The 60,948-nt window shown below is 43.1% G+C and overlaps 2 protein-coding genes across 2 annotated transcripts; one reads left to right on the forward strand and one right to left on the reverse strand.

Annotated features, from left to right (window-relative positions):
- The first annotated feature begins 11,838 nt into the window (after positions 1-11,838).
- Positions 11,839-51,622, forward strand: LOC115135746 (rho GTPase-activating protein 20-like). Its single transcript, XM_029670799.2, has 15 exons — positions 11,839-12,196; positions 18,743-18,825; positions 32,834-32,998; positions 33,244-33,393; positions 33,491-33,532; positions 33,670-33,754; positions 33,953-34,027; positions 34,441-34,507; positions 35,811-35,996; positions 45,381-45,553; positions 45,738-45,899; positions 46,082-46,191; positions 47,519-47,708; positions 48,496-48,610; positions 48,717-51,622. The coding sequence occupies exons 1-15, from the start codon at positions 12,122-12,124 to the stop codon at positions 50,333-50,335; spliced, it is 3,297 nt and encodes a 1,098-aa protein (XP_029526659.2). The 5' UTR covers positions 11,839-12,121; the 3' UTR covers positions 50,336-51,622.
- A 542-nt stretch (positions 51,623-52,164) lies between these two features.
- Positions 52,165-55,679, reverse strand: fdx1b (ferredoxin 1b). Its single transcript, XM_029670800.2, has 4 exons — positions 55,465-55,679; positions 54,975-55,102; positions 54,688-54,817; positions 52,165-54,461 (listed from the first exon to the last, which is right to left on the reverse strand). Exons 1-4 carry the CDS (start codon positions 55,629-55,631, stop codon positions 54,356-54,358), a joined length of 531 nt encoding a protein of 176 aa, XP_029526660.1. The 5' UTR covers positions 55,632-55,679; the 3' UTR covers positions 52,165-54,355.
- Between the last annotated feature and the right edge of the window lie 5,269 nt (positions 55,680-60,948).

Consider the following 60,948-nt stretch of genomic DNA (forward strand, 5'->3'; position numbering starts at 1 on the left):
CCCATGGCTGCGCCCCTGCCCAGTCATGGGAAAAAATCGTCGCAGTTGTTTCATGTTTCGTTTTATATTATTTGTGTCCAGTATACCGTATAGCAAAGCATGGCCACAAGCCTCGCTGTCTGTAGGAGTGAATGGGGTGGTGTACATAAGGAACTGGCCGCACCATGACATTCATGCAAGTAATATAATATACACTGAACAAAAATATAAGCACAAAATGCAACATTTTAAAATATTTGATTGAGTTACAGTTCGTATAAGGAAGTCAGTCAATTGAAATACATTCAATAGGCCCTAATCTATGGATTTCACATGACTGGGAATACAGATATGCATCTGTTGTTCACAGATACCTTTAAGGGCGTGGTTCAGAAAACCAGTCAGTAACTGGTGTGACCACCATTGACTAAAGGGTCTGAATTTTATATTTAACCTTTATTTAACTAGGCAAGTCAGTTAAGAACATATTTTTATTGACAATGACGGCCTACACCGGCCAAATCCGGATGATGCTGGGCCAATTGTGCGCCGTCCTATGGGTCTCCCAATCACAGCCGGTTGTGATACAGTCTGGAGTCAAACCAAGGTGTCTGCAGTGGCACCTCTAGCACTGTGACGCAGTGCCTTAGACTGCTGTGCCACTCGGGAGCCCCCTGAATACTTATGTACATGTAATATTTCGGATTTTATTTTTAATACATTTGCAAAAAAAGTCTAAAAACCTGTTTGTGCTTTGTAATTATGGGTTGTGTGTATTTTCTAAATCCATTTTAGAATAAAGGTGTAACGTAACAAAATGTGAAAATTACTTTCCGAATGCACTGTATATTGAACCATAGAAGGTCAAAATAGCTATAGAGTTACCCTGCTTATTATCCTGGTGATTTTTTAAAATCAATGATACCGCAATCATACAACTGTCAAAATGAATGTGTAGTCAGGTACAGGTTAGCAGCTTCCACTGTTATCTTTCAGTTGCCTGCTTTTTAACTTATATAATTCCCTTATTTGAGGCGATACTACGAAATGGCAAAAATGAATGGCCAATGTTTTAAGCAGCTTCATCCATGACAACTGAACATTTGTAGGTTTTAATGTGTCAGAGACACATAAATAAACTCACAGCTTCATTTCACAGGGTGTGTGAGTGCGAACAGTCAGTTAACATCTAAAAGAAAAAACACTTCCTCAGAACATTCACTTCCCTCTCTTAAAACACTGTTTGGTTGAAGTAAATACTTAAAAGGACAACGCCTCCACTTTTAACATTTGGGTTGTTATAAAGTATTTAGTGATGTCCTGCACCATTTTAGTGTAATTTTTGGATTTCATGTCTATTGACTGCTTATTGATGGGCAAAACCAGAAATTGCTTCTCTGACATTTTCAAATAGAATCCCTGAGATGACTATGAAGAAATTTGGACAGTCATTTACAGCTAACTATATAACCAGTCTGCAGTTTTCTGATCAACTCCCTGCTATATGTTTCTGTGGTTGTCTTTGTCTAATAACATCTGTAAATATTTTTAAACCTATGATATTTAGTCATTTTGCTCCAATATTTTTCTGTTGTTCAAGGCTCAAACTACCATGATTCCATTCGGCAAAACCACTCCCACCAGGGTTGCAGCTCCGGCAGCAATTGTGTCCTTTCCCAAATAGCCTATATTGTCATATTGAATTACTTGTAAATGTCATGCTTTTTATTAGTTCCAATAGGCCTTCAATGTTGTTGGATGGTGGCTTGGACAGTCGCTGAGGCTGTATTTGTCTGGTATCATGAAAACACTTTATTTCAGATGCAGCAGGTTTAGCTAGCTAGTAATGCTAACGTGAGCAACAAAGCCAATTAAACAGGCTGAGAGACTAGAATTCCGTAATGACTGGCCTGTAAATGTCAAAATAAATGTTGTGTTCTTCTAACAGACCTAGATGTTGTTTGGACTGTTTAAGACAGTCGCTAAGATTAAACTTGGTTGTTATTAGTGCAAGCACTATTATTTTGAATGTTGCAGTCGGGCTAGCTAGCATGATAACTAGAAGGGAGAGGCTATATGGACACGCCTGGTGGCAAAAATGTATTTTATATGTCGTGCAGTGAGTTGAGTTGGGACGAACGGATTCAGTTCAGTCAGTCTTTCTCATGAGCCCTCCCCAGGTAGTTTGTTTATGCTTGTGGCTAGAAACTAAAGCGAGACTTTTCAGAATCATTCAGTAATGGTTAGTATTTTCTTTTATATAAAACTGGTAGACGTTAATGCCGTAGTTGTACATTTTCGGTGAAAATCATTACAATAACCCAATTGACGCACCAGTCAGTTTAAGCTAGAGATATCTCTTTCACATTGGATGAGTCTCAATCTACCGCATCAGCCTATGTCGCATTTACGAAAATGAATGTATTTTCTTTGCATTATTCGAGGTCTGACATCAAATCAAATTTATTTATTTAGCCCTTCCTACATCAGCTGATATCTCAAAGTGCTTTACAGAAACCCAGCCTAAAACCCCAAACAGCAAGCAATGCAGGTGTAGAAGCACCTGACAACACTGCATCTTTTGTTATTTTGACCAGTTGTGATTTTCTGCAAAGAAATGCTCTAAATGACAATTTATTTATTTTATTTCACCTTTATTTAACCAGGTAGGCTAGTTGAGAACAAGTTCTCATTTGCAACTGCGACCTGGCCAAGATAAAGCGTAGCAATTCGACACATAAGAGTTACACATGGAATAAACAAAACATACAGTCAATAATACAGTAGAACAAAAGAAAACAAAAAGTCTATATACAGTGAGTGCAAATGAGGTAAGATAAAGGAGTTAAGGAAATAAATAGGCCATGGTGGCGAAGTAATTACAACATAGCATTTAAACACTGGAATGGTAGATCGGCAGAAGATGAATGTGCAGGTAGAGATACTGGGGTGCAAAGTAGCAAATGGATGGGCTATGTACAGGTGCAGTGATCTGTAAGCTGGTGAGGGAGATGTGAGTCTCCAGCTTCAGAGATTTTTGCAATTCGTTCCAGTCATGGGCAGCAGAGAACTGGAAGGAAAGACGACCAAAGGAGGAATTGGCTTTGGGGGTGACCAGTGAGATATACCTGCTGGAGCGCGTGCTACGAGTGGGTGCTGCTATGGTGACCAGTGAGCTGAGATAAGGCGGGGCTTTACCTAGCAGAGACTTGTAGATAACCTGTAGCCAGTGGGTTTGGCGATGAGTATGAAGCGAGGGCCAACCAACGAGAGCTTACAGGTCGCAATGGTGGGTAGTGTATGGGGCTTTGGTGACAAAACGGATGTCACTGTGATAGACTGCATTCAGTTTGTTGAGTAGAGTGTTGGAGGCTATTTTATAGATGACATCACCGAAGTCAAGGATTGGTAGGATGGTCAGTTTTACAAGGGTATGTTTGGCAGCATGAGTGAAGGATGCTTTGTTGCAATATAGGAAGCAGATTCTATATTTAATTTTGGATTGGAGATGCTTAATGTGAGTCTGGAAGGAGAGTTTACAGTAACCAGACACCCAGGTATTTGTAGTTGTCCACGTATTCTAAGTCAGAGCGGTCCAGAGTAGTGATGCTGGACGGGCGAGCAGGTGCGGGCAGTGATCGATTGAATAGCATTCATTCAGAACAGATCATATTTTTATTGGGAATTTGGGAGAAATGTTGTCAGTAGTTTATGGAATAAAACCAACATTTTCATTTTATCCAGCATACCTGTAAATAGTAAAACCAAAGAAACTGATAATTTTGTAGTGGTCTCTTAATTTTTTCCAGAGCTGTATATATTTCCTGAGATTTATTTTTTCTCCTAAATAATCATTTTGCACGCCCAATTTTTCAGTTTTTGATTTGTTAAAAAAGTTTGAAATACCCCATAAATGTCGTTCCACTTCATGATTGTGTCCCACTTGTTGTTGATTCTTCACAAAAAAAATACAGTTTTATATCTTTATGTTTGAAGCCTGAAATGTGGCAAAAGGTCGCAAAGGTTCAAGGGGGCCGAATACTTTCACAAGGCACTGTAAATAAAAGGTCAAAGATAAAATAACACATCTGGGCTATAGAAGTAAAGGCCAAATTGTATTCCCCAAAAAGGGGTCCTAAAATTCAAAATCTAACAGCTAAATGATCCATAGTATGACCATCTTCAAACAATTCCATGTCAGAAAACTCTCCCCGTTTGAGTAGTAGACTATCACAGGGACATCCAGATGGTTATTTACTACCAATATTATTATTTATTGTGTAGGCTTTTATTCTACTCAAAATATAAACAAGTGGGATGGAACAAATTGGCCACATTAGCTACTGTCAACAACGTGATACATCTGCCCGGTGAAGCAACTGCTGCCAGTCGGAAGCACCTCCATACAACACCGTGGCACACTGGTCATTCACACCAGCTTGTTATTACGTTATCTAATTGGCATGTAAAGGTGAGATCCAGATGGTGACCAGTGGTACAAGTTATTAATCCCTTGCCCATTGAAATAAACATAACTTTCTTTTACAAGTTTTAACTAGCGCATTGCTGCCGTTGTTGCCCGCTAGCCAGCATAAACTAGGCTTATTCAGGATGACTGACAGAAGAACTGACTGACCCGAATCCATTCATCTCCACTCAACTGCCTGACATATGTTATCAATTTGGGCATCGGACTTGTCCGTATAGCCTCTCCCTAAGTAGATACAGTAACTCTGTTTTATGGTTAGCTTAGCTAGTTAGCGTCTAAATTCGAATTATGTTTGAGTGTATTGCAATTACTTGGTGACAATTACATGAACATAACTTATATGTTGCTTGGACTGTTGTTGAAACTCGACTGTTATTGTTGCAAACACTTACTTTGGATGTATTGTTCGCAGTCAGGCTATCTAGCATGCTAACTAGATACAGTAACTCTGTGTTATGGTTAGCATAGCTAGTTAGCATCTGAATTGAATTGATTGCAGTTGATTGAATTGATTGCAGGTGATTGGTGACAATGACATGAACATATACTCAATTTATTAGGTACACCCATCTAGTACCGGCCGGACCCCCCTTTGCCTCCAGAACAGCCTGAATTCTTCAGGCCATGGAAATGTTGCTCAATTGGTATCAAGGGACAGGAAAACATTCCCCACACCATTACACCGCCACCAGGCAGGATTGGGCCATGGACTCATGCTACTGTACACCAAAATCCTGATTCTGCCATCAGCAAGGATTTGTCAGACCAGGCAATGTTTTTCCACTCCTCAATTGTCTAGTGTTGGTGATCAGATGCCCACTAGAGCTGCTTCTTCTTGGTTTTAGCTGATAGGAGTGGAACCCGCCGTAGTAGTCTGCTGCAATAGCCCATCTGGGACAAGGACTGAAGAGTTGTGTATTCCAAGATGCCAAGCTACACCACACTGTAGTACTGCACCATGATTTGCCTGTTTGTGGCCCGCCTGTTAGTTTGCACGATTCTTTCCATCCTCCTTCGACCTCTTATCAACAAGTCGTTTACGCACACAGGATTGCTGCTGCCTAGATGTTTTTAGTTTGTAACACCAGTCTTGGCAAACCCTAGACCAGGGGTCTCCAACCTTTTCTAGCATGAGAGCTGCTTTAAAAATAAAAATACATGTCATGAGCTACAATTTTTTTTCCAGCATTCAAATATTTTCTCCTCTCCCCTGCAACTCTTCCCCTGGTCCTTAGGGACAAGAGAAAGTAGTGCACTGTTTTGTCAATATACTTGGTAAAATAATGGTTAATAAACAACTCTTACCAAATAGCTTTCTCAGTTTTATTTTTCCTGGTTTTAGATTTTGTTCTTCACCCTCAAAATTACAATTGTTCCTAGAGAAACAACCAAATTGGATGTTCTGAGTCCATGTCAAATATTAAATCACATCAGAAGAACAATTTTATTTGGTCTGGAAAACAAAAGTAGATTTTTTTAGGGAATTTCCTTTATTTGTGTATCTAGACCAGGCCGGGGAAATTATTTTCCATGTAGGGCTACATTAGAACATATTTTTGCCATTGCGGGCCAGAATCAAATTACAGGATTATACATCATGAGTATGACTGTGTTGACAGATACAGTTGAAGTCGGAAGTTTACATACACCTTAGCCAAATACATTTAAACTCAGACGGTTTTGGAGCAGGGGCTTCTTCCTTGCTGAGCGGCTTTTCAGGTTATGCCAATATAGGACTCGTTTTTACTGTGGATATAGATACTTTTATACCCGTTTCCTCCAGCATCTTCACAAGGTCCTTTGCTGTTGTTCTGGGATTGACTTGCACTTTTTGCACCAAAGTACATTCAGCTCTAGGAGACGGAACACGTCTCCTTCCTGAGCGGTGTGACGGCTGCATGGTCCCACGATGTTTATACTTGCTTACTATTGTTTGTACAGATGAATGTGGAACCTTCAGGCGTTTGGAAATTGCTCCCAACGATGAACCAGACTTGTGGAGGTCTACAATTATTTTTCTGAGATCTTGGCTTATTTCTTTTGGTTTTCTCATGATGTCAAGCAGAGGCACTGGGTTTGAAGGTAGGCCTTGAAATACATCCACAGGTACACCTCCAATTGACTCAAATTATGTCAATTAGCCTATCAGAAGCTTCTAAAGCCATGACATAATTTTCTGGAATTTTCCAAGCTGTTTAAAGGCACAGTCAACTTAGTGTATGTAAACTTCTGACCTACTGGAATTGTGATACAGTGAATTATAAGTGAAATAATCTGTCTAAACAATTATTGGAAAAATGACTTGTGTCATGCACAAAGTAGATGTCCTAACCGACTTGCCAAAACTATAGTTTGTTAAACCTCAGTGTAGGGGGCAGAATTTTGATGCTTGGATGAAAAACGTACCCAAATGAAATTGCCTATTTCTATTTCAATCTAGAATATGCATATAATTGTCAGATTAGGATAGAAAACACTAAAGTTTCCAAAACTGTCAAAATATTGTCTGTGAGTATAACAGAACTGATATTGCAGGCGAAAACCGGAGGTAAATCCAACCAGGAAGTGCTGTTTTTCCTGAAAGCTCTGTTCCATTGCATGCCTTCCCTCCATTTAAAGGGATATCAACCAGATTCATTTTCCTATGGCTTCCACATGGTGTGAACAGTCTTTAGGCATAGCTTTTAGTTTGAAAAAATGAGCGAGAAAGATCACATCGCGTCATTAGATGGCGCATGCAAAATGCTGCTGGCACCCAGCCAACAGAGTGGAGCAGACATTTTCTCTCTCTCTTATTGAAGAAGCTACAGTCCGGTTTAAATATTATCGATTACATATTGTAAAAACAACCTGAGGATTGATTATAAAAAACATTTGACATGTTTCTACGAACTTTACGGATACTATTTGGAATTTGTCTGCCCAGTCGTGACAGCTTGAGCCTGTGGATTTCTGAACATAATGTGCCAACCAAATGGAGGTATTTTGGATATAAAAATAATCTTTAAGGAACATTTATTGTGTAACTGGGAGTCTCGTGAGTGCAAACATCCGAAGATCATTAAAGGTAAGCGATTCATTTTATTGCTTTTCTGACTTTCGTGACCAATCTACTTTGCTGCTAGCTGTTTGTAATGTCTGGTCTGCTGAGAGAGATGTCCTTACATAAACTCTTGGTAGGCCTTCGCCAAAAAGCTTTTTTGAAATCTGACACTCCAGGTGGATTAACAACAATCTAAGCTGTGTTTTGCACTGAAATATTTTTAGTAATTTAATTTGAATTTGGCACTCTGCAATTCAGCGGATGTTAACGAAAATTATCGCGCTAACGGGATGGGTGCGTCAAGAAGTTAACAGGAAATTTGTGGAGTGGTTGAAAAACAAGTTAATGACTCCAACCCAAGTGTATGTAAACTTCCGACTTCGACTGTGTCTACTGTAAATCACGTCCAGATTTGCTACTTATTTTACTTTTTTTAACATGCACAGAAGTAAACCACATCCATGTTCTCCTTTTGGTAGGTATTTTCATTATTAAGCATGCAATGAACTACACAGAGGGAAAAGTACACTGTGCATTCAGCACCACGGACAGAACTCTTGTTAGCAGGTATGCACAAAAACACAAAGAGAGAGCTCAACATTACATTTAAACTATTCAATTAGTGTGAGGAGTGATGTCTCTGATGGGCATTGACTAGAGCAGTGAAGTCAGGTATAGTTTCTGATGTTGCTATTCACAGGATTGCTGAGAGGTGAGTCAGTAAGAGATGAAATATAACAAGTCAAGGCACAGATCATCACTGAAAATGTCTGTTCACCACACTATCTACCTAGAGAGTTTCTGTATTTTTCGTAGCTGTCTTACATACCACCACAGACCGATGCTGGCACTAAAACCACACTCAATGAGCTGTATACCACCATAAGAAAACAGGAAACCGCTCATCCAGAGGTGGTGCTCCTAGTGGCCGGAGACTTTAATGCAGGGAAACTTAAAATCAGTTTTACCTCATTTCTATCAGAATGTTAAATGTGCAACCAGAGGGAAAACTATTCTAGACCACCTTTACTCCACACGCAAAGACACATACAAAGCTCTCCCTTGCCCTCCATTTGGAAAATCTGACCATAATTCTATCCTCCTGACTCACTCTATATAAAAGTGATCAGATGAAGCAGATGCTAAACTACAGGACTATTTTGCTAGCACAGACTGGAATATCTTCCTGGACTCTTCTGATGGCACTTTCGGAGTACACCACATCAGTCACTGGCTTTATCAATAAGCGCATAGAGGACGCCCCCCCTGTGACTGTACATAAATACCCCAACCAGAAGCCATGGATTACAGGGAACATTCGCACTGAGCTAAAGGGTAGAGCTACCGCTTTCAAGGAGCGGGACTAACCCGGAAGCTTATAAGAAATACCGTTATGCCCTTTGACAAATCATCAAACAGGCAATGCATCAATACAGGACTAAGATCGAATCGTACTACATCGGCTCCGATACTCGTCGGATGTGGCAGGGCTTGCAAACTTCCATCATCATGAAGTGCTTTGAGAGACTAGTCAAGGACCATATCACCTCCACCCTACCTGACACCCTAGACCCACTCCAATTTGCTTACCGCCCAAATAGGTCCACAGACGATGCAATCTCAACCACACTGCCCTAACCCATCTGGACAAGAGGAATACCTATGTGAGAATGCTGTTCATCGACTACAGCTCGGCATTCAACACCATAGTACCCTCCAAGCTCGAGACCCTGGGTCTCGACCCCGCCCGCCCTGTGCAACTGGGTACTGGACTTCCTGATGGGCCGCCCCCAGGTGGTGAGGGTAGGCAACAACATCTCCTCCCCGCTGATCCTCAACACGGGGGCCCCACGAGGGTGCGTTCTGAGCCCTCTCCTGTACTCCCTGTTCACCCACGACTGCGTAGCCACGCACGCCTCCAACTCAATCATCAAGTTTGCGGACGACACAACAGTGGTAGGCTTCATTACCAACAACGACGAGACGGCCTACAGGGAGGAGGTGAGGGCCCTCGGAGTGTGGTGTCAGGAAAATAACCTCACACTCAACGTCAACAAAACTAAGGAGATGATTGTGGACTTCAGGAAACAGCAGAGGGAACACCCCCCTATCCACATCGATGGAACAGTAGTGGAGGGTAGCAAGTTTTAAGTTCCTCGGCATACACATCACAGACAAACTGAATTGGTCCACTCACACAGACAGCGTCGTGAAGAAGGCGCAGTAGCGCCTCTTCAACCTCAGGAGGCTGAAGAAATTCGGCTTGTCACCATAAGCACTCACAAACTTCTACAGATGCACAAGCGAGAGCATCCTGGCGGGCTGTATCACCGCCTGGTACGGCAACTGCTCCGCCCTCAACTGTAAGGCTCTCCAGAGGGTAGTGAGGTCTGCACAACGCATCACCGGGGGCAAACTACCTGCCCTCCAGGACACCTACACCACCCGATGTTACAGGAAGGCCATAAAGATCATCAAGGACATCAACCACCCGAGCCACTGCCTGTTCACCCCGCTATCATCCAGAAGGCGAGGTCAGTACAGGTGCATCAAAGCTGGGACCGAGAGACTGAAAAACAGCTTCTATCTCAAGGCCATCAGACTGTTAAACAGCCACCACTAACATTGAGTGGCTGCTGCCAACACACTGACACTGACTCAACTCCAGCCACTTTAATAATGGGAATTGATGGGAAATGTAAATATATCACTAGCCACTTTAAACAATGCTACCTTATATAATGTTACTTAACCTACATTATTAATCTCATATGCATACGTATATACTGTACTCTATATCATCGACTGCATCCTTATGTAATACATGTATCACTAGCCACTTTAACTATGCCACTTTGTCTACATACTCATCTCATATGTATATACTGTACTCGTTACCATCTACTGTATCATCACTCATTCATATATCCTTATGTACATATTCTTTATCCCCTTACACTGTGTATAAGACAGTCGTTTTGGAATTGTTAGTTAGATTACTTGTTGGTTATTACTGCATTGTCGGAACTAGAAGCACAAGCATTTCGCTACACTCGCATTAACATCTGCTAACCATGTGTATGTGACAAATAACATTTGATTTGAAACTATTATAGACTACAAAGGGAAGCACAGCCGAAAGCTGCCCAGTGACGAGCCTACCAGACGAGCTAAATGACTTCTATGCTCACTTCAAGGCAAATAACACTGAAACAAGAATGAGCGCATCAGCTGTTCCGGACGACTGTGATCACGCTCTCCACAGCCGATGTGAGTAAGACCTTTAAAAAGGTCAACAGTCATAAGGCCGCTGGGCCAGACAGATTACCAGGACGTGTACTTTATTTATCTAACCTTTATTTAACCAGGTAGGCTAGTTGAGAACAAGTTCTCATTTGCAACTGCGACCTGGCCAAGATAAAGCTTAGCAATTCAACACAGAGTTACACATGGAATAAACAAAACATAGTCAATAATACATAATAAAGCTGTGTTTTGAAAAATAATCTCTTATTGGTTAGAGATGATAAAGTCACTGATTACTTTGTTTTGTACAACCACCCTCATTTTGACGTCACCACCACAAGCAACTTCAACAATGGCAGTCTGAGACTGAAATATATAAAGAACATAGAGCAGTGGAAGAATTCAGTTTGAGTCATCAGGCAATATCAATATACCCTCTCATTAGTACACAGAACACAAACAGGATTGTTTTCCAGCAAATTCACTAACTTATTCTCATCAGCTGTAACTGTAGTTTGCCTAAGGTTTACTTGGAAAGTTTAGTTTGTTGTTAAAATTGAATTTACTGTTAATTTTGGCTTTAGTGTGAACTTAAATTGGGAATAAATTATTTGATCCTTTATGGAAAAAACACAGGAATTTCTGGTGACCACATGTGAAGTGTTCAAAATATACATGGTTTCACATGTGAAATTTCATGTGAAATCGTGTGATTTTCCACATGTGAAATGTGGTTTTGCTGTAAGGGATACCAAGCTACGATACATTTTCTATATTTCAATTGATGCATTGATGAAGGTCAAATGTAGGCCTAACGTTAGTACAATCACACGTCGTTTATGTGCCAACCAACCTTAATGGACTGTACTAGTGTAACAATATAAGCTGTACCTGTTGCATTAGGAACTTGAATCCTCTCCAACCTCAGTCATACCACAGGAAGAGGTTGAGAGCACTGTACAGCCTCAACTCACCACAACTCCCTCCTTAGTGCCCCCTGGGTGAAGGCTGGATAATAAAGTGTAACCCGAGAAGGTCCTCCTGACCGACTGTCTGCCCCATCCTCAGTGTGCTGCACACTGGCTACTGTGTGAGGAGACTGGGATGGGATATCCTTATTTAGTCAGTGGGGTGGAAAGAGGGAGGCCCAGCTCAGAAAGCAGTGAGATTTGGGAAAGGGCAGGAAAAGTGTGCCTCTTACGGTATCACTCTAAAGGGCTCTCAGTACAAGCAAATTATTTTGTCAAACAAAGTGTGACTATGATTTTTTGCTAACTTTAAAAACGTTCCTCTGTAGTGAACGGCAGCATCGAAGTGCACCGGGACATTAATGACTGCGTTTGTGACCTGCTGGGCTTAAAAAGATGACCCCTCAACAAAGCATTGGCTCCCACTCCAAAGTAAACTGCAATGAGTCAAGGATTCCAGAGAAGGAGAAGGTAAGTTTCTTTCACATTAGGTACTGTGCAATCTCAAATCATTGTTTGTGTGTGTGCATGTGTGTTAGGACACACGTACATCGTCAAAGTTATTTGTCAAAGAGTTGATTAATGTTTAGAATATAGAAGAATGTTTTGTATTAATTTCTGTAAACCAAGCTGAAAGCTGTATCAGGCTTTTATATAACATGTCCTACAATGTAATGTACAGTGCCTTCACACCCCTTGACTTTTTACATTGTGTTATTACAGCCTGAATTTAAAATGTATTCAATTGAGATTTTGTGTCACTGGCCTACACACTATACCCCAAAATGCGAAAGTGGAATTATATTTTTAGAAATGTTTACAAATGAATTAAAAATGTAAAGCTGAAATGTCTTGACTCAATGAGTATTCAAGCCCTTTGTTATGGCAAGTCTAAGTAAATTCAGGTTTAAAAATCAGCTTAACATATCACATAATAAGTAGCATGGACTCACTCTATGTGCAATGACAGTGTTTAACTCATTTCTCTACTCCACACATACAAATAATTGTAAGGTCCCTCAGTTGATTTCAAACACAGATTCAACCACAAAGACCAGGGAGGTTTTTCCAATGATACGCAAAAGGTCAGCTATTGGTAGATGGGTAAAAAAAATAAAACTGACATTGACTATTCCACTTTGGATGGTGTACCTCTACACCTAGTCACTACAAAGATAGAGGTGTCCTTCCTAACTCAGTTGCCTGAGAAGAAGGAAACCTCTCAGGGACTTCACCATGAAAGAGTTTAATGACTGATAGGAGAAAAACAGAAGATGGAACAACATTGTAGTTACTCCGCAATACTAAACTTTTTTTTATTTTTTATTATTCCAGAACACGCATTCTGTTTGCAATAAGGCACTAAAGTAAAACTGCAAAAAATGTGGCAAAGAAATGAATTTATGTCCTGAATACAAAGCATTATGTTTGGGAAAAATCCAACACAACATCACTAAGTACCACTCTTCATATTTTCAAGCATGGTGGTGTCTGCATCATGTTATGGGTATGCTTGTCATCGGCAAGAACTAGGGAGTGTTTTTTTAGGATGAAAATAAACTGAGAAGAACTAAAAACAGGCAAAGTCCTAGAAGAAAACCTGGGTCAGTCTGTTTTCCACCAGACACTGGGAGACAAAGTTAACTTTCAGCAGGACAATAACCTAAAACACAATGCCAGATATACACTGGAGTTGGTTACCAAGATGACATTGAATGTTCCTGAGTGGCCTAGTTACAGACTTAAATCAGCTTGAAAATATATGGAAAGACTTGAAAATGGCTGTCTAGCAATGATCAACAACCAACTTGACAGAGCTTGAAGAATTTTTAAAAGAATGGGCAAATATTTTACAATCCAGGTGTGCAAAGCTCAGAGACTTACCCAGAAATACTCACAGCTGTAATCACTGCCAAAGGTGATTCAAACATGTATTGACTCACGGGTGTGAATACTTATGTAAATCAGATATTCTGTATTTAAATTTCCATAAATTTGCTAAAATTTCATCAAAAAAAAAAATCACGTTCTCATTATGGGGTATTGTGTGTAGATGGGTGAGAAATATAAATTTAATCCATTTTGAATTCAGGCTGTAACACAACAAAATGTGGAATAAGTCAAGGGATGTGAACACTTCCTGAAAGAACCATATCAAAAATGGCAGTCTCAATGTATTATCCTCACTTCACATGTTTGTTAAGAATCCCTTTTGGCCCGACAGTCTAGAGGGGATGGTAATGAGACCCGTAACATAACTCGTGCAATTTATAATAGTGACAAAGTAAAAGTGTGAACGAAATAACCAGGACAACCGAAATCTACCGTCAAACTCAGGGTTTATTGTAAAACACACGGTAATGGGGGGGGAAAATCAGGAAAAGGGGCTGAGCTGGACCCAAGGAAAGAAACAATAAGTATTCAAAAACACCCCTAGGCTAGACTAGCCTACTTTAACAACAGCTAACCAAAAATACAGTGGGTGGTCCGCCCAGTTCTAACTAGTGTATTTAAAAGTCTACCGACGGGTAGTGTATGCCCATGGGCGACTTGTCTTGGTTTCCCCTTTTCCCACCAGCAAACAAACAAACAAACACCATAACCAAAACAATACTCACAGGTGATGACAAAGTGCTATGGAGGTGATCAAACAAAAGAGAGGTCAATACACAAAGAGAGTGAAACAGAGAGATCTACAGACATGGCATTTACAGAGAGATTAAGCTCTAGAGCAAACAACTGACATGGTTTTTAAACCAAGGGAAAGGAACTGTGATAGGGTAGGAAACAGGAGGAGGTGTGTCTTCTGATTGATGATTGGATTGGTGACTGATTGGGGAGTGATGATTTTCACCTGTGAGGGGAGAAGGAGAGAAAAGAACACAGGATACACACACACACACACACACAGGATAGACACACAGGATACTGGTACCCGTAACAATGTTAATGGATTTGTTTGTGGTAAGATTTTTAATTGTGAAACAAACAAGAAATAATAAGAAAAAAAAAACAGAACTTGAGCGTGCATAACTCTTCACCACACCCAAAGTCAATACTTTGTAGAGACACATTTTGCAGCAATTACAACTGTAAGTCTCTTGGGGTATGTCTCTATAAGCTTGGCACATCTAGCCACTGGGATTTTTGCCCATTCTTCAAGGCGAAACTGCTCCAGCTCCTTCAAGTTGGATAGGTTCTGCTGGTGTACAGCAATATTTAAGTCGTACCACAGATTCTCAGTTGGATTGAGGTCTGGGGTTTGACTAGGCCATTCCAAGACATTTCAATGTTTCCCCTTAAACCACTCGAGTGTTGATTTAACAGTATGCTTAGGGTCATTGTCCTGCTGGAAGGTGAACCTCCGTCCCATTCTAAAATCTCTGGAAGATTGAAACAGGTTTCCCTCATCATTCCTTCAAATCTGACCAATTTCCCAGTCCCTGCCGTTGAAAAACATCCCCATAGCATGATACTGCCACCACCATGCTTCACTATGGGGGTGGTGTGCTCAGGGTGATGAGAGGTGTTGGGTTTGGGCCAGACATAGCGTTTTCCTTGATGACCAAAAAGCTACATTTTAGACTCATCTGACCCGAGTACCTGCTTCCATATGTTTGTGGAGTCTCCCATATGCCTTTTGGCGAACACCAAACGTGTTTGCTTATTTTATCTTTAAGCAATGGCTTTTTTCTGTCCACTCTTCCGTAAAACCCAGCTCTGTGGAGTTTATGGCTTAAAGTGGTCCTATGGACGGATACTCCAATCTCCGCTGTGGAGCTTCGCAGCTCCTTCAGGGTTATCTTTGGTCTCTTTGTTGCCTCTCTGATTAATGCCCTCCTTGCCTGGACCGTGGGTTTTGGAGGGCGGCCCTCTCTTGCCAGGTTTGTTGTGGTGCCATATTCTTTCCATTTTTTAATAACGGATTTAATGGTGTTCTGTGGGATGTTCAAAGTTTCGGATATTTTTTTTATAACCCAACCCTGATCTGTACTTCTCCACAACATTGTCCCTGGCCTGTTTGGAAAGCTCCTTGGTCTTCATGGTGCCGTTTGCTTGGTGGTGCCCCTTACTGGTGTTGCAGACTCTGGGGCCTTTCAGAACAAGTGTACATATACTGAGATCATGTGATACTTAGATTGCACACAGGTGGGCTTTATTGAACTAATTTTGTGACCTCTGAAGGTAATTGGTTGCACCAGATCTTATTCATGGACTTCGTAGCAAAGGGGCCGAACACATACGCACGCACCACTTTTCCGTTTTTCATTTTGTATAATTTTTTTGAAACAAGCTATTTTTTGCAATTCACTTCACCAATTTGGACTTTTGTGTATGTCCATTACATTGAAATCCAAGAACAAATCCATTTAAATTACAGGTTGTAATGCAACAAAATAGGAAAACACCGTTCAGAAAATATGTATATATTTTTTTCTCACATTTACACAGGTATTCAGACGCTTTATTATGCGACTCGAAATTGAACTCAGGTGCATACTGTTTCCATTGATCATCCTTGAGATGTATCTACAACTTGATTGGAGTCCACCTGTGGTATATTCAATTAATTGGTCATGACGTGGAAAGGCACCAACCTGTCTATATAAAGGTCCCACAGTTGACAGTGCATGTCAGAGAAAAACCAAGACATGAGGTTGAAGGAATTGTCCGTAGAGCACCGAGACGACAGTATTGTGTCACAGATCTGGGGAAGGGTACCAAAACATTTCTGCAGCATTGAAGGTTCCTCCATCATTCTTAAATGTAAGAAGTTTGGACTCTTCCTAGAGCTGGCCGCTCGACCAAACTGAGCAATCAGGGGAGAAGGGCCTTGGTCAGGGAGGTGACCAAGAATCCGATGGTCACTCTGACAGCTCCAGAGTTCCTCTGTGGAGATGGGCTAACCTTTCAGAATGACAACCATCTCTGCAGCACTCCACCAATCATTCCTTTATGGTAGAATGGCCAGACGGAAGCCACTCCTCAGTAAAAGGCACATGACAGCCCGCTTGGAGTTTGCCAAAAGGCACCTAAAGGACTCTCAGACCATGAGAAACAATATTCTCTGGTCTGATAAAACCAAGATTCAACTCTTTGCCCTGAATGCCAAGCATCACGTCTGGAGGAAACCTGGCACCATACCTACTGTAAAGCATGGTGGTGGCAGCATCATGCTTTGGGGATGCTTTTCATCGTCAGGGACTGGGAGACTAGTCAGAATTGAGGGAAAGATGAACGGAGCAAACTACAGAGAGATCATTGATGAAAACCTGCCCTAGAGTGCTCGGGACCTCAGACTGGGGCGACTTTCCAACAGGACAATGACCCTAAGCAGACAGCCAAGACAACGCAGGAGTGGCTTCGGGACAAGTTTCTGAATGCTCTTGAGTGGCCCAGCCAGAGCCTGGACTTGAACCCGTTCTAACATCTCTGGAGAGACCTGAAAACAGCTGTGCACTCTCCAACCAAACTGACAGAGGTTGAGAGGATCTGCAGAGAAGAATGGGAGAAACTCCCCAAATACACGGGTGCCAAGCTTGTAGCGTCATACCCAAGAAGACTCAAGGCTGTAATCGCTGCCAAAGGTGTGTTAACAAAGTACACAGTAAGGGGTCTGAATACATATGTAAATGATATATTTCCATTTTTTTATTTTTTTTTATACATTTGCAATAAATTATAAAAACCTTTTTTTGCTTTGTCATTATGAGGTATTGTGTGTAGACTGATGAGAAAACAAATATATTTGATCAATTTTAGAATTAGGCTGTAATGTAACAAAATGTGGAAAAAGTAAAGTGGTCTGAATACTTTCCCGAATGCACTGTATATATAAAAGGTTGGAGAAGACACTATGAAAACCCTACACAAACTTACCCAATGAATTCTTCTATATAACAATCCATGTGCACTTATACTGCATACCAGCTGGATTGTAAAGTAGGAAAGGTTTAAATTGCACGTGGTAATCATGCAGATGGATGAACCAACAGAGGAAATATTGGACTTCCACTTTCATTTAAGAATAGAAAAAGAAAATGAAGGTGAATAAATCAAATGTAAATAGATTTGCAATACCATAGAAAATACTTGCACAGCACATAACACAATATCTCAACCACACAAATTCCATATTGAGGAGTTTAGAACCTCCCTGCAGCATTGTGTAGCTCTAACCCAAAGGGTAATAATACTGATATGGTGGAGAGGGCTTCCTTCACCCCACAGCTGCCTAGCAGAGGCAGGAAACAGATGCAACTATACCACATTCTGCTTTCCATCACTTATGTAAAAAACATGTTTATTTATTTATTTATGCAGTGCTACAATTATATTGTATTGTATTTTATGAGGTGCAGTAGCCTACATGGATGATGAGAAAAATATATGACTAACCATGTACCGAGTAGGCCGACAGATATCAATTCCTGGTACTAACTATTTTACAAGAGCTCAACCCAGTGGGCAAAATTGGTTGAAAAGACATCAGGCTTACCATGACTGCTGGACTTCACTACAAATTCCATCAGTATGATGTCTCATGCATAGATTTTCTCAATTATAGCCAGGAGAGAATGTAGTCTGCAGATCATATTTCTTTACTTCTCCGCCACTGACTGCAAACTTATTTTCCTGCTGCGTTGTTATAAATTACAGTACATGGTCAAAACAAGGCTCTCCTTGGTAAAATTAGATAGATGAAGGTCATTGCAAACCAAGTCATTATGAAACACAATCCAATGCTTTGAAGGTTGGTCATGTGTAATGAAATAATAACAAAATGCACTAACTGTAAATCGCTCTGGATAAGAGCATCTGCTAAATGGCTAAATTGTAAATGTAAACAGTCTCTCCTAAATGTAAACAGTCTCTCCATAGACTACGTTCACGGTAGGGAATCATCTGTTGTCGTTAATTTGGAGGAACTACCCCTTTACCAAGCCACTTTTGGCTCCATGAATGAATGATCTGTTTATTTCATCCCTGATTGGAAAATCTATGTTTTTCTCACAGAAAATGAGGACATCACTTCAGCGAAGACATTCTGGCCAATCAGCCATCACAAAGGCATTCAGCAAACCAAAGGGCCACAGGAGGTAAGCCATATGAATAATGCCAAACCATATATCTGTCTGTCTGCACACTTGTTTTCCCTTTTTACTCATGCTACACTACATTGCCAAACGTATGTGGACACCTGCTTGTCGAACATCTCATTCCAAAATCATGGGCATTAATCTGGAGTTGGTCCCCCCTTTGCTGCCATAACAGCCTCCTCTCTTCTGGGAAGGCTTAACACTAGATGTTGGAACATTTCTGCAGGGACTTGCTTCCATTCAGCCACAAGAGCATTAGGGAGGTAAGGCACTGATGTTGGGCGATTAGGCCTGGCTCGCAGTCGGCGTTACAATTCATCCCAAAGTTGTTCGATGGGCTAGAGGTGAGGGCTCTGTGCAGGCCAGTCAAGTTCTTCCACACCGTTTCTGTATGGACCTCGCTTTGTGCACGGGGGCGTTGTCATACTGAAACAGGAAAGGGCCTTCCCCAAACAGTTACCACAAAATTGGAAGCATAGAATCGTCGTTGTATGCTGTAGCGTTAAAATTTCCCTTCACTGGAACGGGCCTAGCCTGAACCATGAAAACACCCCCAGACCATTTGGGGCAGGTAGCCTTCTCCTGGCATCCGCCAAACAGATTCATCCATCAGACTGCCAGATGGTGAATCGTTGGTTCATCACTCCAGAGTCCAGTGGCGGTGAGCTTTACACCACTCCAGCCGACGCTTGGCATTGTGCATGGGGATCTTAGGTTTTTGTGAGGCTGCTCGGCCATGGAAACCCATTTCATGAAGCTCCCGATGAACAGTTATTTTGCTGACATTTCTCCAGAGGCAGTTTGGAACTCGGTAGTGAGTCTTGCAACCGAGGACAGATGATTTTTACATGCTACGCACTTCAGCACTCGGCGGTCCCATACTGTGAGTTGTTGTTTCTCCTAGACGTTTCCACTTCACAATAACAGCACTTACAGTTGACCGTGGCAGCTCTAGCAAGGCAGGAATTTTACCAACTGACTTGTTGGAAAGGTGGCCTCCTATGACTGTGCCACGTTAAAAGTCACTGAGCTCTTCAGTAAGGCCATTTTACTGCCAATATTTGTCTATGGAGATTCCATTTCTGTGTGATCGATTTTATACACCTGTCAGCAACGGGTGTGGCTGAAAATGTCGAATCCACTCATTTGAAGGGGTGTCCACATACTTTTGTATATATTGTGTGTTTGTTTTCATAGCTCCATTTTTTTCTCATGTCAGTGACTGATTGTGTTTACTCATGGTTCAGCCATAATAACTGTCTCATCTGACAGGAAAATGTACATTTTTCCTGCCATTGTAATTGTTCAGTGATACAATATTTGTATTACTGGCAGCTTTGCACAGGCCCTGTCGCTGCATTTACCAAGAAAGCAAACTAGAAGCAGACTGGTGACAGGCTTATGTTGTCATGAGTTATTGAACGACATTATGCCATACTGGATATGATATGGTACAGTATATTTTGTTAGTGTACAGCATAAGAATGCATATGCTCCATATGACCATAGCCACGGGAAGTAGGGGTGCTGAGGGTGCTGCAGTACCCCTAAAACATGCAATTATTATTTAATATTTTTTATCCAAAAAGGAGTGCACTGGGCCTTTACTAGTCCTGTATTAGTGGACTGATATAAATGTCTGTAGCACCGGCAAACATTTTTTAAACCCCCCCCCCCACAACTACTTCCTGCAGCTATACGACCTATGGATGTGGTTTACTATTCTCTCATTTTAATCTATTTAGTTTTTCCAATGACGCTTGTACTGCTCTTGAGCTGTGGAAGGGCTAGCATTTTGTTTCCATGTTTGAACCTCTCTTCTCCAAGCCCTGCTCTAGCTCACTGTCTCAATGACGCATAACGCACACAGCACTCCACAGTCCCAAGGTCTTTAGCGCTGCCATCCGCAAAGAATTCCTGCCTTTATTTGGTCTCAGAGCTTCTCTATCATGGTAACAGCAGCTAAATAGTGAGGAGTAACAAAAACAACCCCTGTGAAATACGGCTTGTGGGGCTCTTGCCATCTCGGATTAGCTCCTACAAAAGAAATGAAGATAATTTAGTCTCCATCTACCTTTTGGTTGGCTCTGTTTACAAAAGATTACTATTAATCGACACTTTATTCTGTAGACATTTAGATTCCCTCCCTCACTGTGCCCTTTTTTGTCTCATAGTCATGAACACTGTAGTACATGCTTCTGTATTTGCAGCAACGATCATAGAGATTTCAACATTGATACTAACTCAATCATTGTCATTTGACACCTTTGTGTGTGCTGGTAATCCCAGGTGGTACTGGTAGCTCCGTTGTAGTCACTGGCATAGGACACACCCCGCACAAGCTTTTGGGGGCCCAGATAGCATATGAACACGTCATAAACCATGAAAAAATGTTTAGAATAACAGGAAATTAGCTTAGGGATTCTTTAAAGTCTGGACAATCCTTGTCCGGCAGGAGAACTTTATTTGTAGAATTGAAAAAATATTTTGTTGCATTATTTGAGCTTAATATTTTATAGGGAAAAGATTTGTTTTGGGAATTTTCAAAATACTTTCAATATTAGTAATTTCCTTGTCAGCTTTATGCTTGGAATTACCCTTGTCCAGAGCAAAGGATCCACATTTCAAACTCTTCAAAAAAGTGTTAAAGTGTTGTTTCTTTCAATAGCCCTCTGTGACTTTAAAGAAAATGTATCAACCCATGGAGGTCTGGATTTGGAGTCACACTCAAAATTAAAGTGGGAAACCACACTACAGGCTGTTCCAACTTTGATGTAATGTCCTTAAAACAAGTCAAAATGAGGCTCAGTAGTGTGTGTGGCCTCCACGTGCCTGTATGACCTCCCTACAACGCCTGGGCATGCTCCTGATGAGGTGGCGGATGGTCTCCTGAGGGATCTCCTCCCAGACCTGGACTAAAGCATCCGTCAACTCCTGGACAGTCTGTGGTGCAACGTGGCGTTGGTGGATAGAGCGAGACATGATGTCCCAGATGTGCTCAATTGGATTCAGGTCTGGGGAACGGGCGGACCAGTCCATAGCATCAATGCCTTCCTCTTGCAGGAACTGCTGACACACTCCAGCCACATGAGGTCTAGCATTGTCTTGCATTAGGAGGAACCCAGGGCCAACCGCACCAGCATATGGTCTCACAAGGGGTTTGAGGATCTCATCTCGGTACCTAATGGCAGTCAGGCTACCTCTGGTGAGCACATGGAGGGTTGTGCGGCCCCCCAAAGAAATGCCACCCCACACCATGACTGACCTACCGCCAAACCGGTCATGCTGGAGGATGTTGCAGGCAGCAGAACGTTCTCCACGGCGTCTCCAGACTGTCACGTCTGTCACATGTGCTCAGTGTGAACCTGCTTTCATCTGTGAAGAGCACAGGGCGCCAGTGGCGAATTTGCCAATCTTGGTGTTCTCTGGCAAATGCCAAACATCCTGCACGGTGTTAGGCTGTAAGCACAACCCCCACCTGTGGATGTTGGGCCCTCAAACCACCCTCATGGAGTCTGTTTCTGACCGTTTGAGCAGACACATGCACATTTGTGGCCTGCTGGAGGTCATTTTGCAGGGCTCTGGCAGTGATCCTCCTTGCACATAGGCGGAGGTAGCGGTCCTGCTGCTGGGTTGTTGCCCTCCTACGGCCTCCTCCACGTCTCCTGATGTACTGGCCTGTCACCTGGTAGCGCCTCCATGCTCTGGACACTACGCTGACAGACACAGCAAACCTTGCCACAGCTCGCATTGATGTGTCATCCTGGATGAGCTGCACTACCTGAGCCACTTGTGTGAGTTGTAGACTCCGTCTCATGCTACCACTAGAATGAAAGCACCGCCAGCATTCAAAAGTGACCAAAACATCAGCCAGGAAGCATAGGAACTGAGAAGTGGTCTGTGGTTATCACCTGCAGAACCACTCCTTTATTGCGGGTGTCTTGCTAATTGCCTATAATTTCCACCTGTTGTCTATTCCATTTGCACAACAGCATGTGAAATGTATTGTCAATCAGTGTTGCTTCCTAAGTGGACAGTTTGATTTCACAGAAGTGTGATTGACTTGGAGTTACATTGTGTTGTTTAAGTGTTCCCTTTATTTTTTTGAGCAGTGTATTAATAATTTACCAGTATATGCATTGATTGATCTGACTCAATTGATATCAAAACCCACATCGCCAAATGGGAAAAATCCTGTTAACTCTTCATTGATTGATTGAATTCTTACTAATAACCCCCATAAATATGTGTCTCGTGGAGTATTTGCATATGATCTCAGTGATCATTGTCCCATTGTATGTATTAGAGATACAAAACAGCCAAATACTAATCATCATTTAATTAAGAAGATACATATTAAAAAGTTTGTTGAACTGATTTAGCCACTATTTCCTGTATTCCTGACCCTGAGTTGGCTTTAGAAAATGTATCCTCCATATTTATTCATCTGGCAGATAAACACGCCCCTTTGAACAATTCAGAGTCAAAGATAGATCGAACCCTTGGTTTTCTTCTGAATTATCTGAGCTCATTCAGAGGAGAAATCAGACCTGGGCCGTAGCAAGAGAAACTGACTGTAGTGGACTGGCAATCTTTCAGACAATTGAGAAAGGGAAAGGGGGATACCTAGTCAGTTGTACAACTGAATGCCTTCAACTGAAATGCGTCGTCCGCCTTAATCGACATCCACGTCTTCAGCGCCCATGGAACAGTGGTTTAACTGCCTTGCTTAGGGGCAGAACGACAGACTTTTACCTTGTCAGCTCTGGGATTCGATCCAGCAACCTTTTGGTTACAGGCCCAACACTCTAAACAGATGTTCAAAATTTTGAAAAACAGTAAATGTACTTCAATGTCCAAATTCTTCTTCTTCCCTGCCTAAGCAAGTTCTATCTGACTCTGGCATCATAACTGAGAAGAATGGGATAAGTGTTGCTTTTAATCATCGTTTTATCTCGGCAGGCTTTTTATTTTGTCAATCAATCGACTGCTCTTCCCTCTGCCAGCCTCTAGCTCACTCGATGGTTAACCTGTCAACTTATAGCGAATCTCTGTTTTTATTTCAACAATTTACTATCTGTGATGTGCTAGATGCGGGAGCTGATATGCTTGATCCATTTTTTCTGTAGCTCTCTGCCTCCCTTATTTCTGAATCATTAACCCATATTTTTAATGTGACGATTATATATGGTACTATCGCCAAGGTTTGGAAGGTGGCCCTGTACTCCCCCTTCACAAAGAAAAGGTGGTGATCAGTCATGGCTGTCGAAAGAAGCGGACAAAGGTGCAGCGTGGTGAGCGTACATTTTCCTTTTATTATAAAAATGACGCCAACAAAACAACAAACGAAAACAACCGTGAAGCTTACTGGGCACAATGCCTCAAACAAAGTTAACTACCCACAAACACAGGTGGGAAAAAGGGCTGCCTAAGTATGGTTCCCAATCAGAGACAATGATAGACAGCTGTCCCTGATTGACGATTATATCTGGTACTATCGCCAAGGTTTGGAAGGTGGCCCTGTACTCCCCCTTCACAAAGAAAAGGTGGTGATCAGTCATGGCTGTCGAAAGAAGCGGACGAAGGTGCAGCGTGGTGAGCGTACATTTTCCTTTTATTATAAAAATGACGCCAACAAAACAACAAACGAAAACAACCGTGAAGCTTACTGGGCACAATGCCTCAAACAAAGTTAACTACCCACAAACACAGGTGGGAAAAAGGTCTGCCTAAGTATGGTTCCCAATCAGAGACAATGATAGACAGCTGTCCCTGATTGAGAACCATACCTGGCCAAAGCAAAGAAATACAAAAACATAGAAAATTGAACATAGAATGCCCACCCAAATCACACCCTGACCAAACGAAATTAGAGACATAAAAAGGCTCTCTAAGGTCAGGGCGTGACAGTACCCCCCCCCCCCCCCCCCCTCCCCCAAAGGTGCGGACGCCGGCCGCAAAACCTGAACCTATAGGGGAGGGTCTGGGTGGGCATCTATCGGCGGTGGCGGCTCAGGTGCGGGACGCAGATCCCGCTCCACCGCTGGCTCACCCCACTTTGGTGGCACCTCTGGTGCGGGGACCCTCGCTGCGGGCCCCGGACTAGGCGCCCTCGTTGGGGGCTCCGGACTGGAGGCCGTCGCTGGGGGCTCCGGACTGGAGACCGTCGCTGGGGGCTCCGGACTGGAGACTGTCGCTGGGGGCTCAGGACTGGAGACCGTCGCTGGAGGCTTCGTGCCATGACTCCTCACTGGAGGCTTCGTGCCATGGATCCTCACTGGAGGCTTCTTGCCATGGATCATTGCTGGAGTGGAGAGACACACAGGAGGCCTGGCTCTGGGAGCAGGCACAGGACGCACCAGGCTGGGGAGACATACAGGAGGCTTAGTTCTGTGCGTAGGCATAGGACTCACCAGGCTGGGGAGACATACAGGAGGCTTTGTCCTTGGCAGAGGCACCGGATACACTGGGCCGTGGAGGCGCACTGGCGGTCTCGAGCGCAGAGCTGGCACAACCCGTTCTGGCTGGATGCCCACTTCCACCCGGCAAATGCGGGATGCTGGCACAGAGCACACGGTCTGTGAATGCTCACTCGAGACACCGTGCGCATCACCCCATAACACGGTGCCTGACCAGTCACATGCTCCCCACGGTAAGCACAGGGAGTTGGCTCAGGTCTAAACTCAGACTCCGCCAATCTCCCCGTGTGTCGCCCCCCAAAATGTTTTTGGAGCTGCTTCTCGGGCTTCCGTTACCGGGTCTTCCCCTCCTGACCACGCTGCTTGGTCCCTGGTGGTGGGTATTTCTGTCATGGGCTGTCGAAAGAAGCGGACCAAGGTGCAGCGTGGTGAGCATACATTTTCCTTGTATTAGAAAATGACTCCAACAAAACAAGAGGCACAATGCCTCAAACAAAGTTAACTACCCACAAACACAGGAGGGAAAAACGGCTGCCTAAGTATGGTTCCCAATCAGAGACTACGATAGACAGCAGTCCCTGATTGAGAACCATACCCGGCCAAAACAAAGAAATACAAAAACATAGAAACATAGAATGCCCACCCAAATCACACCCTAACCAAACCAAAAGAGACATAAAAAGGCCCTTGTCAGGGTGTGACATGACCCTTGTGTCCTAAATAATTATCGACCTATTTCTAAACGTTCTTGCTTAGTTCAAATATTTGTATTCTTTATTCATTCTCAGCTAACATCTTTATCTTTGCAGTGTAATCTAAATATACATCAGGCGGGGTTTAGACCGGGTAATATCCCTATCTCTGTTGCATCCTTAGTTATTGTCACACGGAATGATGCTGGAGAGACGAAGCAGGTATGGGGAGTCAAACATTTAATAAATAACGGACATGGAACGAGACAGGAACAGCGTCAGCGAACAAGTAACACAAACAAAAGACAATCAATGCAGAAGCGGGGAACAGAGCTGGGGAACTGACAAATATAGGGGAGGTAATAACAGCTGATGAGTGAGTCCAGGTGAGTCCAATATCGCTGATGCACGTGACGAGGGAAGGCAGGTGTTCGTAATGGATGATAAGAGTGCGTGATGCAGGGCAGCCTGGTGCCCTTAAGTTTGCACACTCTCGCTTTCGCTACACCCGCAGTAACATCTGCTAAATATATGTATGTGACCAATGAAATTGTATTTTATTTGGCACTGTATATCTTGTCCACGCTTACAAATATATGGATAGTACCGTATATTGTTGAGTTAGTTAAGAAGCTGAGAATAAAAATGGGCTTCTTCTATAGAAACAGGTCCTGCCTCTCGCTAAATAGTAGAAAGCAGATTATTTAGTTAACGTTCTTATCGCTCCGACTATGGCGGCAACATCTTTATGAATGTAGCGCACTGCGCTTTATTACGGGAGACAATTTTAGTACTCATCACTGCATTCTCAAACAGAATGTTGGATGGCTGTCTTTGATGTCATGTACATTACTATGTTTTCATTTATAAATCCCTTTAACATCAAGCCCCTCTGCACCTAACATCATAACTAAACTTTAGACATACGAGTTACCACACTCTGGAAATTCCTTTGGTCTTTACTGAGTTAGGTAAATCAGCTTTTAGTTTTCATTCACCTTATTTATGGAACACTCTTCAAAATGTTCTTAAATGTGATGTTCTGGTGCCACGAGGGCAATTCAGAAAGCTGATTGAGTAACTTATTACTGATGAATTTGTTTGTATTTTAGGACCGCGTTTTACTTTCTTTCTTTGTATTTATATGTTGATGTGTGTATGTTCTGTAATTGTTAGGGGTGTGTACGGGAGGCGAAGTCAGGCAGAGGAAAGCAGAGTGTAGTAAACAGGGGCACTTTAATTCCGGTCCAAAAATGACAGCACATAAAAACATAAAACGTGCCAAAAACATGGAACATAACAAAAGTATAGCGCCTGACAATATCCACATAACAATAAACAATTACACACAAATACATGGAGTGGAACAGAGGACTAAATACATGCAGTGATTATGGAATGGAAACCAGGTGTGTAATGGAACAAGACAAAACAAATGGATAAATGAGAAATGGAGCGGCGATGGCCAGAAAGCCGGTGACGCCGAACAAGGAGAGACACTTCGGCGGAAGTCATGACAGTACACCCCCCCCCCCCCCCCCTTGACGTGCGGCCCCAGCGGCGCACCGACACCGGCCTCGGGGACGACCCGGAGGGCGAGGTACAGGGCGATCCAGGCCAGCGATGGTGAAACTCCCGCAGCAGTTCGGGGTCCAAAACATCCGCAACCGGGACCCAGCACCTCTCCTCCGGACCGTACCCCTCCCACTCTACGAGTTACTGAAGGCCCCCTGCCTGACGCCTCGAATCCAGGATGGAACGAACGGAGTATGCTGGGGCCCCCAGCTTCCTGGAGCGGACCAGCCACCACCTGCCTGAGGAGAGACACATGGAACGAGGTGTTAATACGGTAATCAGAGGTAATCAGAGGGAACTGTAATCTGTAACACACCTCGTTCACCCTCCTCAGGACTTTGAATGGCCCCACAAACCGGCGACCCAGCTTCCGGCAGGGCAGGCGGAGGGGCAGGTTTCGGGTCGAGAGCCAGACCCGGTCCCCCGGTGCAAACACCGGGGTCACACTGCGGCGACGGTCCGCGCATGTCTTTTCTGGAGGTGAACATGGGCGGCCTCACATGTCTCCTCCGCACGCCTGAACCAGTCGTCCACCACAGGAGCCTCGATCTGGCTCTGATGCCACGGCACCAGGACCGGCTGGTACCCCAATACGCACTGAAAGGGGGAGAGCTTAGTGGAGGAGTGGCGAAGCGAGTTCTGTGCCATCTCGGCCCAGGGCACGAACACCGCCCACTCCCATGGCCTGTCCTGGCAATAGGACCGCAGAAACCTGCCCACATCCTGGTTGACTCTCTCTACCTGCCCGTTACTATCGGGGTGAAAACCCAAGGTAAGGCTGATCGAGACCCCCAGACGTTCCATGAACGCCTTCCAGACTCGCGATGTGAACTGGGACGCTGATCAGACACTATATCCTCAGGCACCCCATGGTGCCGGAAGACGTGAGTAAACAGGGCTTCCGCAGTCTGTAGGGCCGTAGGAAGACCGGGCAGAGGGAGGAGACGACAGGACTTAGAGAAATGATCTTCAACGACCAGGATCGTAGTGTTTCCCTGTGAAAGAGGTAGATTGGTTAAAAAATCCACAGACTGGTGTGACCAAGTTCGTTGTGGAACGGTTAAGGGGTGTAGCTTACCTCTGGGCAGGTGTCTCGGAGCCTTACACTGGGCACACACCGAGCAGCAGGAGGAAGCATAAACCCTCACGTGGGCCACCAGTACTTGCCAGTCAGACAGCGCACCGTCCGACCGATCCCCGGATGACCAGAGGAGGGTGAAGTGTGGGACCAATAGATCAACTGGTCATGGACAGCAGATGGAACGCGTCCAGCTCCCACATGACCGGCGCTACAAGGCAAGAGGCCGGGAGTATGGGAGTCTGATCCATGGGTCGCTCCTCTGTGTCATACAGCCGGGACAGTGCGTCTGCCTTTGTATTCTGGGAACCTGGTCTGTAGGACAGGGTAAACACAAAACGGGTAAAGAACATGGCCCACCTTGCCTGACGAGGATTCAGTCTCCTCGCTGCCCGGAAGTACTCCAGGTTGCGGTGGTCAGTCCAGATGAGGAAAGGGTGTTTAGCCCCCTCAAGCCAATGTCTCCATGCCTTCAACGCTTTAACCACAGCCAACAGTTCCCGGTCCCCCACATCATAGTTACGCTCCACTGGGCTGAGCGTCGAGAAGAAAGCACAGGGGCGGAGTTTTGGTGGCGTACCCGAGCGCTGTCCCAGCCTCGGACACGTCCACCTCCACCAAAGAGGGATACGGATGGGCCAGCACGGGAGCTGAAGTAAACAGAGCCCTTAGCTGCCCAAAAGCTGTGTCCGCCTCAGCCGACCACTGCAACCGTACAGGACCCCCCCCTTCAGCAGTGAGGTAATGGGAGCAGCCACCTGGCCAAAACCCCCGGTATAAATCTCCGGTTAATAATTGGGAAACCCTAAAAATCACTGCACCTCCTTTATCATGGTGGGAGTCGGCCAATTACGCACGGCTGCAATGCGGTCACTCTCCATCTCCACCCCTGATGTGGAAATGCGATACCCTAGGAAGGAGACGGCCTGCTGAAAGAACAGGCATTTCTCGCCCTTGACGTACAGGTCATGCTCCAACAGTCGTCCAAGTACCTTGCGTACCAAGGACACATGCTCAGCGCGTGTAGTGGAGTATATGAGAATATCATCGATATACACCACTACACCCTGCCCGTGCAGGTCCCTGAAAATCTTGTCTACAAAGGATTGAAAAACTGATGGAGCATTCATCAACTCGTACGGCATGACTAAGTACTCATAATGCCCTGAGGTGGTACTAAACGCTGTCTTCCACTCATCTCCCTCCCAGATATGCACCAGGTTATACGCACTCCTGAGATCCAGTTTCGTGAAGAAGTGCGCCCCATGCATTGACTCAATTGCCATGGCGATAAGAGGTAGCAGGTAACTGTACCGCACCATGGTTTGATCGAGACCTCTATAGTCAATGCACGGGCGTAGACCTCCATCCTTCTTCTTCACAAAAAAGAAACTCGAGGAGGCGGGTGAAGTGGAGGATCGAATGTACCCCTGACGCAGGGATTCAGAGACATATGTTTCCATAGCTGCCGTCTCCGTTTGCGACAGGGGATACAGGTGACTCCTGGGAAGCGCAACGTCTACCAGGAGATTTATCGCACAATCCCCCGTCGATGAGGTGGTAATTGAGTTGTCTTCTTTTTACAGAAGGCGAGAGCCAAATCGGCATATTCTGGGGGGATGCGCATGGTGGAGACCTGGTCTGGACTTTCCACCGTGGTAGCACCAATGGAAACCCCTACACACCTCCCCGAGCACTCTTGCGACCACCCCGTGAGAGCCCCCTGTTGCCAGGAAATAGTGGGGTTATGATGAGCTAACCAGTGAAGGCCTAGTACCACGGGAAACGCAGGACAGTCAATGAGGAAGAGACTGATGTCCTGCTTGTGACCCCCTGTGTCTCCATGGCCAGGGAGATGGTGGATTCCCTGATTAGCCCGGACCCTAATGTGCGACTATCCAGAGCGTGAACCGGGAAAGGTCTAACTACAGGAATAATGGGGACTAAGGGCCAACTAAACTAAGGGCCAGCGCTCTGTCGATAAAATTCCCAGCTGTGCCTGAATCGACGAGCGCCTTATGTACAAAGTTAGAGGTGCGCTATTTGATAGATTCCCCCGCTCCCCCTTCCTCGGGCTTCCAGTGGAGAGACCTGAGGTCAACCTACCCCCGCCCCCCTCCCCATCTCATACTTCTGAGTGGGAGACCTTCCCAGACAGTAGCCTATCTAGCTCACAAACTAGAATCAGGGTGCCCACTCCGACAAGATTAATTGACCCACAGTCCCACACGGTGACATGAAATCATTGACGCGATGTGCAAATGAGCGATAGAAAACTGATTGCGCAAATGTCACCATTACGAATATTATTAGTCTTTTTTTTTTATATATAATTTTTTTTGTGCGGGTGCCCTGTGCCGCCCCCAGCAAGATGCCACCCTGGGCGGCTGCCCATGTTGCCTATACCTAAATCCACCACTGAGTGTAGGTGCAATGTTTGAATCAGCATGTTAGACCGCTGCGCCACTCGGGATCCTGAGTGTAGTGCACATGTGACAAACTCTTTCCATGGAGGGCTGAGTGTTTGCAGGTTTTTAGCTCCTTCCATGTACTTGATTGATAAATTAAGGTTACTAATTAGTAAAGAACTCCCCTCATCTACAAAGTAAAATGCATTCATACCCCTTGACTTTTTCAAAATGTTGCTGTGCTACAGACTGAATTTAAAATTACATTGAGATTTTGTGTCACTGGCCTACGAACAATATCCCATAATGGCAAGGTGGAATAATGTTTTTAGAAATATTTGTACAAATTAATAAAAAATGAAAAGCTGAAATGTCTTGAGTCAATAAGTATTCAACCCCTTTGTTATGGCAAGCATAAAAAAAATTCAGGAGTAAAAATTGCTTAACAGTTCACATGATAAGTTGCATGGACTCTGTGCGCAATAATAGTGTTTAAGATTTTTTTTAACAACTACCTCATCTCTGTACCCCACACAATTATCTCTAATAAGACCAGGGAGGTTTTCCAATGCCTCACAAAGGGCACCTATTGGTAAAAAGTTTTTTTTTAATGCAGACATTGAATATCCCTTTGAGCATTGTGAAAATTATTAATTAAATTTTGGATAGTATAACTAACTCAGTTGCCGGAGAGGAAGGAAACCGCTCAAGGATTTCACCATGAGGCCAATGGTGACTTTAAAACAGTTACATAGTTTAATGGCTGTGATAGGAGAAAACTGAGGATGGATTAACAGCATACTCCACAATACTAAATGACAGAGTGAAAAGAAGGAAGCCTGTACAGAATCAAAAATATTCCAAAGCATGCATCCTGTGTGCAATAAGGCACTTAAGTAAAACTGCAAAAAATGTGTGTCATTTATGTCCTGAATACAAATCCAACACAACACATCATTGAGTACCACTTCATATTTTCAAGCATTGTGGTGGCTACATCATGTTATGGGTATGCTTGTCATTGGCAAGTACTAGGGAGTTTTTTAAAATACATTGATGGAGAAGAGAATGGAGAATAGAGCTAAGCACAGCCAAAATCTTGGAGGAAAACCTAGTTAGTCCGCTTTTCAACCGACACTGGGAGACAAATTCACCTTTCAGCAGGACAATAACCTAAAACACAAGGCCAAATATACACTGAAGTTGATTACCAAGACGACATTAAATGTTCCTGAGTTGCCTAGTTGCAATTTTGACTAAAGTCGACTTGAAAATCTATGGCAAGACTTGAAAATGTCTGCCTATCAATGATCGACAAACAACATGACAGATTTTTTTTTTAAAGAATACTGTGCAAGTATTGTACAATCCATGTGTGCAAAGCTTACCCAGAAAGACTCACAGCTGTAACCGCTGCCAAAGGTGATTCTAACATGTATTGACTCAGGGATGTGAATACTTATGTAAATTAGATATTTCTGTATTTCATTTTCAATAAATGTTCAAACATTTGTAAAATGATGTTTTCACTTTGTCATTATGGGGTATTGTGTGTCGACGGGTGAGAATCTTTTTTTATTTCATCCCTTTTAAATTCAGGCTGTACTGTAACACAACAAAATGTGGAAAAAGGGAAGGGGTCTGAATACTTTCCGAATGCACTGCAAGTCAAGGGGTATGAATACTTTCTGAAGGCACTGTATGTAACCCCTGTGTATTTTTTGTGTGAAGTGATGAACGTATTGTAAATGCCTGATTGATGGGAAACAATGTCCAGTATCATGTCTCATTGCCAGAGACATGATACCCCCTTTACAGAGTGTTTTTTGTCTTTAGGGATGCCGTCCCAGTCCCAACACCAAGAGCAGCGCTGATCCAGAACCTAACATCCCAGAGTGCAGAGTTTGTGATGGAAGAGCACGTGCAGCTCAGCACTGGACTGCAGACCCAGGAGAGACACTTGTTCCTCTTCAGTGACACACTCATCATCGCTAAATCAAAGTTAGTCCTCAGCATATAAAAATTATGTTCACTTACTGAACAAGATGAATAGAATAGATGAGAACTAACAATGACTTAATAGAAGTTATCATTTTCTCCATTATGTAAATTGTACAGATGTATCTTAGGACGAGAGGGGCACTTCAACAAAATGAAAATATAAAGTGGAATTGATGATTGCAATTACTGTTGCATTTGTCCTGATAGATTGCTGATATCGTTGTATTTACCCTGTTGTCTTGCAGGTCTTCCACAAGCCGCAAACGGAAGGAGAGAGTGAGGCTGTGTGAGATATGGTTGGCTTCCTGCATGGAAGAGGTTGCAGAGAGAAAACTGTGCTCAAAGAACTCCTTTGTCATTGGCTGGCCTACCACCAATTATGTGGTAACTCTCAGGTAGGCTACACCAATCTAATCATTTTTGGTTAGTACTTGACATTTAATTAAATTCCTATTTTGGGGAAATAAAGATGGCATTTGTTTTCCCTATCAGTTCATCGGAGTCAAAGGAGAAGTGGCTTACCACTTTACAATGGTAAGGAAATACTTACAAAACCCAGATGTACAATATAGAAAATGACTTCTGAAATTAAATGTATAGGATTATGTACTGTACCTACCTGATGCACACACATTAGCACTAATATATGCCACATGTGCTATTTGGCACAGGCACATCACCAAATCCAAGGAAGTGGAATATCTCAGTAATCTCACCATGAAGGTTGTTCTCGTGGACATTGGAAATAGTGCAATGGTAAGAGAATTCACTCATCTACAACTACTGCTACTTCTCAGATGCTTATTGATTATTTTCCCCAAATGTTCACATTCTAAATTAAATATGATTATATGTATGACTATTTCTAGTTAACATAACATTTATTCAAGTAACCTCAGAAAATATTTTCCAATTCTATAAGATTATGAAGGAATTATTTGTGTTTTAATCTAGACGACTGTGAATGTGGACAATACATGTGATGTTGACAAAGTCATCAGGATCCTCACCCAACAATTTAAACTCACTGTGAGTTATTGCCACCAATTTCTGTATTAATCATGTCTTTGTTCTATTATTAGAAGTAATCCAAATGTTCTGTTTAGAATGTGTATGGACAAACATTTTACTATAATTATAGAGTAATATATCATTATTATTATTACTATTACCAAGCTCTGCAATATTACACTTGTTGTAAATCTTTTTTTTTTTTTAAGGTTTACTCTTTAGAATTTAGATCAAATTCTGCTACTACTAGCCTACATGTTTACTCATAGATCTTTAGAAAAGACAGAAAGAGTATCAGAAAAGGAACATAAGGATCATTGACAACATTTTATGCTTTACGATGTAATTTCCTGTCTCTGACCGTGCCTAGGCTTATAGATTACTCTGATGTTCCTTTCTTCATCCTAAACATAATTTTTCTACTCCCATAGGGCAGACCCACTGACTACCGCCTCTGGGTAGTCTCAGGGAGAGAGGAAGCCCTATATCCTCTTATCGGTGAGGAAATGTGATAGTACTATCACTATGCACTGAAACACGCCTCCAAAAACAGTCAGGATGAAGGCACACTTGGCTTGGATTTTAGACCATAGTTTCTGTCCCGTCAAAGGATTACCCAAACCAATATTTCAGTCAGGCAGGTTCTGTCTGTACTCATCTTAGTGTGTTCACATGGAGTGTTTGTGACTTGAAACTGTAATCTTTGCGACCTGGCTACAGGAGCCTCTCACAAAGCCACGGCATATTAGGAATCCTGGGGATCGGAAGAGGGATTCATGAGGGCCTTTGTGTGTCTGGAATTAATGTCTCATACAACCGAATGCTACTCTGTCTAAAGGGCAGATACCTATATTTCTCAAGTCAATGCTGGTAGAAAAATATATAATTTAGTCAATGCTCATTAGTATATTATAGCAGACACTCTTATCCAGAGCGACTTACAGTAGTGAGTGTATACAACTTCATGCTGGTGCCCTGTGGGAATCAAACCCAAAACCCTGGCGTTGCAAGCACCATGCTCTACCAACTGAGATACACTGGACTACATTTAAATCAGCAGCAACAAAATAGACTCTGGGAAATGATGAGGTGATCTCAGTTTGAAAAAAATTGCTAAGGACTGGTACTACAAGCATTTTTATATAACATGTACTTTTTCTTTAAGCCCATGTAATTATAAGGGGGTTGTGATTCATCATGCATCTCCCATATAATTGAATCACTCCTTTCGATTTCTGTCTTCTTGCCTCTTGACTCCTTTCGATTTTTTTGTTTTATTTGAACAGATATTAAGCTAATGATAGATTACCAGGAAAGATAAAATGATAATGGGTCACAGAGCAGTATAGGCCGGATTCAGTCCTACTGTGACAGCGGTATGTACGTGTACCAGGAGCAGCAGCACTAACCACTTGACTATCCAGGTCACATCATCATTCATTCATGATTATAAACTGGGTGATTCAAGCCCTAAATGCTGATTGGCTGACATTCCCGTGTACCACAGGTATGACATTTATTTTTACTGCTCTAATTACGTTAGTAACCAGTTTATAATGGCAATACGGCACCTCGAGGGTTTGTGGTATATGGCCAATATACCACGGCTAAGGGCTGTATCCAGGCACTCCGCGTTGCGTCGTGCATAAAAACAACCCTTAGTTGTGGTATATTGGCCATTACCACATCCCTTTGTGCCTTATTCCTTATAAAACAGAAATGGTAGCAGCAGGGAGTGAATGCAATTTCCAATTCTATACAAAAAAAAACTGATCTGATCTACACGTGTCGTGTCTGACAGGTCATGAGCATCCCTTCAGTATTATTCTGAACTCCTTGAGGGAAATGGACCGCCAAGCCTTGACAGTCACCAACAACATTCTGACTGTAGATGGGAGCCTCTACCTTGATCACCTTCTTAAAGACGCTTCCGGCCCTCGCTTCATCCTTAGGCTAAAGGCTGAGGGGGGAGGACATGGCCGAGCAGGTGAATCATTCATTAACTTTCACAGAGAGAGAGAGAGAGAGAAAGAGATGCTGGCATGTATTGATTTTTAAGTTCCACCGATATACACCACAGGGGTAAACAATGTAATTTTCTTTAGTGCATTTTGTTTCTACAAGTCAATTATCTAGCCCTCTTTACAGAAGTGGTTTATTCATAATGGAGATAGTAAATAACTTCCTGTCACGCTAGCACATGTAGTTCTACAGATGTTATCAGAATATCCTTCCTGTAATTAGAATAATTACAGTGTTCTAAATGTTCCATTGCTTGTTGGAGGCATAGCATACTGTCTCTCTGTCATAGCATACTGTCTCTCTGTCATAGCATACTGTCTCTCTGTCATAGCATACTGTCTCCCTGTCATGGCATAAAATTGTGAGAAAAAGAAATTACAAATTATTTTATCGCGGACCTTTTTACTGATCTTTATAACGAATCATGTATTCTCAAATGCCAATTGAATTGTTTTGCACAGTCATTTCTATGCACAAATGCGGAAAGTATATCTGAAAAACCATGCATGGCGATTTCTCTGCATGATGCCTTATTAAGGGTGTTTTCAGCAGCTGTCTTGTAATGTCAACATTTTCTACTGAACAATTTATGGCAAGAAACATGTATTTAACTTTTTCCACCATACATCAGTGCTCACATCCCAGGAAAGATCAAATTATAATGGTCACAGCGCAGTATATGCCGGATTCAGTCCTACTGTGACAGCGGTATGTACGTGTACCAGGAGAAACAGCACTAACCACTTGACCATCCAGGTCACATCATCACTCATTCATGATTATAAACTGGGTGATTCAAGCCCTGAATGCTGATTGGCCAACATTCTAGTATACCACAGGTATGGTAAAACATTTATTTTTACTGCTCTAATTACGTTAGTAATCAGTTTATAATGTCAATAAGGCACCTCAAGAGTTTGTGGTATATGGCCAATATACCACGTCTAAGGGCTGTATCCACACATCAGTTCCTCACATCCCTGTCTTTTCATGTATGCCTTTGTGGCTGTAGACTTAGAAAACAAGATTCTTCAGGAGTTATTTGGTAAGGGTGATGGTTCTATGTGCAACCATAATGACTCTTTAAGTGGTAATTTAGCTGTGCGACCTGGAGTTTCATTTTGGGAGCAAAAACACTCTTCTCTACACTGCTCAAACAAGACAGGATGTCTCCCGCCGTCGCTTGCTTTATGCTCCTAGGCCACACACAGAAAGCGCCACCCTCTGGCACTCATGCAGGTAGCACACAATTCCTCCAGAGAAGGGTGCATTCCTGCTCTTTATACTTATATTGGTAGACGTTTTATTTAGGACAGACATAGGCAGGGGCACTCCAGTAGAGTAGGTGGCATAATGCACAATAACGTTGGATTCCAGTTGCCGATAAACCCCACAGAAGGGGCGGGGGCGACAACGTTAGCTAGCTAGGCATATACCAGTGGACAGTGGTTGCTGTCCAAACATTTAAAATACACACCCTCGTCCACTTACCCTCGCCTTATGCCCTTGGAGGAATCTCCGTCGCCATCTTGGAGGGTGGTCCAAATGATTAGCAATGAAAGGGAAGTTTGCAACGTAAGCCCCTCAGCCCTTGTATTTAGTCGTCTTTGCTAGTGTACAACTATTTTCACTCCAGGGCCTGAAACTCCCCATAATTCAATTTGCCACGATTGTACATCCGCTAAGAAAAGTCAGCAAAAACTTTAAAAAACACTTCAATTGAGAAGTCAACATACAAGTGTAAGTAAAAACGAATGTAAATAAGTTATAAATTATGCTATTAATGCACATGACGGCACAAACACGTAATGTAAAAACATGTTTTTGTTTGGTTATCTTTCGGAAATTATAGAAATGAAAAATGTTCCTTCTTCAGAAGTTCCAGCTAGGCAGGCTAATGTTAGTTAGCTAATTCATTTGCTAGCTTTCATACAGTAGGCGTATATTAATAATTATAGTAGACATACATGCACTCATAATTGACTGTAGTGCATATAAAGCACCCACAAGCTACCGGTGGCTGAAAACACAATCATTGCGGAACGAGTCACGAATTTCCGTCCAATTTCCATTTTAAAATCATTCCTTCCGCCCTGCAAGTGTATACTGATCAGACGTCATGATACATCATCAGAAGTGTCCACTTAATTTGACAGTGTCCTTCTCCCCTGCCTGTCGGGCACTGTTTTCCCACAGTTCTGTTAACAATGACGAGGGCAGGTGTTTGTCAGGCTGGAGTGACAGACACACTGATTGCTTAGCTAGCTAGTCCTAAGGAGGACTATGGTACACAGTAGGTGGGAGGCTAACGATCAAGCTAGCTAGCACACTGTGTCAATAACTATCAAGCTAGCTAGTACACGTGTCGCCCTAGCCTTCCGTCTGCTGTGCTATCGAGAGGAGCAACACTGTGCTAGTAAAGTGTTTGCACATGATATCGGTAACTAGCAAACTCCGTGATAAGAGTCACTGACTCAAAGCCACAAGAGGGTAGAACATTTCCAACATTACATGTTAGGGGAGGTAGTTTCAGAAACGTTGGAATGGTTTAGTTAAATTCCTCAATAGTTGGTCCAGATGATCCACTGCCTCCAATGCTAGCGGGGAGACCGGTAGACAGCGTCCTTCGACCCCACTGTTTTCCAGCAGCTCTGTTAACGACGGTGAGAGCAGGTGTTCAGCAGGCAGAGAGCGAAGAACTCTGTTTATCGGTGTCATTCCTGCTAGCAAATGATTTAATTTATTTCCCCTTTGACCAACATTCAAGTGTCACACAAGCATGATGATGTCTTGCTCTCAGCATTCTGTAAATTCATGCATATGTTCATGATACAGTATATACTGTATATACTGTAGCATGAACATATGCATGAATTTACAGAATGCTGAGAGCAAGACATCTTCATGGTTGTGTGTATATATTACTAACAATGCTGCTTTCCACTGCTTCTAAATATGAATCCACATGTTTTCTCTATTATACTATTAGTTTGTGTATATTGCCCTCTGTAAAACTTGATTTAGGAAGCTGGAAGCTGGCAAACACGTTTGGTGTTTGCTAAAAAGCACGTGGGAGACTCCCCAAACATATGGAAGAATGTACTCTTGTCAGATGAGACTAATATGTTGCTGTATGGCCATCAAGGAAAACGCTATGTCTGGCCCAAACCCAACACCTCTCATCACCCAGAGAAAACCACCCCCACAGTGAAGCATGGTGGTGGCGGTATCATGCTGCAGGGACTGGGAAACTGGTCAGAATTGAAAGAATGATTGATGGTGCAAAATACAGGGAAATTCTTGAGGGAGACCTGTTTCAGTCTTCCAGAAATTCGAGACTGGGACAGAGGTTCACTTTCCAGCAGGACAATGACCCTAAGCATACTGCTAAAGCAACACTTGAGTGGTTTAAGGAGAAACATTTAAATGTCTTGGAATGGCCTAGTCAAAGCCCAGACCTCAATCCAATTGAGAATCTGTGGTATGACTTAATGATTGCTGTACACCAGCGGAACCCATCCAACTTGAAGGAGCTGGAGCTGTTTTGCCTTGAAGAACGGGTAAAAATACCAGTGGCTAGATGTGCCAAGCTTATAGAGACATACCCCAAGAGACTTGCAGGTGTAATTGCTGCAAAAACAAAATAGGAAAAATGCCGGGGGGGGGGTGAATACTTTCGCAAGCCACTATACTGATGCTTTGCTTGTTTGATGGGCGTAGCGGGATTTCTTGTAGTGTCGGGTTAGTGTCCCGTTCCTTGAAAGAGGCAGTTCTAGCCTTTAGCTCAGTGCGGATGTTGCCTGTAACCCATGGCTTATGGTTGGGATATATATGTACATATGATAACTTGGGGGGTGACGTGGTCGATGCACTGATTAACAAAGCCAGTGACTGATGTGGTAAACTCCTCGAACCCATCAGATGAGTTCCGAGAACATTTTTCAGTCCTGTAGCTTGGCATCCACTTCGTCAGACCATTTCCGTATTGAGCGCGTCACTGGTACTTCCTGTTTTGAGTTTTTGCTTGTAATCATGAATTAAGAGGATAGAGTTATGGTCAGATTTGCCAAAAGGAGGGCACGGGAGAGCTTTGTAAGCATATCTGTGTGAAGAGTAAAAGTGATCTAGAGTTTTTTCACCTCTAGCTGCACAGGTGACACGCTGGTAGAAATTTGGTAAGACGGATTTCAGTTTTCCTGCATTAAAATTACCGGCCACTAGGAGCACCACCTCTGGATGAGCATTTTCTTGTTTACTTATGGCCTCATACAGCTTGTTCAATGCGATCTTAGTGCCAGCATCGCTTTGTGCTGGTAACTAGACAGCTACCAACAATGTAGATGAGAACTCTTAGTATGGTGTACAGCTTATCATGAGGTATTCTAACTCTATTCCAACTCAGGCGAGCAGAACATCAAGTCTTCCTTAATATTAGAGATTGGCATTATATATAATTGTTTTTGTGTGTTCTCCTCTGGGAATTGCGCTGATTTTGTCACGAATCCCGCCGAAGATGGTGCCTCTTCCTGTTCGGGCGGCGCTCGGCGGTCGTCGTCGCCGGCCTACTAGCTGCCACCGATCCCCTTTTCTGTTTCATTTAGTTGTGTCTGATTTGATGCACCTGTTTCGTGTTTAGGGTTAGTTGTGGGCTATTTAAACCCAGTAGGCCCAGTTGTTTTTCTGTTTATGGTTTTTGATTATTCTTGTGGTTTATTTTTTCCGATCAGTTTCGTCCTGTTTGTTTGGACTGGGACTTTACACGCCCTTGTGTGTGTGGCGTGACCGTCTCTCTGTTTTTTTTTTAAATATTAAAGATCCATATCTTTTGAACTACCTTGCTCTCTGCGCCTGACTCCTGCACTCACTACTTATTGAAGCCGTGACAGAAGCCCGCACCACTATGGAGTCAGCAGGAGCAGCAACCACCCCTCCTCCATCGATGGAGGAGCGCATCCTCCATCACACAGCCGTCCTCCATCGGATCGGTTCGGTCATGATGATGGAGAGGATGGAGCGATGGGAGAGGAGTGGTCTCCCGACATCCACCCCAGCTCCCCCACAGATGACACAACCCACTCCTCCAATGTCATCGTCTGGTTCCGGCACGTTGCGTCTCGCGCCCCCGAGGGAGTACGATGGAGCGGCAGCTGGGTGCCAGGGGTTTTTGCTCCATCTTGAGCTCTACCTGGCTACCGTTCGTCCAACTCCCTCGGGTGAGGAGAGTGTGAGCCTCCTCGTCTCATGTTTGAAGGATAGAGCCCTGGAATGGGCCAACGCTGTCTGGAACGGCCTAGACTCGGCTCGGGACCACTACCCGGTGAGAGACTGTTCCACCTCAGACAGGAGACGAGGAGCGCACAGGACTTCGCCTTGGAGTTCTGGACCTTGGCTGCTGGTGCGGGGTGGAATGACAGGGCCCTGATGGACCACTACCAATGCAGCCTCCGGGAGGACGTACGCAGGGAGCTAGCTTGTCGGGACACCACACTCTCCCTCGACGAGCTTATAGACATGTCGATCCGACTGGACAACCTGCTAGCTGCCCGCGGGCGTTCAGAGGGGGTCCTGTCAGTTCCACCTCCCAGCCCTCCCGCTCCAACTCCGATGGAGTTGGGAGGAGCTGCATCTAGGGGGACCGGAGGAGGAGGCTCCTCCTGCACCTACTGCGGCCGGAGAGGACACACTTCGGACCGGTGCTGGAGGAGTGCGTTGGGGAGTCGAGATGGCAGGCGGAACTCTTCTCGGCCACCCCAGGTGAGTAGGCACCAAACTCACCCAGAGCTCCCTGTTGGTCACATGTTTTTATAATTTTTTTCCCCTGCGTTTTTTCCCTCTCTCCAGCATAAGGCGTTAGTCGATTCAGGCGCAGCTGGGAATTTTATGGATTGCGGACTCACCCGTAAATTGGGTATTCCGTTGGTGCAGATAGACCCACCTTCCCCCGTGCACTCCTTAGTTAGCCGACCGTTAGGGTCAGGGCTGGTCAGGGAGGCCACGATTCCGCTGGACATGGTAACGCAGGGGGATCATAGGGAGCGGATCAGTTTCTACCTTATTGATTCACCTGCGTTTCCAGTGGTGTTGGGGATTCCCTGGCTGGCTATTCACAATCCCCTCATTTCCTGGAGACAGGGGGCTCTTCAGGGGTGGTCAGAGGAGTGTTCAGGTAGGTGTATAGGAGTTTCCATCTGTGCCACGTCGGTGGAGAGTCCAGACCAGCTTGCCACTGTGCGCATTCCCCCAGAATATGCCGATTTGGCTATCGCTTTTTGTAAAAAGAAGGTGACCAAATTACCACCCCATCGACGGGGGGTTGCGTGATAAACCTCCAGGAGAACGCTGCACTTCCCAGGAGTCACGTGTACCCATTGTCTCAGGAGGAGACGTTGGCTATGGAGACATATGTCACGGAATCTCTGAGACAGGGGTACATTCGGCCCTCCATGTCACCTGTCTCCTCGAGTTTCTTTTTTGTGAAGAAAAAGGAGGGAGGACTGCGTCTGTGCATTGATTATCGAGGTCTAAATTCGATCACAGTGGGATTTAGTTATCCGCTACCTCTCATTCCAGCGGTGGAATCATTCCACGGAGCGCGTTTTTTCACAAAAAGCGCGTATAATCAATCTGGTGCGTATTCGGGAGGGAGACGAGTGGAAAACAGCGTTTAATACCACATCAGGCCACTATGAGTACCTCGTCATGCCGTATGGGTTAAAGAATGCTCCAGCCGTCTTTCAATCCTTTATAGATGAGATTCTCAGGGACCTGCACGGGCAGGGTGTGGTGGTATACATTGATGACATCTTGATCTATTCTGCCACACGCCACGCATTTCTCCCTGGCGCGCAAGGTACTTGGGCGACTGCTGGAGCATGACCTATATGTCAAGGCTGAGAAATGTGTGTTCTCCAAACGAGCCGTTTCCTTCCTGGGTTATCGCATTTCCACCTCGGGGGTGGTGATGGAGTGTGACCGCCGACCACGGTAAAGGAGGTGCAGCGGTTTTTAGGGTTTGCCAATTACTACCGGAGATTTATCCGGGGTTTTGGACAAATGGCGGCGCCTATTACCTCACTGCTGAAGGGGGGGGGGGGCGTTTACGGTGGTCGGCCAAGGAAGATGGAGCTTTCAATCAGTTGAAGGCGCTGTTTACTGTCGCGCCCGTATTGGCGCATCCGGACCCTTCATTAGCATTCATAGTGGAGGTGGATGTGTCCGAGGCTGGGGTTGGAGCCGTGCTGTCACAGCGCTCGGGCACGCCACCGAAGCTCCGCCCCTGCGCTTTCTTTTCTAAGAAGCTGGGTCCGGTGGAGCGGAACTATGATGTGGGGGACCGGGAGTTGCTAGCTATAGTAAAAGCCCTGAAGGTGTGGAGACACTGGCTTGAGGGGGCTAAACACCCTTTCCTCATCTGGACTGACCACCGCAATCTGGAGTATATCCGGGCGGCGAGGAGACTGAATCCGCTTCAGGCTAGGTGGGCCATGTTCTTTACCCGATTTAGATTTACCATCTCTTATAGACCAGGTTCCCTCAACATTAAGGCCGACGCGCTGTCCCGTCTCTATGACACTGAGGACCGGTCCATCGATCCTCCTCCCATCCTTCCAGCTGCTAGGCTGGTGGCTCCGGTGGTATGGGGGGTGGACACGGACATCGAGCGGGCGTTGCGGTTTGAACCTGCGCCTCCACAGTGTCCGACCGGTCTCAGGTACGTGCCGCTTGGTGTCCGTGATCAATTGATTCGATGGGCTCACACACTACCTTCTTCAGGTCATCCGGGGATTGCGAGGACAGTGCGGGGTCTTAGGGGGAAATACTGGTGGCCCACCTTAGAGCCTCACGTCCTTGGCCATGTCTCCTCCTGTTCGGTGTGCGCTCAGATTAAGGCTCATAGACACCTGCCTAGAGGGAAGTTACAGCCCCTCCTGGTTCCACAACGGCCCTGGTCTCATCTATCGGTGGACTTTCTTACTGATCTTCCCCCATCTCAGGGGAACACTACCATTCTGGTCGTTGTGGATCGGTTCTCTAAGTCCCGCCGTCTCCTCCTATTGCCTGGTCTCCCTACAGCCCTACAGACTGCGGAGGCTCTATTTACCCACATCTTCCGGCACTACGGGGTGCCAGAGGACATCGTATCTGATCGAGGTCCCCAGTTCACGTCCCGTGTTTGGAGGGCGTTTATGGAGCGTCTGGGGGTCTCGGTCATCCTGACCTCTGGTTATCACCCCGAGAGTAATGGGCAGGTGGAAAGATTGAACCAGGAAGTGGGTAGGTTTCTGCGGTTGTATTGCCAGAACCGGCCAGGAGAATGGGCGAGGTACGTCCCATGAGCGGAGTTGGCCCAGAACTCACTCCGTCACTCCTCCACGAACATGTCGCCATTCCAATGCGTGCTGGGCTACCAGTCGGTCCTGGCTCCGTGGCATCAAAGTCAGACCGAAGCTCCTGTGGTGGAGGAGTGGGTACAGTGCTCTAGGGAGACCTGGCAGGCAGTCTAGGACTCTCTTAAGCAGGCCGGTGGACGGCAGAAGAAGAGCGCTTACCGCCACCGCAGTGAGGCCCCTGTGTTCGCACCAGGGGACAGGGTCTGGCTCTCGACCCGAAACCTGCCCCTCCGCCTGCCCTGCCGGAAGCTAGGGCCATTTAAAATCCTGAGGAGGATGAACAAGGTGTGTTATAGATTGCAACTTCCCTCTTACTATCGCATTAACCCCTCGTTTCATGTGTCTCTCCTCAGGCCGGTGGTAGCTGGTCCCCTACAAGAAGGTGAGGTGCCGGAGGTCCCTCCGCCCCCTCTGGACATCGAGGGGTCCCCGGCGTACACTGTACGAGCTATTCTGGACTCGAGACGCCGGGTGAGGGGCCTGCAGTACCTCGTGGACTGGGAGGGCCTACTAGCTGCCACCGACCCCCTTTTCTGTTTCATTTAGTGTCTGATTTGTTGCACCTGTTTCGTGTTTAGGTTTGGTTGTGGGCTATTTAAACCCAGTAGGCCCGCCGGCTTTTGTGCGGGCTTGTTTTTCTCTTTATGGTGTTTGATTATTCTTGTGGTTTCTTTTTTCCGATCAGTTTCGTCCTGTTTGTTTGGACTGGGACTTTACCCGCCCTTGTGTGTGTGGCGTGACCGTCTCTCTGTTTTTTTTGGAATAGTAAAGATCCACTTCTTTTGAACTACCCTGCTCTCTGCGCCTGACTCCTGCACTCATTACTTATTGAAGCCGTGACAGATTTGTTACTCAAATTTTAATATTTTTGTTTGGCTGAAAGCAGGTCTGATTGAATGACAACCACATATCTGTCACTCAGAGTTTCTAAAGAATGCGCTGTTCATAATTTCCAACAGATTCCTTTCAGAAACACATAAAGAGAAAGAAGTCTCTGTTAGACTGGGCTCTGAGAAGAGGACATGGCAGCCAAGGAGGTGGATATCCTGAATCCCCCACAACTCCTCACAAGCTCTTTGGTCTTTCATTGGCCTCCATCTGTCATCATGGAAATCTACCCAGACCCATCATGGTGAGTTCTGATCCCATCAAATATGAAAAATTATAAATGATTCATCTCTACTGCTGGGAAAGCAGTGAGGATAATTCCAATCGTGATGGGAAAATTAGGATAATATCAGTCATGGTGGGCAAATTATTCACAGCTTGTAATTGCGCCTGCAAACTACTACATGTCTGGTCTATTCTCCATACAGGACATGCTGTATCTGTTGTATCATGAGGGCCCCACCACCACAGGGATCTTCCGGCGCTCAGCCAATGCTAAGACATGCCGGGAACTGAAGGAAAGACTGAACTCTGGCAACAGTGTTCAGCTGGAGGGGGAGTCTGTGTTTGTTGCTGCATCAGTCATCACTGTAATTGCTTTCTGAAGTCTCACTTGTGTTTTAGATTATTTACTAGACTGCATTGGATTTTAAACTGAAATATTATGGCCAACAGTAACATGTTAAAATGGAGGACCAAAAGTTTTTTTTAAACTATTTTCATACTGTACTGTATAGATTTTGATTGCTAGGACTTATATTTGAATGAACAGGACTTTCTGCGCAACATCCCTGGCAGTGTGCTAAGTACTGGTCTGTATGAGAAGTGGATGGAGGTCATGGCGGCTGATGATATTGAAGACAAGATTGAGTTGATAAAAGGGTGAGAGATTCATACATCTGTTTATTTGTTTACCAACAATAGATTAGTGGCTAAAATAAAGGAGTTGTCATATGGTCCTTGATGAACTGAGACAATTGTTAGAGCAGGGATGAAACAAAAGACTCCACCCTCTGCACCCACCTCTGATATAATGGATCTGCTTACAATTGTTTTATTGAGATTTTCCCGCTTGAATGATTGTCCGGTGGCTACCTATTCTATGGGATTTGGAGCCTCTTGAGTGGCGCAGTGGTCTAAGGGATTGTATCGCAGTGCCACTAGAGATTCAGCTGTGCCACTAGAGATTCTGGGTTCGAGTCCAGGCTCTGTCGCAGCCGGCTGCAACCGGGAGATCCATGGGATGGTGCACAATTGGCCCCGTGTCGTCCGGGTTAGGGGAGGGTTTGGCCAGCAGGGTTGTCCTGGTCCCATCGCGCACTAGAGACTCCTGTGGCGTGCCGGGCGCAGTGCATGCTGACACGGTTGCCAGGTGCACAGTGTTTCCTCCGACACATTGGTGCGACTGGCTTCCGGGTTAAGTGGGCACTGTATCAAGAAGCAGTGTGGCTTGGTTGTAGTTCGGAGAACGCACAGCTCTCAACCTTCGCCTCTCCCGAGTCCGTACGGAAGTTGCAGCGATGAGACAAGACTGTAACTACCAATTGGATACCATGAAATTGGGAAGAAAACAGGGTAAAAAATCAATTTAAAAATAGATAGGAAACATTTGGGTAACGCTGAGCCATAGATGTGAGCAGAAACAGAACAATATTGAAAATTGTACAACAGAATGCACACAATAATTCAAATCTTGAAACCTGTGACTGGCAGAAAAGTGAAAAAAAAGTACATATCAAAGAATTGTCTTTAATAGAGGTTAAATGCCCTCAATAGAATAGAAGAGCAGTGGTTTGCAATTCAGCTAAATTCATTCAATCGTTTTGTGCATCTAGAAAAACACACAGAACTGTATTGCTTGTTTTTTAATTCCAATAGCCTTCTCAGCACTTCATGTCCTGTTTCAAAGTCATTCAATATCTGTTTTTTATCTTAATATCTTTGAAAAACACATTCGGCACATTAGAGCAACTTCAACAACATGAAGAGATATATTTATTGATGTGTTCTTCCCCAAGTAAATGTACTGTATGTACTGTGCAGAAGTGGAATTTACCAAAGACAGAGACAGACTAAAGAATGGTATATGAACAGGACAGAACACATTCACTAGGGTGTTTGCATCAGCCACTCACCTATTCCTCTCTACATTACTGGCCTCAATTAGCCACTAGGGTATTAATGGCACTCCATTGTCTGTCCCCTTCAGGCTATTGAGCCAGCTTCCAGAGGATAATGTTACCTTGCTCCGCTACCTGTTCGCCCTTCTCTATCACATCCAGGAGAGCTCGCAGGAGAACCAGATGAACGCTTTGAACCTGGCTCTCTGTATCGCTCCCAACATGCTGTGGCTGCCCGTGCCCAAAGGGCCAGAGGAGGAGAGTCAGTCCACTAAAAAGGTAGTGGATGCTACCATGATTCCGCAAAATCCTGAATGAATCGTGAACAATTATGAGTGAGAAAGTTACAGATGCACAAATATCACATGATATTTATGCCTCAGTAATTCTTCTCACTCATCATTCACGATTATCCGTAATCATGGTAGAATCCACATAAGTGTAGAAGTGTTGAGAAACATTATATTCTTATTTACGGAAAAGTGACTCCAAAATGACACAATACATTATTTACCATTCATTTCTATTGGGCACAAAATAATATGAAACACAACCAAATCAAACATCAAATGCATCCAACACGTTTGTACAGTCATAAGTTGATGTAGTCATTGCGTGCTATGAATATGGGACCAAATACGTAACATTTTACTACTTTAATAATGCACATAATGTAGATATGTCCCAATACTTTTGGTCCTCTAAAATGGGGGGACTATCTACAAAAAGTGCTCTAATTTCTAAACGGTTCACCCGATATGGATTAAAATACACTGAAATGAAAGCGGACAGTCTGCACTTTAACCTCATAATCATTGAATCATTTCAAATCTGAAGCCAAAACAACAACAAATATTTGTTGCCCAATACTTTTGGAGCTCACTGTATAAGTTGTTTATTTTCTGTGTAAATTGGAATAATACACTGAATTGAAAGTCATTTTCATTGGACCCCATTAATGACTCTGGTGTTGAAGTTAGCATGAGCAGATAGTGTATGTTCATCTCCTGTATCCCCTATATGTTAACGCTTTCTGCCTCAATGTGTTTTCATGTCTCCATTGCAGGTTGCAGCTCTCATCCAACTACTCATTGAAAACACCCCGGCCATTTTTGGAAAAGATGTTGAGTGCATTTTTACTGAGACAAATTGTGAACAAGGAACTGTAGACGATGTCATGGGTGAGATCTTTGTTAGATAACATATGGTTGATTTTTCTTTTCTTTTTTTGCATTTTCACGGTAACCATGTGGTCTCGCTTTGATCCTCCCGTGTTTTTTCTTTCAGTGGAGTCTTACCAGCAGCTCTACTTGTCTGATGATTGGGAATGGGAGAAGCAAGGAGGACTTCACTCTCCTAACAGGGAACCTTTATTCCTGTCTCCAGGGAAACTGGTCTTGAAAGAGGAGAAAGAGATTTTGGGCCTTCTGAATGAGGTTGACTCCTTGAAAAAGCAATATGTGAGTGAGGAAAGTGCTTATAGCTGTGGAAATCTAGACTTTATGTCTTCACTGTCCAGTGGGTCTATATGCTCCCTGATGGAGTCCCAGAGTCTTCGCTCAGCCCGCTGCTCCTCAGAACCCAGTGTGTCTCTGGCTTCTCCCCAGTCAGGGTCCCAAAGCCAGATCCACACTCCTGTTGCCCGTCAGTCCAGCTGCGATGCGGCAGTGATGTGTGGCTGTGCAGACCACTCCCAACACACACACAAACCCCACGCTAAGGGGCTACTAAAGGGGGACAGCAGCCCCAGGGTAGGTGGCGGCAGATCTAGGTATGCCTTCTGGAGGTCCCCTCAGGTAGCTTCTAGGTTCTGGCACCCTGCCCAGAGGCTGGCCATGTCCAACAGGTCCAGTTTCTCCAGCCTGTCCTCCGCAGCCACCTCACCGTCTGCCTCCTCTCTGAGCTCCATAGACAGTGCCTTTTCCTTCTGCTCTGACTCTGTGTCCTCTCCCAACGAGCCCAGCTCCCTACCCTTCCTGTTCGGCACGTCGGCACGGTTACGCCCTCTCACCCCAGACACCCCGAAGAAATTCCCAAAAGACTGGAGCATGACATTCCCAGTGGCAGTGGCTCAGGCACCCGAGGTTTTGGACTTGTATAATAAGTATGATGAGAGAGAAGAAGACAAGGAGCATTACCGTTCTAATAGCATTCAGAATAGAGAAGACTACCAGTTGCGTACGCAAAGCCTCTATAGTTTAAAAGGTGAGAATAGTCAAAGCCCTGTCTCTCAACCAGATGACAGTGAGAATTTTATCTCTGATTGGAGTGGGGAGCAGGTGCACCAGAGCCAGAAGGATAAAGTGTTTGAGACATCAGAGTCAAAAGGCCAGACCAAAGAAATATCCATTACACACATACAGCTGAGAAAAACAAACAACCAGGCTGTCAACAAAGAAGAGGTGAAGAGGACAAAAATGACATTTTACACCTCCTCTAACAGAATGCTGGTGAAGAAACCGTCTGATCAATCTGTGGAAGAGTGTGGCGTCTCTCTGGTGTCTGACACAGGGAGAGAACATAAGGAAAACGAGGAACTTCTCGGTCAGAGTGTGCAGGTCCACATACCCCAGACAGTGTTCTATGGTCAAAACACTCCACTGGTCCTTCAGTCTGTGTCAATCAGACAATCTGTCAACAACAAGAAGAAAGGAGCAAAGACTAAAACAGAGATTGACTGTGGTGAGGTGGTCCCTGAACAGTTGGGTGGTGGATGCACCCCTCTCTCCCAGACATCATCTAAAACCAATGCCAAAACGGCAAGCACGATCAGCCACACTGTAAGAATAAAACTGCCAGCAACTGTCAGAAACACTGTGAGAGAATACTTCAGCTCAGGTGACAACAAGAATGGCAACTCGGATGCAAAAGCAATTGATAAAAAACTTGTAAGTAAACTCCAGTAGCAAAGTAAAATGGCTGAACCAACAGAAAATGCCACAAAGCTATCACACGGTGAGGAATCAGTTGTCTGATTGTACAAATGCTCATCACTTGGTGTTTTATAGTGGGTTATCAGAATGTAGATAATCAAGGATTACTTTACCTCCCTCTGTGTGTAAATATCTACGTATTTCTTGCTAAATTCTAAATTAAGAATGGTGCAGATTAAATGCAGGAATTAGGATTAGTGATGAATGCAGATAAATGTATGATGCATGTGTAATGAAAGTTAAGCAAGGAAGTAAGACCGTGTCAGATGGTAAAGACTCAATGGGTTAGTACTTGCAGTTCATTTTGTCAAACTAGTCAGCTTGATAAGCAATTTCAACAGTCTGTGCAATGTCCTGTGGGTTGTTGCTTAGAGGAAATGAATGGTATTTATGCAAACCACTCAGACAGAGCACCTCCTCCAACTGAATGGGGATTCTTAATGCTTTTGTATAGCAAATGGCTGAAGCTATGAATAAGGACCAGACATCTTGCCTTCAATGTCATGTGTGTGTTTACTGGAGGGACTGTGACATGTTCAAGAAGATGATAGGGATAATATGTCAGGGAAAAAATAAAAATGTGAGGCAAATTAGGTATAACATTCACAATTTGTATACGAGCAAACACTTCTACAAATATAGTTCAGCTAACACACAAAATAGCTGTAAAAAATGTAAATACATGAGATGGAATATTATCCAAACTGAGTTCCAAATACTGTCAAGCGATTGCATGGTGTTCACATTTTCCTGATTCTAACTTTTATCGTTAAAGAAGAATTACAACATAAATCACATTGAGTTAAAAAATATAAAAAATAATGTTGTTTTTTAAAAGTTCAGTGCCATTTTTCATGTTTAAAATGGAGCACCTTATGTACACTGTGTGTGTATATTGTCAAGTCCTGACCTTAGTTATCTTTGTTTTCTTTATTATTTTGGTTAGGTCAGGGTGTGACGAGGGTGGTTTGTTTAGTTTTTGTATTGTCTAGGATTTTTTGTATGTTTAGTGGTTTTTGTAAGTCTAGCTGTTTATATGTCTATGGTTGCCTAGATTGGTTCTCAATCAGAGGCAGCTGTTTATCGTTGTCCCTGATTGGGGACCATATTTAGGTAGCCATATTCCTTAGGTATTTTGTGGGTTCTTATTCTATGTTTAGTTGCCTGTCTGTACTAGCCATATTAGCTTCACGTTTCGTTTTGTTGTTTTGTATAGTTTGTTCAGTATTCGTTCTTTGATTAAAGAAGTATGTACGCTTACCACGCTGCGTCTTGGTCTCCTCCATATGACGACAGTGACATATATATATATATATATATACACACACACACACAGTGTACATAAGGTGTTCCATATATATAGATAGATAGATGCATTGATACAGTGCTTTCGGAAAGTATTCAGAACACTTGACTTTTCCACGTATTGTTGTTACAGCCTTATTTTAAAATGGATTAACTTAGTATTTTATTCTCATCAATCTACACAAAATACCCCATAATGACAAAGCAAAAATAGTTTTTTAGACATTTTTGCAAATGTATTAAAAATAAAAACAGAAACACCTTATTTACATAAGTATTCACTCCTCCTTATCCCAGGTTTGACCAGGCTACTTTGCCTTTCAGAGTGGAGATGGAACCAAACTCATGTCAGACCGACAGACAAACTCACTGATTCACTCACAGACTGACTGACTGACTGACTGATTCACTCACTCACTCACTCACTCACTCACTCACTCACTCACTCACTCACTCACTCACTCACTCACACATAACCCATTGGACCAAGGCCGAAATCTGTGTTTTTTTCCACTACTTTAATGTATTTACCTTTACAGTCCCCTTATGAGCCACATATGGAAGTGTTACACATTTACTTTTTCAGGTCAACCAGTACAAGAAATGTTTTAATACAAAGTTACTCTCACAGCTTCATTTTACATGTTCTGGTAGATATGACAACATTTTGGGACTGTATTATCTGCAATATCTAAGTGTGTCAGGATTTAAATACCATGATCTGCCCGTTTATGTCTGTTGAGAAACATGAATATGAGCTCTCCAACATTAGCCCACTGGTTACATTCCCTTAGTAATATCAAATAACGACTCAGGAATGTGGTTTGGTGTGTAGTCAGCTATTACATGACACTTGATATGCGTGAAAAAGAGTGAATATAGATTTAGTATTTATTTTTAAAGTTGTTATTACATTATTGGTTAAAGTTATTACACTATTAATGAAAAAGCTTTTACCCACTCCATAATGTATTCATCAATGCATAATGTAATAATAGCTTTTTAGATATATAACGTTATTAGGTTGACAATTTATTACATAATGAATGCAACATCTATTACATTATTGGCAGTTATTACATTATCAGTTGCTACAAACCTGTATATGCCTATGTTTATTGCACCACCTATATAAATCATGTTTGCCCTCAAAACTCTCTGCATGTGTTTTTCCATGCCTTCTCAGTCCCAACTTTCTAGACATCCTATTTAAAATATGCAGGGTTATTAATTGCAACAACTTATTGTTTTGCACAAAGATTAGTGGGTCAAATTTCACACAATGTAGTTGGATGAAAACACAGTTGTTTTAATTACTTAAAGGGAAATTTATGTGGTTTAGAAAGTGCCTTCAGAAAGTATTCATTCCCCTTGACTTAGTCCACATTTTGTTGTGTTACAGCCTAAATTAAAAAGGAATTAAAAATAATACTCACCCATCTACACACAATACACCATAATAACAAAGTGAAAGCATGTTTTAATATTTGAACATTTATTGAAGATGAAATACAGAAATATCACATTTACCTAATTGCTTTGCCACATGTTTTACAGTATTACTTTAGAACTTGTCGCAAACAGAATGAATATTTTGGATATTTTTTTATTCTGTACAAGCTTACTTCCTTTCTCTTTGTCAATTAGGTTAGTTTTGTTGAGTAACTAGAATGTTATTCATCCATCCTCAGTTTTCTCCTATCACAGCCATTAAACTCTCTAATTGTTTTAAAGTCACAATTGACCCCATGGTGAAATCCCTGAGCAGTTTCCTTCCTCTCCGGCAACTGAGTTAGGAATGACGTGTGTTTCTTTGTAGCAACCGGGTGTATTGATACACCAGTGTAATTAATAACTTCACCATACTCAAAAGGAATATTCAATGTCTGCTTTTTTAAAATGCGAGGCATTCAAAAACCTCCCTGTTTTTTTGGGGTTGAATCTGTGTTTGAAATTCACTGCTCGACTGAGGGACCTTCCAGATAATTGTATGTGTGGGGTACAAAGATGAGGTAGTGATCCAAAACCACTATTGTTGAACACAGAGTGAGTCCATGCTACTTATTATGTGACTTGGTAAGCAAATGTTTACTCCTGAACTTATTTAGGCTTGCCATAACAAAGGATTTGAAGTACTTATTGACTCATTTCACTTTTAAAAATGTATTCATTTGTATAAATTTAAATTTAAAAAACATAATGCCACTTTGACATTCTGGGGTATTGGGTGTAGGCCAGTTTCATAACATCTCAATTTAATCCATTTTAAATTCAGGCTGTAACACAACACATTTAGGAAAAAGTCAAGGAGTGTGAATACTTTCTGAAGGCACTTTGCAGAGAACTGCTGAATAAAGATGGTCCACTTTAATGTGCTTCCATATTTCCAATGGTTTCCTTTTATAAAGCCAGCATGCTAGGTGACATGTCATTGAACTACAGGCAATGTTTGTAACATTTAATAACTTACTATTTATAATGCATGCCACTTTAGGTCATTTTGTATGCTAAGTACAGGTAATATGCAATTGCTACAACCGATTCTCCAACAGAAGCTATTTGATTGGTAGGGCAAAGGGTAAATACATGTCAGAGTGGTCCTGAGTGATATGTTTCTGGAGATGTTTGATTATGATGATGATTAGACTTGGTACAGTAGGTGAGAGGTGTAGAAGGTTGCATGAAGGATCACTGGCTGCCTTTAGATCCCACAGCATCCCTCACCTCTTGGGGCACTTGGACAGTCATACCATCCATCCACTTCTGCACTGTCACCTGGCAACCAAGACGGGACCTGTCAATCAGAAGCAGATTAGAGGCAGACAGATGATGAATTACCGAATTTCCTGCACTTTGTTGTGTCTATGTCAGTTCAGCAGTGAGGCCCTACCACTTGTTTCTGTTCCAGATTAAATCAACATTTATTGTGTGTGCCTGTTTTGATTGAGCTGTGATTGCGTATGTAAATCATAACATTTCCACAAGCGAAGGACACTTTATCATTTCAAAATGAAACTCACGTCTTGGTAAGCCCGTAAGCTAGATCTAGCATATCCATCTCCTCATCCACCGTTGGTTCCATCTTCTCATAAAATGTCTTGTCAAAAATGAGATGACAGGTGGAGCATGCTAATGTCCCCTCACATGCACCTGAAGAACAACAGAGGAGACAATAAAGGGACATATGTGAAAATCCTTAAAGACACCTGGATAGTAGATGGCTTTTATACTGTAAATGCAACATACAGTGATACATATTTGCTAAAGATATTCATATTTTACTTGTCTATTTTTCCTGTTTACGTACCAAAACCACTTATGTCCAAGTTTTTGTTTACAACAACATCCAACAGGGTCTGTCCTTCAGTAACAGCAGTGGTGGTTCTGATGCCATCTTGGTTAATAAAGTGTATTATGACTTTTTCCTCCGACAAGCTGTAAAAATCAGAGCTTGTTATAAGCCATGACTTTCCAGATAAAGAGTACATATCGTTTATCTTAAGCAATATGTTTGAAAAGGTTGAACATTTAGCGGTCTTTCTGGATGTATTGTATCAAAGCCTATTAAAAGATTTTAATCTTCAGCCAACTGAATTAACATTTATCAGCAGTTATTATATTATCACCCATTGTAGAGGTACTCACTATAATATGGCTCTGGGTAAGAACAGAGAAAGAACAGTATGAATACATAATTAAAATGTACAGCAGATTATAAAATATATGGTTTCAAGAGACCTATAAACTAACCTTAGCAGATAATGTTATGGTCCTACAAGCAATTTCAAATCACCTACCTGTTCTTTTCAGAGTCGGAGTGTATGGCCGAGTGGATGGTGATGGCTTTGCCTTGGCTGTGTGGGGTCCAGGTTTTAATGAGGCAAGTTTTGACTCCCATTGAGATACGGGGTGTATTGACCATCTTAGTGAAAAGGAAGGAGCCGAGATACAAACACCTTGCCATGTTGGCCTGTGGCGTGTCGATTGTGGACTGAGTGGTAAAGGGGGCCTCTGGTGAATACCATCAGCCTTGAGTAGAACTCAGCCCACAAGAAGGGCCAAGGCCTAGCATAGATAACCTAACCTCAGCTCTGCAGATGGCAGAGAATGGTTTAGCTAACATCTATAAGAATTACACATCTCATCAACCCTAAGATCATCGTAGATCGTCAAGTATGCATCCTCAATGGCTTCCTACACTGTTTAAACACAATTAGCCCATTTTGACCTCTGATGAGAGCTATTTGTTCTTCATAAGAATATGCTGTTGTTTTTCATTGAAAAAAATAATGCGATCTCTGTCCAGAAAACTTAGTTATAAAACAAATTTAATTGCATTTGGAGCAGCCACCTGTTATGTGACTTCATGGATAACCTATAAGACTTTATTACCTACAAGATGTTGAACCTCTGTCTCAACTACTGTCTGTATGATGATGTGTGGCCATTGTAAACCTGCTTTAAGTTTTAGAATGTCTTACAAAAATGTAACGTCTACTCTTGTTGCTGGAGGGAACACATTTTTACAGGAGCTCACAGAAAACTGGCCCACATATCATCCTCTAGGTATGTATATACAAGTACATTATGTGCACATTAGGTTGTACAATGGTCAGGTTTAGCTCTTAATGTTTGTTAAGGCTAGACAATATAAACACATCCACACAAAGGTTGGAGCAGGGTCAGCCATAGGGTCAACCACAGTGCAGCAACCCTGGAGGAGTTTAGGGGTTAAGTGCCTTGAGCAAGGACACAGTGGCAGGACAGCAACTAGAATCTCAAACAACTAAACAAATTACCTTATTGTTCTTTAACTTACCAGGTCAAGAAAAATGTCATTATGGTCCTCACACTGAGGGTGTCTCTGACCTTTACGAGCTCACAGCAAATCTGACCACATCATTTTAGAAAATGCATATCTAACAACAAAGTTATTCCACTAAGCCAACTGCTTTGTGAATAGATGAACATGTCATGCTCAATGTGAGAGCAGTATTGTGTCAATACATTTTGTCTAAGGACAGGTTTGCATGGCAACCAATGATGTATACAAACCCTGAATTGCTGATGTTATGTTTTGGCCATGGAGAGGCTTTGAAACCACCGGTCGGCCATATTGGTACTCCTCGGAGCGGTCCTCCATAGGAATGAATGGAATTCTACAGTTTTTCAATTACACAGTCAAAATTTCATATATTTAAGTATTTTTTGTTGTCACGGAGACAGTAACATTAGTACTTTCAAAACATACTTTAAGGAAAATATTTTTAAATATATTACATTTTTTATTGGAATGTTTAGCATATAATTTTAAAGTATACATTAAGGTGCCTGTAATAGAATAAACGTGTCAAAAACAAATGTAGCCATTAATAAATTAATTTCTATAATATTATTTACAATAGTGGGGGAGTGCCAAGATGGAGGTGCAGTGGCTTCAAAACCTCAAACCCTAACAGTCATCTAGTATATACAGTACCAGTCAAAAGTTTGGACACATTTATTCATTGAAGGGTTTTTCTTTATTTGGACTTTTTTCTACATTGTAGAATAATAGTTATGACATTAAAACTATGAAATAACACATAGATTCATGTAGTAACCAAAAATGTGTTAAACAAATCAAAATATATTTTAAATTTGAGATTCTTCAAAGTAGCCACTCTTTGCCTTGATGACAGCTTTGCACACTCTTGGCATTCTCTCAACTAGCTTCACCTGGAATAATTTTCCAACAGTCTTGAAGGAGTTCCCACATATGCTGAGCACTTCTTGGCTGCTTTTCCTTCCCTCTACGGTCCAACTCATCCCAAACCATCTCAATTGGGTTGAGGTCAGATGATTGTGGAGGCCAGGTCATCTGATGCAGCACTCCATCACTCTCCTTCTTGGTCTTCTTGGTCAAATAGCCCTGTTTTGGGTCATTATCCTGTTGAAAAACAAATGATACTCCCACTAAGCGCAAACCAGATGGGATGATGTATCACTGCAGAATGCTGAGGTAGTCATGCTGGTTAAGTGGGCCTTGAATTCTAAATAAATCACAGACAGTGTCACCAGCAAAGCACCCCCACACCATCACACCTCCTCCTCCATGCTTCACGGTAGGAACCACACATGTAGAGATCCTCTGTTCACCTACAAAGACACTGCAGTGGAACCAAAAATCTCAAATTTGGACTCATCAGACCAAACAACAGATTTCCACTGGTCTAATGTCCATTGCTTATATTTCTTGGCCCAAGCAAGTTTTTTTTTAAATTATTGGTGTCCTTTAGTCGTGGTTTCTTTGCAGCAATTCGACCTTGAAGGCCTGATTCATGCAGTCTCCTCTGAGCAGGTGATGTTGAGATGTGTCTGTTACTTGAACTCAAAGCATTTAATTGGGCTGCAATTTCTGAGGCTGGTAACTCTAATGAACTTATCCTCTGCTGCAGAGTTAACTCTGGGTCTTCCTTTCCTGTGGCGGTCCACATGAGAGCCAGTTTCATCATAGCGCTTGTTTTTGTGACTGCACTTGAAGAGTGCAGTTCTTGAAATGTTCCGGATTGACTGACCTTCATATCTTAAAGTAATGATGGACTGTCATTTCTCTTTGCTTATTTGAGCTGTTCTTGCCATGATATGGACTTGGTCTTTTACCAAATAGGGTTATCTTCTGTATATCACCCCTACCTTGTCACAACACAACTGATTGGCTCAAACGCATTAAAAAGGAAAGAAATTCCACAAATTAACTTTGAACAAGGCACAGCTGTTAATTGAAATGCTTTCCAGGTAACTACCTCATGAAGCTGGTTGAGAGAATGTCAATAGTGTGCAAAGCTGTCATCAAGGCAAAGGGTGGCTACTTAAAGTAATATATTTTGATTTGTTTAACACTTTTTTTGGTTACTACATGATTCCATATGTGTTATTTCATAGTTGTGACGTCTTCACTATTATTCTACAATGTAGAAAATGGTCAAAATAAGGAAAAACCCTTGAATGAGTAGGTGTGTCCTAACTTTTGACTGGTAATGTATATAAATCATTGCTGGCAACTGGTGTCCTTGTTACCATGCAACCCTGTCCTTCATGACCAAGGTCTCTGGAGTTCTCAGTATCCCTGACAAACTTGCTCAATGACAACAACATCCTAACAAAACATTGATTTTACACTTCATTAGGTAATTATAGTTGAGTACAGTCTTTATATTTTGACTTTGCGGGACTGTAGGCGGTGATTTTAATAAATTGGCATAGCATGGACTTTTAATAGAAGTATGTTTATGTTTTTCACCTCTCCCCTCTCATAAATAGGAGACTCATTACAGCAGGTTTTGCTTAAGGTTAACAACACGAGGCAAAAAACATAATTTACGTACAAATTACAGCTGCGTCTATGTGATGCACAATGACGTGTGGAAATATGCACGTGCTACTATATATACTCAATGACATTTGTGGGGGGAACTACAACAGACTGTGATGCAGGATATTGAATGCAATAACCTTCAAAGACAGACATCAGATAACACAGCCCTGTATTTTAGCTTGTTGAAAAAATTTCTCCAGTTATGTTTTTCCATTCAACTCACTGCAAAACAAAAAATAACTACAGGAGAGTATCTTTCTGGGTCCAGATCTTATGCACTCATCTTATGCACCCATATACCAGTGTCTGTAACACTGGATCAACTACTCTCATCCTACCAGGTAAAAATGCACAATTGAATCAACATTCTCTATGTGTACTCTATGTGTACTACAAATACTTAGGTGTCTGGTTAGACTGTAAACTCTCCTTCCAGACCCATATCAAACATCTCCAATCCAAAGTTAAATCTAGATTGGTTTACCATCCATTGCCAAACAAGTAAAATTGACCATCCTACCAACTCGACTTTGGCGATAGTCATTTACAAAATAGCCTCCAATACCCTGCTCAACAAATTGGATGCAGTCTATCACAGTGCAATCCGTTTTGTCACCAAATCCCCATATACTACCCACCATTGCGACCTGTACGCTCTCGTTGGCTGGCCTCGCTTCATACTCGTCGCCAAACCCACTGGCTCCATGTCATCTACAAGAAGGTAAAGTATCGCTGGTCACCATAGCATCTCCCACCTGTAGCACACGCTCCAGCAGGTATATTCTAGTCACCCCCAAAACCAATCTTTCTTTGCCGCCTCTCCTTCCAGTTCTCTGCTGCCAATGACTGAACGAACTACAAAAATCTCTTAAATTGGAAACACTTATCTCCCTCACTAGCTTTAAGCACCAACTGTCAGAGCATCTTACAGATTACTGCACCTGTACATAGCCCACCTATAATTTAGCCCAAACAACTACCTCTTTCCCAACTGTATTTAATTTATTTATTTATTTTGCTCCTTTGCACCCCATTATTTTTATTTCTACTTTGCACATTCTTCCAACAAAACTACCATTCCAGTGTTTTACTTGCTATATTGTATTTACTTTGCCACCATGGCCTTTTTTGCCTTTACCTCCCTTCTCACCTAATTTACTCACATTGTATATAGACTTGTTTTTTTTTTACTGTATTATTGACTGTATGTTTGGTTGTAACTCTGTGTCGTTGTATGTGGAACTGCTTTGCTTTATCTTGGCCACAAGAATGAGAACTTGTTCTCAACTTGCTTACCTGGTTAAATAAAGGTGAAATAAAATAAATAAATAAATAAAAAATGTGTCATATTTCATTTCCCCCCCAATATACTGATGTTTACCATCCATTGAAGAAGTAGTAAACGTACATAGTTTGTGTTGTTATGTTGCTTTGATGATAACACTTTATATGAAGGGTATCCATAAGTTATTCACAACATTTTTATAAAACCAATCATGATACCTTTATGAATGTTGCATATTTTCAACATAATTCATAAGCGGACTTTAAAATAAAAGTCCCTTTTCATTATAGTACAACAACAAAAAACCTGGTTGATGGTGGTACAGGAGATGGTTGCTAGGTTACTGACTAGGTGGGTTCAAGCTCAGGTCTTCTCCGTACCACAAGACTGTGTTAGCCGGCTGAGCTAGGGGCTAGGCATTCGTTTGTGGAGCTAGTGTATGTCTTCAGGTCTCAGCTAAGGTTGTATGCTACCACAATACAATGGCAAATAATTGCTCTGTTTGCACTTTCGGGACTTATCAATTGATCCATTGTGCCAAGCAAGCTCAATCAAGCCCAGCTAGCTAATGTATGTAAAATATCTACAACCAGGGCTGGTGCCATTCCATACCACCCTTGTGGCCTTGAGCAAGGCATT

The sequence above is a fragment of the Oncorhynchus nerka genome, linkage group LG10 (genome assembly GCF_034236695.1).
Source record: "Oncorhynchus nerka isolate Pitt River linkage group LG10, Oner_Uvic_2.0, whole genome shotgun sequence".
Lineage (NCBI taxonomy): Eukaryota > Metazoa > Chordata > Actinopteri > Salmoniformes > Salmonidae > Oncorhynchus > Oncorhynchus nerka.

Bases quoted from the DNA above. Each gene is read 5' to 3' on its own strand.
- fdx1b (XM_029670800.2), bottom strand. From the start codon at position 55,631: ATGGCAAGGTGTTTGTATCTCGGCTCCTTCCTTTTCACTAAGATGGTC. The intron at 54,818-54,974 runs GTACGTAAACAG...GTTGTTCTTCAG, and splicing joins CTTGGACATAAGTGGTTTTG to GTGCATGTGAGGGGACATTA. The intron at 54,462-54,687 runs GTGAGTTTCATT...TCTGATTGACAG, and splicing joins GCTTACGGGCTTACCAAGAC to GTCCCGTCTTGGTTGCCAGG.
- LOC115135746 (XM_029670799.2), top strand. From the start codon at position 12,122: ATGACCCCTCAACAAAGCATTGGCTCCCACTCCAAAGTAAACTGCAAT. The intron at 33,755-33,952 runs GTAAGAGAATTC...GTTTTAATCTAG, and splicing joins ACATTGGAAATAGTGCAATG to ACGACTGTGAATGTGGACAA. The intron at 48,611-48,716 runs GTGAGATCTTTG...TTTTTCTTTCAG, and splicing joins AACTGTAGACGATGTCATGG to TGGAGTCTTACCAGCAGCTC.